Genomic DNA, 60,948 nt, shown 5'->3' with positions numbered 1-60,948 from the left:
AGGTGCCCCCCATGGGGAAGAACTGGGGCATATGAAACCTTTTCTTCCAACTCTTTTAGTTGTTTCTTAAGCTCTTCTAATTCATTAACCCCCATTCTATATGGACGTTTAGCTATTGGTGCAGTTCCAGGTAATAATTCAATAATGAATTCAATATCTCGGTCAGGTGGCATACCTAGCAAGTCATCGGGGAAGACATTCGGGAACTCCTCCACGACACAATCTTGTTCATTGGCATCACCATCCAGTTGGTTCACTATGGCTGTAGGCTGAGCTTGCACCACCACTTCCACACATATTCTATCTCCATTGAGTGATGTCACAATCACAGATTTCTCCTGACATTGAATCACTGCCCGGTGTTGTTTCATCCAATCCATTCCCAGAATAAGATCAATTCCCGCTATTCTCAACACAATTGGTTTCACTTTGAAGTCTACCCCCTTAAGGAAATGCTAGTTGAGGGACTCCAATATGAAGCGGGCATACTACCTCCTGGTGAATTTACTAGTATGGGGTTTTTCATGGCACGCAAAGGTATGCTATGTATTGTAACAAAAGCTTAGGAAATAAAAGAATGCGAAGCACCAGAATCAAAAAGTACTATAGCAGAGATAGAGTTGACACTGAACGTACCCAACATGACCTCGGGCGTCTCTCGAGCTGCATTAGATGACACATAATTCACCTTCGTAGTGTGAGGTGGTCGGGCGTTGAACTTCTGATTGCCAGTCTGGTTCTGAGGTGCTTGTTGGTTCTGCTTCTTAGGACACTGATGAGCATAGTGACCTACTTCTCCACAGTGGTAGCATGCATTAGGGTTATTGGGTGCACCACTCTTCATAGTAGCATTGTTGGATGGTCCCTGGCGTGTTGCCAGATTGCTAGTCTATTGCGGGGGACACTGATTACCATACTATTGCTGGTACTGAGGGCGTTGCTGGAACTGATTACGTTGAGGATACTGACCACGGTTTCCCTAGTTAAATGGTCCTTGATTCCTTTGTTGAAAACCCTGCTGGGGATATGCACGCAGGTGGGTGTTACTTCCAGAAGCTTGCCCTTGAAGCCTCCTCTTCTTAGCTTCCATCTCTTTGCGCTTATCGTCGATCACAATAGTGTGGTTCACTAATGACTGAAAGTTAGGGTAGGTGTTGGACATCAGTTGAAGCTGTAGTCCATCATAGAGTCCCTTAAGGAAACGGCGTTGCTTATCCTTGTCCTCTGCTACATCATTTGGAGCATAACGTGACAGTTGAGCAAACCTGTCATAATACTCCGCCACAGTCATGGATCCTTACTTGAGGGACCTAAATTCCTCCTGCTTCAATTCCACGAGTCCACCAGGGATATGATAAGATCAGAAATTGTTCTTGAATTCCTGCCAGGTGATAGCAGGAGCGTTGTTGGGACGTCCATACTAGAAAGAATCCCACCAATCCTGAGCTGCTCTCTGGAGTTGACTAGAAGCATACAACACCTTCTCAAGATCGTTGCATTGTGCTATGTTAAGTTGCTTCTCTACAGCATGCAACCAATCATCTACCTCCATAGGGTCTGAGGCATGAGTGAACACCAGTGGACGACCCTTCATAAACTCTCCACGCTTATCTCTGACTTGAACAGGTGGTGGTCCTCTTGCAGGTTCATTGTCCAAGCGCTGCATCATAGCTTGCATCAACTGCGCTTGCATTCCCAATATTTGTTCCATGGTCACAGGTGGCGGTGGTGGTGGATTTATGAGAGCATCATGCCCACGACCACGGCCTCTGCCCCTTCCTCCTCTTGCGGCCATCTGTTTTCCAACAAATGCGCAAAATTTAGAGATTTTCCAATTATAGAAAGCTTACAAAAGATAAGAAACAATGCTGAGAATTTTCTGGACAAGATTCCAGAAATAGCAGTTCAGTAAATCTATCATAACTTGAGTTTTAGAGATCCAACAGAGGTTTACCAAGAACAGTTGGAAAGCTTAGGAGATCAGCTACAACTTTTATTTAGATTACTTTTACAGATTCTAACATACACATGGTCAAAAATAGAGCTAAACCGAATCTGTCCTGGGTTCCAGACTGCGCAGGAACATCAACTTGTGACAGCTAGATCTCCCAAACCTGAATAGCTATTGACGTGATTCCAGAGACATTTGAAAGATACAGAAGTCTAGTTATCTCCACAAAAATTTCAGAATTTATGACAGCCCAGATTTTGAGATACAACATAAAGATCACAGGCTGCTCCAGAAAACAGCACAGCAGATATAAGATAAAGCAAACCATCTGCATTAAGATTTCATCTAAACTTAAGGTTCCAATCTAAGAAAGTTGTGGACATGTCCATAAACTTTCAACAAACAACCAAACTCCAAATCAACCAAGTTCACAAATTAAAACATCTACTCATCCAAGTTCACAAGACCAAACAAGACTAAATATGAAACACGAACTAACGACGTTGCAATCTTAAACAAGGCACCTAACACCTATGGGGCAGTGTCAATCATGCTGAACAACCGGCGCTTCTTCTTGTAGATCGGTGGCTGCCCAAGTTGAGCACGTAGTTCATCAACTTGCTTCTGGAGGCGTCTCTTGGCCCTCTGTGATGCACGTAGCTCTCCCTTGACTTCTTCATCCACCCCCTGCATGGCATGGACATGCTACACCGTTGCTTCTAGAGTTGGGTCACTCTCTGGTGGAGCCAGGACCTGCCAAACACCCTCATGATCATTGCGAGGAAGGAACCTAAAATGATCCTCCCTCATGGCCTCAAAGCGATGACCATGGTAGTAGATGTAGGCGTCCTGCGCTGCATCTTCCATGCCATCCAAGGCATGGGCCCTTCTAGCAGTGGCTCGGTGGACAGTCTCCACCTCATGTCCATTCTTGATGTCGTTCCAAGCAGTGACCACCAGCTCTACCTTCCAGAAGGTGGCCTCCAATGGATGCTGGTACTCTGCATAGTGATAGTTTATGGAGGCGTGCAGGTCAGGGTAGTAGTCGTCTAGCACGTGAGTGAGGAGGGTGTGGTAGTAGGCCATCTCCGGGGCTGGCTTGAAGTAGTACTTGCACTTCCAGCCTATCTCCTCATCCACCACAGGGACAGCTGGGGATGGCGTAGGTGTAGGTGAAGTAGCCGATGACTCCTCAGGTGTAGCTACAATAGGATAGACCGATGCGATAGCTGGAGTAGGAGCAGGTGCAGGTGTCGGGGTAGCCATCTCCTCATCGTCGAAGATGATCACAATCTCCTTCTCCGCCTGTGGAGCACGTGGGGTGAACAGAGCACGGTAGCCAGCAGTGCTAAGGCGGGCAGTCTTCGGGTTATGAGACATCTATAGATTTAAAGTGAGATAGAATTAGAATCAACAATTTTATATAATAGATTAAGGTATACAAAGCATAAATGTTTTAATAAAATAACAAGAATAAGACAGTAAGCAAGAAACCAGAGGAGCAAAGATGCTAAAACGATCGTTTCTAACTAGGCTTGCGTCCTATAGTCAACACGGCTTTGATACTAATTTGTCACACCTAATTTTAAGGATAAAATTGAATGCACTAACTCATATGTGCCCAGGGATCAATCACACACATAAGCTGACAAATTATAAGAGAGTATCATCACAGTGTATCTTACATCACGATAATAACAATACTTAGTCTTATACATCACAGCGGAAAATAAAAGATAACTCTCTCACGTGGAACACCATCATAGGGAAGGTCAACTGGTTGACCACAAGCCTAATAATCCTCAGAAAATTCCTCATACCCGTTGTCATTTGTTACCCATCCGGGATTTTTGTCCAAATAAAGAAATAAACAAGCGTAAGTACTTCCCGTACTTAACAAGATAACATGAGGTTATGTAGCTCAAAAAGGACGACACTGGCTTACTACAGTTAGCACTTTTAGTAAGTCAGAATTTTATTACCAATTATTATCAAGTTATGCTTAAGCTCCCATTTAAACCCACATAATCAGATATCAGAGTTATTTGCATCATATTATCATCGTAAACCATCATAAATAAACCATAATGAGTATCCAATTATTCTGTGAGTTTTCTGGACCGCTCGTGACCGTGAGCATGGCTGTTATAACAGTTTGTAACCCTCTGCAGAGGTGGTGCACATTCACCGCGAGTCATGATTCCCATATGCCCGGGTTAATTACCCCTATGTCACTACCAAGGTGAGCGAGGAGGGTACACTATGAAGCCATTTCATAGGTTTCTCTAACAAGTTAGGGCCGCTAGGTTTCCTCGGCAGGCAGATGTAGGAACCCCCCTTTCCTATGGCACATATCCATCGCGGCTATACACATAGGAATAGAGGCAACCCTATACCCAACGTGGCAAGCCCCTTTTGTGCCATAAAGGTAACCTCTAACAAGCTAGAAAAGGTCCTATTACTGAGCTAAAGTCAGAGCCATATGACTCTCACGGTTGCACTGTCAGTCCCAGCTTTTGCTGATAGATAAGTCCTTATAGAGGGCCAGGAGCAACATGATCAAAAGTCATTTGCACCTTTGTCCTATGGATCAGTTGTTATGATTCATGTTATACTTTTAGTTCCATAGAACCATTCACCATCATATAGATCATGTTCAGTTAGAGCACTAGCAATCTACCCATATGCAATTAACCCATAGGAGTCAAGGGAACAAGTCATCAAGTGACTAGAATGTCCTTAGGGTTATCAAAATTAGACACATGCATATGAGTAAATGATTAAAGTGAATAGGACATCAAGGTAGGCCCATGCTATACTTGCCTTGGTTCACAAACTCTTGCTGGTCCTGCTGATTGTCGAAGAACTCTTGATCTCCAACGTTCTCCTCACCGTCTAAACGCGACCAACACGGCAACATACAACATTCCAAAAGCATTCATACAAAGCAAACGATCCTATAGTTAGAATAGTACACCAATAGTATAGAAAACAAAATAGAATGTTTATGAAAAGAACCTACGTCTCACTACGATCATGTCAACGCGAAGTTCACGAAAATCGGAGCTAAAACGCGAAAGTTATGAATTAAACATGGTTTTCTATAGCACTTTATGTAATTAAAACTAATCATGAAATTTAAAAGTTGCAAACTTGATTAACAGTGGTACTAACACATAGATTATGAAATTATGAAGCTAACGCAATTTGAACGGATCAATTCGGAGCTAAAACGACGATTTTATAAGCAAAACAGTACAAATGGCATTTTTGTAAATACTGAAAACATACTTTGGACTAAAACAGTTTAGTTTACGTTTTCAAAAGAGGAAAGCGTACTTAGGAATTTGCGCTATGGACTACGGGTACAATTAAGCGAAAATAGGGGGCTCTTTAGCAAATCCACCCGCGAAGGTGTATCGGCCAACGGTGGCCGTTGGATCAAGATCGAGCGACTCGGAACAGATGGGAGGGAGAGAGAAAGGGGCGTCGGCGGCCGGCACAGTGACAGTCATGGCGGCGCAGCCATGGCCGGCGGCAAGGACTCGCCGAAGCACGTGGTTCAGGGGCTAGGGGCCACGGTTCATAGAACCGAGGGCACCGGGGAGTTGCGGAGGAGCAGGGGATCTCGGCTAGGCCTATATGGCGGCCGGAGAACACGGCCAGCGGGGTGGTCGCCATGGCCGGTAGCGTGGAGTTCTTCGGCACACACGAATAGGGCACAAACGACCATGAAAGAAGAAAGTAACGGCACTAGAGGAGAGAGGGGAGCACGGGGATTCTCGCCGTGGTGCAAAACGGGGACGGAGGCGGCTCGAGGATGACGGACGACGAGGATGGCGGATGACGGACCTCGGCGTCGCGGCGGTTGTGTCTTCCATGCACAACGAGCGTGAAGGAGGGAGCAGGGGCTGCAGGGGGGCGCGTGGGGGGGGTCTCGGCATCGTTTTAAAGAGGCTGGGGAGCGGGCGACACGCCCATGACGCTAGAGGAGCGGGCGCAGTTCGGCGGCGGTTTCTCTAGGTGCGTGCGGGCGGTTGCAGGACGCGCGGAAGGAGGTGGGGGGAGGAGCTGACAGGCGGGGCCGGGATGTCAGCCGCTGAAGAGGGAAGGAGGCACGGCGGCAGTTGCCTGGCCGAGATGGGCCGGCGCGGTGACAGTTGCTGGGCTCGGCGGGGCTGGGCTGGTGCGGAGGCAAGGAGGGCCAGCGGGAGGGAGAAAGGCCATGGGCCGAAATGAAAAAGAAGAGGGGAGAGAAATGTAGAAACCTTTTTCTTTTTATTTTTAGAGTTTTTCAAAAGTATTTTCAAATGGATTTGAATTCTTTTGAGTTTAAATAAAAAACCACTCAACATATTAAATACAATGCTTCAGCATGAGTGCATCAACATGTTACTAACCTTATAGTTGATTTTATTTTTACAAAAAATATTTCTTTCCTATATTTCAATGTTCACATAATAACATAATTAAATCAAGTTTTTCTTATTGCAAAAAGGCTGAAATTTTGGGTGTTACACCTCCAAATCATATTTATCCCTGACACGTGCTCCACCATCATTATTGGTATCATCTTCGTCGTTACCATCCCAACCACCAGCATCACCACCTTGTTCATTGCCAAACTTAAAATCCATTCGTGCATCAAGCTCTGCTGAATATTGGGACAGGGATTCTATGGTTTTGTCGTCGTATTCCTCCTCATCCTCGTCATTAACAATAATCGTTTTACCATGATGAATCCACACTGTGTAGTCCTCAACAAATCCTCGCATAATCAAATGTGATATGATGATAGTCACATCTGTCCATACCATACGGTTCTTATAATCTTTACAGGGGCAAATAATTGTATCATTATTCTCTTTCAATGTCGTTGATTGCTTCTTTGCGGCTTCAATAAATTTATCCACCTCTTCACGGAAACCTGCCTTGAACCTTAACGAACCATACATCAAAGAGTTCCTGTACTCCATCTTTTACAACAACAACAAAACAAATATTAAAGGACTACTTATTCAGATATATATAAAAATAAATCAAATTAGTAATTACTTGAGAATAATTGTATATACTTCAGATATATATGAATATAAATCTAATATTATTATATGAATCATACAAACACACCATGGCAGAGGAAAATTAATTAATGACCCATTTATCCATAAATAATTAAAATACATATTTATTGATTACAATAAACAATTTCAAAGACAACAATTAGTAACAATTATACTTTACCCAATATCTTTCATACAAACCATAGTACAATTTCATCAAACATAAATTACAAAAAGAAAATTAATAAAAAAAATCAAACCCTAGATCTAGATCCACATGCACACGAAACATCCATAAAACTAACTAATTGTTCACTAAAATCAAGAAATATGGATCAAATAAGGGTATGATCTTGTTCCCCTCCCTAATTTACCCTAGTATATTTAAAACTTGGGTCTAATTTGCTTCATAAGTAGCTCAAGCACCATAGAAGAGAGAGAAAAACAAAACTCTAACTACTCACTAACCAATCATTAAAACTTTAAAAAAGTGTGGAATAGCATTTTCTTACCTTCTACAACCTCTCCACCAAAGGATTTGAGATCAAAACCTTCCTCCATTAGTAGAACAATTTTTGGGAGGTGCCCAGAGCCTCCCCATCTTTTTTCACGGGTTGGAGTGAGTGACCCGAGGAAGAAGAAGGTGCTGCAGCTGTTTTATATGTGGGTCATTTGTAGGGGCGGCTGGTGATTGAGCCACCCCTACAAATCGGAGCTATATATACGGGGGCATTTATAGGGCGGCTCAATCACCAGCCGCCCCTACAAATAGCAACTCCAGGGGCGGCTGGTGATTAAGCCGCCCCAATAAATCAGATCCTATTTGTAGGGGCGGCTCGTATCACTAGCCGCCCCTGCTGTTCTATTTGTAGGAGTGGCTGATGTCTGGGCACCCGAGCACACCACTGTAGGAGCGGTTCCATCACCGGCACGCCCTTAAAAAAAATTCAAACCGTCCCTTAAAAATCGTTTTTTACGCAGATCGGCCAGAGCGTCGCAGGCCTTGCATGGGAGGGGATGCCCTTCGTCCCGACGAGGACACGGTAACGGAATGCGCCTGCAGAGCCCATGATTAGGCGGCTCCACCTTCGCCACCGAAGCGCGAAGGGAGCACCCGCCGGCGATGGGGTGCGCAGCACCAGCTCGAGGTCTTCATGTTTGGTGAACCGAACGATGAAATCATCAAATCCTGGCACCGTCGTTACTCGTTAGCATCAGGCCGGACTTCAAACGCTGCCACTAGTTGACCCGTTTAGTGCTCATCCCAATAGTGCGTCGCTTTTTTTCTTTTTTCTGATGAGATGGGTCGCATCCCCTTTTGAGTGCCGTGAGGCTTCAGCCGCGCGCGCCGTGCACGCGGGCGACATCGATGTGCCTTCTCCGCTTCCCGTGCTCGGAAAATCAACCAACCCCAGAGGAGGCCCAGAGAAAAAAAAAAACAAACAAACGGACAAACCCGCGCGCGAGATCCGATCCTTCCAGCTCGCGGTTTCACTCCGTTTCAGACAAGGAAAAGATCCCGGAAAAGACGACGGGAAAGGCCGGCCGTCACCGACAAAAGCGACCCAGCAGTTCGAGCCTCCCATCGATCTCCTTCTCCTGCGGCCACTCCACGGCTGGACTGGAGCTGGAGGACACCAGACGCCAGTCGATCCACTCCCACTCCCACTCCCTACCGCAGCGCCCTGCAGTATCTCGTGCTGGCACAGCACCGTCTTGGCCCCTCCTGCGCGCGCACGCCATGGTGTGGCCGCCGCCGCCGTCGACCGCGCACTTCTTCGTTCTCCTCCTCTCCCTCCTCGCCGCCGCCCCATGGCACCGTGCCGCCGCCCAGGCCGCTGGGTACCGCGTCGTATCGGTGGCCAGGGCCAGGGCGGGGGGGCAGCTGTCCGCGCGGCTGGAGCTCGCCGGCGCCGGCCGCAAGCCGGAGCTCGGGCCCGATGTCCAGAGGCTCAGCCTGACCGCGAGGCAAGTACGTTCTTCCTGGATTGATTACTACTAGTACTTGTGTGTTGCTTCCATGGCATGTGTTGTTTATCCTGTTATCCAATCTTCAGCTATACTTTGTGGTTGGGGGTAGCGACTAGCGAGTGCTGAACTGGAGATGCTTGTTGGTCAGTTCTTGGGTTGAACAGAGTCTCCAGCTTACGAGCTTAGTGCGTGATGCCGTGATCCCTTCAGAACTCCTGATTGGAAAAATGGCTTTTACTTGGCTTGGTCTGTCTTCTATTCGGATATATAGTTATTTTAACGATCCATTATTGGGGATTTTTTTAATTTACTTTAGCGATCCATTATTTGTGCTTAAAGCAACATGCATCTGTGGTCAGAAACAGGATAGGTCAATGGCTTCCTTTTTTTTTATTTATTTCTTCGGAGATAAGAGCTGATAGATGACTGGGTGATTACGACAACGTACCAAACAAGTCATTTCGTAGTTTATTTGCTCCACGAGCCACAGAATGCCATCACACGTACTTTCAGCTGGGTCTTTTCGGCTGGTATTCAGTCTGTTCGCTTGTTGGATTCAGTCAGCCCAAACTAACTAGTTAATAGTATTTTTTTCTCATAATAAACCAGCACCAGTCAGCTCAGAAACCAACCAGCGAATAGGCCAATTTAAAGCCGACCGAAAATATTTTGTTGTAAGAGAAAAATACTGATAAGTCGACTGGTAAGTTCAAGCGAATAGGCCTAACCTACAATCACAAGGTGAAACAAACAAGTCCCCACATCGGATTGCAACAAATTCACATTGCTATATATGTTCCCACCTTGTGAATTGTTGCATTCTGCAAGATGCTTTTGACAATCGTTTGGCCGAGCTCCCGCGGGCTCCGGCTCCTACACTGTAGCCAGGTGTCGGCCGCCCAGGAGCCTACAGGTGCCTATAGGAGCCGGAGTCGCGGAGTCAGAAAAACGAGCTTCTCCGGCTCTGGTGGTGTCAGTGAGAGAGGAAAGGAGGAGAGAGAAAAACAGCTCCGGTGAACAGTAGCCGGGTGTCGACCGCTCAGGAGCCGGAGGCGCCGGAGCCTGACCAAACGGGTAGTGTCACATTCCTTAAAATCACTCGATTCCTTACAATCAAGTGCTCACATCTCAGCCATCACTCGATATCTATAATCGCGGGATCCAGATCTAACGATACAAATAAAATATATCAAATAAATACAAAATTAAATAATAAAATAGCAAAAAAAACCAGATAATTACTATGAAGTGCTAATTGGAAGAAATTCAAAGAAAAAACAAATAAAACACACAAACAACAAATAAAAAATCAGAAAAATAACCAGATCATTTCTATAGAAGCCAAATTAGAAAATTTCAAAGGCGAACCAAATAAAACATACAGACGTTCAAAAAAAGCCAAAAAATCACTCGAGGAATCGAGTGACCGGAGTCCTAAAATCACTCGAGCTGTAGATTTACCGAAAAAGAAAGCACCTTGCTAATATGTGAACGGTAAAGAAAGGGCAAAAAAGAAATAAAAACAAACCCGCACAATGCACGATCACAGTGGGACTCGAATCCACAATCTCCCGCTCCGAAGGCGAGCGCCTTATCCATTAGGCCATGCGATCGGCGCATTTTGCTAGAAATTCCACAGGTTTATTAATGTTTTTTTTTTCTAACGTTTTACTACCCAACCACGCCGGCGGCAGCCTTGAGACGGACAGCCGGCTGCACGTCCGCATCACCGACGCCGACCACCAGCGATGGGAGGTTCCCCAGAGCGTCATCCCGCGGGAGGCGCCGCGGGACGTCACCCTGGAAGCCAGCACGGGCGCCTCGCCGCGCAGCCGCGTCCTCTCCGCGGCGACGTCCGACCTGACCTTCACCCTGCACGCCTCGCCGTTCCGCTTCACCGTGTCCCGCCGCTCCAGCGGCGACGCCCTCTTCGACACCTCCGCGGCACTGGTGTTCAAGAACAGGTACCTGGAGCTGACCACGGCGCTGCCGGCGGACCGGGCGTCGCTGTACGGGCTGGGCGAGCACACGAAGCGCACGTTCCGGCTGCAGCGCAACGACACCTTCACGCTCTGGAACGCCGACATCGCCGCCTCCAACGTGGACCTCAACCTCTACGGCTCCCACCCGTTCTACCTCGACGTGCGCCCCGCCGCCGGCGCCGCGCACGGCGTGCTCCTGCTCAACAGCAACGGCATGGACGTCGAGTACGGCGGCTCGTACCTCACCTACAAGGTCATCGGCGGCGTGCTCGACTTCTACTTCTTCGCCGGCCCCGCCCCGCTCGACGTCGTCGACCAGTACACCCAGCTCATCGGCCGCCCGGCTCCCATGCCGTATTGGTCATTTGGTACGGCCAGCTGCCAACCAGTTGTTGCTTTGCTTCCATGGATGGATTCACTCTGTTCTTGCAGCTGATCGAGCATTTGCAATGGCGATCCGTTCCGGTTCGTTGCAGGGTTCCACCAGTGCAGGTACGGGTACAAGAACCTGGCTGACCTGGAGGGCGTGGTGGCCGGGTACGCCAAGGCCAGGATCCCGCTGGAGGTGATGTGGACGGACATCGACTACATGGACGCGTTCAAGGACTTCACGCTGGATCCGGTGAACTTCCCGGCCGGCCCCATGCGGCAGTTCGTCGACCGCCTTCACCGGAACGGCCAGAAATACGTCGTCATCATAGACCCAGGTACCAGGAAATGGCGATCGATGTGCTGGCTGCCACAGTGCCACTGCCATTGCTTGACTTGGTGACGACTGACGCGCATATGCAGGGATCAACGTGAACGAGACGTACGGGACGTTCGTCCGAGGGATGCAGCAGGACGTGTTCCTGAAGCGGAACGGCACGAACTACCTCGGCAAGGTGTGGCCAGGGTACGTCTACTTCCCGGACTTCTTCAACCCACGCGCCGCCGAGTTCTGGGCGCGCGAGATCGCCCTATTCCGGCGGACGCTCCCCGTTGACGGCCTCTGGATCGACATGAACGAGATCTCCAACTTCGTCGACCCGGCGCCGCTCAACGCGCTGGACGACCCGCCGTACCGCATCAACAACTCCGGCGTGCGCCGCCCCATCAACAACAAGACCACGCCGGCATCCGCGGTGCACTACGGCGGCGTGCGCGAGTACGACGCGCACAACCTCTTCGGGTTCCTGGAGGCGCGCGCCACGCACGGCGCGCTGCTCGCCGACACCGGCCGCCGGCCCTTCGTGCTCAGCCGGTCCACGTTCGTGGGGTCCGGCCGGTACACCGCGCACTGGACCGGCGACAACGGCGCCACGTGGGACGACCTCCGCTACTCCATCAACACCATGCTCAGCTTCGGCCTCTTCGGCATCCCCATGGTTGGCGCCGACATCTGCGGCTTCGGCGGCAACACCACCGAGGAGCTCTGCAGTCGCTGGATCCAGGTACAAGCTTTTGTCCAAGGCAGCCTATCTACCAGCATGCCAAGTCCATTGACACGTATGAGCTGAGCTGAGCTTTCGTGTTTGCTCGTGGTGAAGCTTGGCGCGTTCTACCCGTTCGCAAGGGACCATTCGGCGATCGGCACGATCCGGCGCGAGCTATACCTGTGGGAGCTGGTGGCGCGGTCGGCGAGGAAGGCGCTCGGCCTGCGCTACCGGCTGCTGCCGTACATGTACACGCTGATGCACGAGGCGCACACCACGGGGGCGCCCATCGCGCGGCCGCTCTTCCTCTCCTACCCCAAGGACGTGGCCACGTACGGCGTGGACCGGCAGTTCCTGCTGGGTCGCGGCGTGCTCGTGTCGCCGGTGCTCGAGCCGGGGGCCACCACCGTCGACGCCTACTTCCCGGCAGGCCGGTGGTTCAGCCTCTTCGACTACACGCTCGCCGTCGCCTCGGCGACGGGCAAGCGCGTCACCCTCCCAGCGCCCGCGGACACGGTCAACGTGCACGTGGCCGGCGGCAACATCCTGCCGCTGCAGCTGCCGGCGCTGACGACGTCACGGGCGCGCCAGACCGTGTTCCACCTCCTGGTCGCGCTCGACGAGGACGGATCCGCGTCCGGGGAGCTGTTCCTGGACGACGGCGAGTCGCCGGAGATGGCCGGGCCGCGGGGCGAGTGGAGCCTGGTGCGGTTCAGCTGCGCGGCGGGGCGCGGCGGGGTCACCGTGAGGTCGCATGTGGTGCACAACGCGTACGGGCCGAGCCGGAAGCTTGTCATCGGCAAGGTGATGTTCCTGGGACTGCACTCGCCGGCGCCACCGAGGGAGTTCGCCGTTTACGTCAACGGCGTGAAGACGGCCAACTCGATGGGCGGCGCGCTAGGGTACCAGAGGAGCGGAGCACTCGGCGCCGCTCAAGTGGAGGGGTTGTCGCTGGCCGTTGGCAAGGAGTTCGAGCTCAAGGTCGTCATGTCGTCGTAACGTGGCACTCGAGCTTGTTCTGAATAAAAGCTGATCAAAAGTTCGAATTTAAATTGGAAATAAAGGAATAATGTAGCAACACTGTGCAATGGATGATAATTCGTGTCCTCCACCTGAGAGCCAGCACCTCTATAGATTGGGCCCAAATGCGCATAATGAACAACCGGCCCAAATATCGAGGCATAACGCCGGCCCTTCGTGCTGAGCCGGTTCACGTTCATGGGGTCAGGCCGGCCTGCACACCGCGCATAGGACCGGCGACAACGATGGCATCCGCCACTCCAATAACACCATGCTCAGCTGCGGCCTCCCGACATCCGCGACTTCGGCGGCAACACTACCGTGTGCCGGAGCCGCGCGGTCCGCTGGATCCAAGGCTGTGCACGGAGGTAGTAGTACCGTACCAGTACTTAATAACTAGCTAACGGTTGGTCCTCCGTTTCAAATTATAAGTCATTTCAAGAATCTCGGAGAGTTAAAGGATCTTAAGTTTGACCAAACTACTGTGTTCCAGAAGGATACTAGGGCCTTGTTTAGATACCCTCAAAATTCCAAGTTTTTTCATTCTCTCTCCATCACATCAATTTTTAGCCGTTTGCATGGAGTATTAAATATAGGTAAAAAAAATAACTAATTGTACAGTTTAGTTCGAAATTACGAGATGAATCTTTTGAGCTTAGTTGGTCCACGATTGAACAATATTTATCAAATAAGACGAAAGTACTACTATTTATCGGGTTGAAATTTTTTTCAATCTAAACAAGGCCTAGTAGGAGGTGCAATAATGCCCTATTAGGTCTCGGAAAGTGGTGCAAGATGTCCTGTCAAACCCCCAAAAATTTTATACTTAAATAGATATATTTCAGCCAAATAAATAAATAAATGTCATCATATTTCAATAAAGAAAAAAAAGATATAAGATGAGAAATATCAAACCCCCAAAATTTTATACTTAAAAATAGATAGATTTCAGCAAAAAAATGTCGTCATATTTCAATAAAGATATAAGATGAGAAAAATGTAGGTTTCATTTTTTTATATGAAAATTGTAGCTCTCAATAAGATCTACAGCTTTCTAGTTTTGAGGTTTTTTTATTTAAGGTCATTAAGATGGTCGAAGAAAATAATATAAAGTTTCAGCAACATATTAATCGCGTGCTAGGGCTTGTCGTCTTAACAAAACCATATCTTTCTTGTATGTCATCGGATAAAGATACTTTATATATGAAAATCGTAGCTATCGATGAGATCTACGAATTTCTAGATTTGAGTTTTGTCATTTATGATCGTTATTAAATGGTCAAAAAATAATATAAAATTTGAGCACCATATTAATCGTGTACTAGAGCTTGTCGCATTAGAAAAATCATATATTTCTTATATGGTGTCGGATAGAAATATTTTGTATATAAAAATTGAAGCTCTCGATGAGGTCTACAAAATCCCAATTTTAAGTTTTATCATTTAAAATCGTTAAGATTCTTAAAAATAATATAAAGTTTCAGCGACATATCAATAGCGGGCTACCGATGAATTTTTTGAAACTCTGCTGATAAATTTTACGTCTGGACTCTATACCACTACATGTTTCAGTGGCCCGACTACTCTACTGGGCTTTACATGGACCCAGGATGTGGCCCAAATAAAACAAATGAATAATTATCGTTTGTCAAAATCCAAGTTCACACGTTCACAAATCTGCGTTGCGAGGTGCATGGCTGCTGCTCGCCGCTGGTGCCTGGTGGCCTGGAAAAGGAGATTACTAGGAGAGATGGTGACTCATTAATCACGAACTGACCTGATGACTGGCCAACAGAACATTCCTGTTTCAGCGTCTTCGTTCCCCAGCAACCACCTGCATAATCTCTCAATTCATATTATGCGTAGCAGCAGCAGTAGAAAACAGTGATCGATCTCTGTAAACTATTTTGTTTGGAATGATTAGAAGGACAAGGACTGTTGAAGAAACTACACACGCAAGCCAGCCAATGCATGATCAGTCGAGTTGTTAGTACTGACCGGCCGGCAGTGCGTGCTTCTTGGCAGGCTAATCAGAAAGGGTAATTAACAATTTGGTCTGTCAGTTGGTAGCAGCCGTACGTATGAACAGAAACTGTCGCTGTAGTCGATCTCTGTGCAGCGCACAGCTTAACGGAAGGGCTAACTTGCTAGTTGGTGTGCGTAGGTAGCTAGGTAGATGCAGGTGGTTGGGGGAGAAGAATTGAGCATCGAGTCAGGGAAAGCCCTAGCGTAAGAAAGTAATCTTGGGTCTAGCAAAACCAAATTATTTTTTAAATTTAATTAAATTTATAGGCAATAATATCCAAACAAGTATAATGTGAAAACATATATCGTAACGAATCTAATAATACTTATTTAGCATGCTAATAAATATTAATACATTTTATATAAATTTGATCAAACTTCAGATCATTTGACATAACTTTTCTAGATTTTTTTGGGGGGGAGGGGGGGATGGCTAGCATCTCTGTCTGTCTCTCACTTCCAGAGCACTCTAAGACACTCACAGGTAGGACCCGCGCGCCATGCACTCCATCACCATGGCCGTTCTCTCTGGTACTGAGTTGTGGGTTCCATGCTTTGCTTGTCACTTTGTCAGTGGTGAGATCATATATACATACGTCCTGAATATAGGAGGAATAGCAAATTCGCAACAGCCAACCACAGACCACGCCATGCACGAACTGTTCCCATGTGTGCACCGTACTGATCGAAACTATATAAAGCTAGTACTCGTAGTTCATTCTTCAGATACAAGTACAGGCTCAATCACACATGATCGAATTCCTCCGTTTAGTTTGGAAAATCTAGCTCTGAACCATTAATACGCTGTTAGGAGATCACAAGTCTATCCCATCAAAGTCCACAGAAAGTACAAGCTTGGAATTTTCACACGCATCCATGAATGATTAGTCGTACTACTATGGCATGTTGGTTACCCATCCTAAAAGTTATATAGGAGCTAAAATCTGGATAGAATTTGCCTAAAAAATCAAACACCTCCTCCTAAAAGCTTTTAAAAACTTTAGGAGGGGCTAAAAACTTTAAGAGCTCCACCCACTTCTAAAAGCTTCTAAAATCCATCCTGGACCCCCACTACCCATCTTTTATTGTCCTGCCGCCTCTCTCTCTCTCTCTCTCCCACCCTCTCTCTCTGCCCCTACCCTCCACTGTCGTCCACCATGCGAGCGCCGCCGGCCTTCGCACGCACAACCACCGGCCACCACGCGAGCTCTGCCGTTCGTACGCGAGCTCCGCCGTCCGTGTAGCCCCGCGTGACTGAGCTCCGCGCCGTTCATCCGTCCGTGAGCGAGCCCGCTTGTCTGTCCGTGCGCGAGCTCCGCGCCGCCGTCCTCCGCACGCGCCACCACCAACTGCCACACGAGCGTCGCCGGCCCCCTCGCGAGCTCGGCCGTTCGTGCCGTCCCGCGCGATCGAGCTCCGCACCGTCTGTCAGTCCGTGAGCGAGCCAGCCCGTCCGTCCGCAGCTCCGCGTAGCCCCAGCCTCTGCACCACGTCCGGCGCCCTCACAACTCCACCACGTCCGGCGCGTCCACCTCGGGGCATAGCTCCAGCACCACGTTCGATGCGTCCGCCTCGGGGCGCAACATCCGGACATGAATCTAACAACTTGTGTGTCCGGCAACACCGCGTCCGCCTTGGGGCGCAGCACCACCGCCGGCCATGGACACCGTATAGATGACGCCCACCATGTGTTCTATAGATTGTGTGAGAGGGGTAAACTTACCTTCACAAAGATAAGGTGATCCTATGCGACCAAGACGAGGCGGCGGCGCGTGGTGGAGCTGCTCACGCTCCCGTCCGTCAAGATGGCCACCTCCGCGGAGACGGCGAGGAGGAGAGCGAGGGCCACGACGGGAGCAGAGAAGGAGCAGGGGTATGAAGGAGGGCTGCATGGTCTTTTTGCTAGTGTATTTATTGCTTTTAGTCAGTTTTAGGAGGTGGAACCAAACACTATTTTAGGAGATTTTTGCAACCTCCTAAAAGCTTCTAAAATTTTTAGCTCCTGAAAATTTTAGGAGGTTGGAACCAAACAGGGCCTATATACCCAGCTTGTATATCCATAGGGTCAAATGGAGGCATATCAACTTGCATTGGCATCAGGGAATGAAAAATATTGCTAGTTTATGGCAGATTAGCTGGCCAGCTAGCTTGTGTACTTGCAGATTTATCATGCATTATATTGAGTCACACATGTTGTTTATATATAGTATGTGTTTTCTTGACGGTTTCCTGCTCTGCCAGTAATCTCAGCCTGTTGAAGATTTAGTGGTAATTGATAAATATGTTAGTAAAAGTCACTATCTATCTAAGGTCAAGGGATCATATATATGTATATCAAGAGCAGATCACGTGTGAACTCAAATCCCTTTCGCAGCACATATTAAAAAGAACGAGAACAACCACCTATGACTTTGTTTGTCTTTCCTTTTGTCCACTTGGAGGAGAGGATTCTTCGTCTGCACAAGAAATCTTCAAATTATTAATCCATCCCAGTATATATGTACAGGTTTTGGCGATTTCGTGATCCACTTTGACTGAATATATAACTTCAACTTGTTCTTCTTAAGTTCTCTGCAACAGGTTATAAAGAGAACACCTCGAGTAATACGAGCTCGAGCTACTAGTTAAAAACTTTGTCTCAAGTGCGAATCATTCTATACTTCTGTAATAAATCCACAAAATGAACTTCAAATCCGTAACTGGAAATTAAAAAAACTGTCCAATTTTTTATATTCTACATCAGACACCATGAAAATATAAAACGGGTGCTAGCTATTGACAATACAGGATAAACCTCCCTCAGAAGGGACAGAACTTAATAGTAATAGACATATCGACCTGTCTAGAGCAAGCTGTATACGTGCATACACATAACGGAATAACAGACAAAGGACCATATGAATAAGATTCTATTCTTGTTTTGTCATCACGCGCTGTTTTTCTTCTTCTAATTTCTCCATAGTACACAAATAATGTATTTACATCTGTCGTCGTCATTGATGCATATACATATATATTTCTTCTCATTTCTCCTTCTTTTTGACGAAATGTGTACTGAGATGGTACTACTACTATATATGTGTATATATATACCTACTACAGCTACATGCAATACCACACAGAGGAGGCACACACACCCAAGCCCTCTTTAGCACTCATCTATCCCTCCTTTAGTTGTCGAGGAATTCCGATCCGTATCACCCTCCATGGCAATAATCATCTTCCTATAAAATCAATTAATTGAACGAATTCCACATCTGTGTGAAGCCACTCTCAGCTAAGTACTCAAACCCATCCTGAGAAAAATTGCTTTGAGGCGCCTCCCTCTTGACGCTGCCTTCGAACCTGCTGAACTGGCTCATGAGAACATCCTTGATTATTGACTTCCCCATGTGCTGCTCCGGATCAGCCATGGCGGCAGATGTCAGCGGAGCGTTCATCGATGGCGATGGCTGAGAGGGGTTACTGGAGAAGCAGGGCACTTGCTCATAACCCTCTAGGTTTTGCATTGATGAGCCAGGCTGGTCAAAGGAAATATTGTAGTTGTTGTCAATGAGGAGAGGCAATGAAGTTGTGGCTGCATCAATATTGAAGCTGCTGCTACTCTCTGTGGGTGGCTTTGCAACTGTCGCCCTACTCTTGTAGAAAACTCTACACAAGACCCAGTCCTCCTGTGCATTATTATATATAAAAGAAATCAGATGAGGATTAGACCAATGGATAATAATTAATATAAATGGGTACATGTATTCTATACGTTGTGAACAAATCATGAGAAGTATTATTTATTTATTTTTAAGGAAGAGTATGTGTGTACATGTGTGTGTGTATTGTTATAAAATGAGTGGAAATCTGATGGGAGATATGAATGCCTAGAGAAAACCTGCTGCGCATGACAGTGACAAGTCATTGAGTAGTAAAGAAAGTCTCAAGTACAAAAAAGTAAAGCTCTTAATTAGCATTAATTCAATACTATGACCATCAGTTCTTTTAACAATAAACAATGTAGCGATTGAAGTGTGATGTCTTAATCCAAAACCATGTACTCCGTACGCCTTTACTTTAATTTATTTATTCTCCAAATGACACAAACTCGTGGTAAAACTAAGAACTAAGTAATTTGTCAACTTGACTGTAAATTTGGCGCTTGTGCCTCTCTCTCTCTCTCTCTCTCTCTCTCTCTCTCTCTCATAGGCGAGAGGGCACGTGTGTAGAATGAGCTGGCAGTACATTGTCCAGTACATGTGATTATGCAAATACAAATATGAATGAAGAAAAAGAGACTGCATATATATAGTACTAGCTTCGTCCTAAAGTGTCATGAACAAATTATGTTTGTAGTTTAATTAGTTCACACAGATATATATATTGCATCTCAAAATCTTTGAAATATACTTCTCATAAGATCACCATTATTTGGAGAATGAAAACTGGGGATGCTAGCTCTTGATGATTTCACAACCATAATTTATCTTAAGTTATCCATAGGAAAACCGATGGGGCCAACTCCATTATTTCATTACCCCAAATAAATCTTTTTCCAACTTGTATGCGTTATCTATTGGTCATTGGCTTGATATATATGATGTAGTTTTATATATATCCATCAGATGGCCAAACTGAGAATAAAATTAAGCAATAAACTATCATGTTCAACTAATAAAAGAAAGACACATAATAATGAAATCAAGTCATTATATTACCTTGAAAGGTAATTTCATGGGATCACCTTGCCCTTCCATGCGAAATTCATGCATAACCCACTCGGTCTTCTTCCCCTTTGGGGCTCTACCTTGATAAAACACAAGGGTTTTGCGCATACCAACAAGTAACCCTTTCCGGCTTATTGGACGGTCTTTCCCAGTGGCCTTCCAATATCCCGAATCAGTTGCTCTGTTTGTGCGTTGGCCGGTAGCATACTTTCTATCCCTAAGGCTGTAGAAATACCACTCTTTTCCACCAATGCACGCGATATCTGAATTTGAGAACAAAAATCAGTTAGTTAATAAACTAACAAACGAGGTTAATGATAATTAATAACACTGTTGTTGTAAATCATTTTCACATTTGATTAGATGTAAACATGTACGTACTATCAATACACAATCGTTAATCCTATAGATTAAAAAACTGTGCTAAACCAGAGCCAACATGTATTTGTTATTCACCCTGTTCGCTTGTTTGTTTCAGCCAGGCTTATTCAACCAGCCAACGGTGTTTTCATCTCACAACAAATCAGCACCAGCCAGCCCAGAAATCAACCAACGAACACGCCGATTGTAATAAAGGAGAGAAGGGATAAAAGCAGAAATAGGAAGAAAAAAATAATATGTTCTTCACCAATTGATTATCTTAATCTATTTTGACAAGATTTTTTTGCCGCAGTATTCTACTAGTAGCAAAGTGAGAGGCCTTCTTTTGGTGTTTGTCCCCATCCATTTGGCTGTTAATTCCCTTTAAGGATGAGGCAAAGCGAGAGAATATTTGATAGCATGGCAGGAACAGGGACAGATGAGGATAGAAGGCCAAGATGGGGCCAAACAAACTCTTGGCAGTGAGAATATCCTTCTGTTATATGGGGAAAGGGAAGGCGACAAGGAGGCAGACACAAGACGTGTGAATTTAGCTCTCAGTAGATTTTGTGGATGCATATATAGGTTAAACAGCTAGCTAGAGTACCGATCCAGCTGAACTTTTCTTTTTTAAAACAAAATACATGCAAGGATTTGAGAGAGAGTTCTTGCAAACTGTCTCTCCTCAGCTATTGTTGCACATAAATATATGTATGGGGGGGATGGTCTGATGACCCTGATTTAGTTTACGCCTTAGATCATCAAAGACTCTTCAAAAGAAGGGAGCTATCCATAAATACAGCAGCTTAAATGCTCCAAAAAAAGAAAACCGATGGCATGGGCACACCCCCAAAAAGAGGGCGAAAAAGAAAGAGGGATAAGCGATGATTGAAGGAAAGAAAAGTAAGGGGTTCTTGAGGTATGGGATGAGTGCATAGTTGCATCTTGCAAGTTGATCGGTGAAAGTTGCAGCAGGAGGATGTCATGGTCGCTTCACTTATGGCTCGGAGTGGGACAGTTTCAACTAGCATGCAGTACACTTTGTGGTTATTCGTGCATCTTAGATTTTCGGTGGCGCGCAATTAATCGAATCGAAGTACTCCATTTGATGGAGAAACATGCAGAGGCGAAAGGAACAAAGAGAATTTTCTTGGAATAGATCGATGACTACTGGTAGCTATCTAATAATGGAGAGAAGGTATGGCAGCTGGTTTTATTTTAAGATCTCTTGTAGATCGATGAGCCAACAGGAGGACATGGGCATATGCATGATTGGCAACCTTATTACAAACAGATATCATCAGCAACCGTATCTTGGATGATATAAGCAAGGTGTATGTAGACTTGCTTGTATATTTGTCGGAACGGATCACAGATCGTACGACTACTATCTCCTTAAAAATTTTGATTAGCAGAAAAGGATTATTTGAGAGATGGATCAATCATTAGTCATCAGGAACACATAACATAATAACAAATCAGAATCCAAAAGGGAATACTGCTCTCAGAGAGGGGAAACACCTAAAAGGAGGAAGGGAGAAGAAGAATTTGCAGCGCAATTAAGAGAACTTGGCAAGGCAAAAACTGGATCGATCTTAGCCAGAAATTAAGGACAGGATGTACAAAATGATCAGGAACAACAAGGTAGTGCTAGGTCGTCTGATCACATACCAGGAAGGTCCCAGGGCTCGCACTTGTTGAGATCGACGTCGACCATGGTGGGCCAGCCGTAGATGCTCACCACCACCGGGCCGCCGGTGCCGGCGCCGCCGCCGAGCTTCTTGACGAGGTAGTCGAGCACGAGCTCGTCGTCCCGCGGGTGGAACCTGAACCCCGGAGGCAGCCTGGCCTCCACCATGCTCAGCGAGTTGATGGCCATCGTCGTCGCGCGCGTGCACAGCTCGATCGATCTCAAGAAGCAGTCCCTCCTCTAGCTTACTAGGTTCTAACCCTGCGGCCGGAGGGGCAGCGCTGCAGGCCTGGATAGATAGATGGAGCTGCTTCTGCAAGGTGGATCGATTCTACTCCTACCTTGTCAAGGCATCATACAAGAGAAATTAAGAAGAAGCTGGGGAGCGGCGAGAGGCGGGCGTTATATAACAGGAGGAGCCGCTGCTGGTCAACTTCTGTGGATGCCCTCCTGCTGCTAGAGCGAGAGGGAGAGAGATGGTAGGGGTAGAGAGAAAGAGAGAGACTTTTCTTGGGTAGTGTGCCGAAGCCAGGTGGCAGGCTTTGTTAGGCGGTGAGCTCAGACGGCGATGCTGTCATCATCATGCTCATTCCGCGCTCGCTGCTGATGCACGCACGCATACATACATGCAGCAGCTAGCAGAGCATCGTCATGCCTGCGTCCCAAATTAAACACCGACCTAATTAATCACCTAACCCCGGCTGATGATGGCCGACCGATGAATATCTCCGTCGATCTTTGCTTCCAAAGACGCGAGCTTATAGATTCATCTCCGCCACGGCACATGTCGTACAATTCAGCATGTGCTGTTGTGCACTCACAGAGTCCACACACACACACACACACACACACACACATATATATATATATATATATATATATATATATATATATATATATATATATATATATATATATATATATATATATACACACACACTACACTGTAACTGACTACAAAATAACTTATTTTGTAGCCACTTTAAGTTACGATAATTACTATATTAATTTACAAGATTATAGTAACTCCTTACTAAGTGGTTTACTATAACGTTATGGTCAATATCCTTATATGTTATAGGAACCCAACTATCTTAAATACGTATTGACATTATCGTAAATTAGTATATAAAATTATCGTAAATGAAAGTGGCTACAGAATAACTTATTTTGCAGTTGGCTACGGATATATATATATATAACACTACAGCCATGATTAAATAATCATGCCTATCTTTGATTTGATGTTTGCAACATCAATCATTCGGGCGTGGAAGACCATACCAAAGAATATCCAGAAGGATACTACCGTGCGCGATGGAGGACAGCGCAAAAGGAATATACAGTCACTCTACTGTAGCCAGGACAATTATTCTTGATCCAGCTGTCCAGCGCAAAAGGAATATACAGTCACTCTACTATAGCCAGGACAATTATTCTCCGTCCAGCTGTCCAGGCAACAGTAAGAAGGGATAATTGAAGACTTCACCTCGAAGGCTCCTTCAGACGATAAGGCTCGCTCCTTCAGACGATAAGCATGAAAGACACTCCCTTCGTGCTATAAAGCAGGACGCCGGGCGCATTCATTGATCATCGAAGAGACACGCGCTCTCATCCACCACCCACTCCACCAACTCTCCACTCACACATACACCATGAAGACATGATCTCAGAAGCACTCTGAGAATCATCCATCATTAGTAGTAATCATCCATCACCACTGTATCACTACACCCTTGTAAATTAGAGAATAAAAGAGGTCCCCGTGATCTTCCTGCGCTTGTAAAGTAATCCCTAAGGTTTGTGCTAAGTGCTTGGGGTTTCCCGAAAGGGAAAGCCGTATGTAAGCTTGCTCTGTGAAAATGAATTAAGCTTTCCTGTTTGAATCCCTGCCTTTTTTCAAGTTCGTTCATATGGGGCGATATCTCTATGCTAGGGACCCTAGAGGAGAATCCTCTGCGTGTGTTGTTCTCGTGTTAGCCCAGGTAGAGGCGTTTGTAGAGAACCCTATGCGCGCAGAGAAGTATTCCCTTCGGGTGGAACTGCCTAGGGAGACGATAGAGCCTAAGTCCTGTGTATACGTGGCTGGGGATAGCGAGGGAGTAGACCGGGTTAGCCTGGTTCTGAAGCGAGCTAGTGATGCATATGGTGAGTACCGAGTAGGACTGACACAAGCATAGTCGCACGACCGACTAAATTGTTGGTCTCGCCAGCCTGCAAAAGATCTTTAGAAATAATCATCCGCATACGCATATTCACTAAGCACTAGCTTAACTAATCGCGAAAGCGATATATCAATATTTATATTCGCTAATCACTAGCTCACTCATCCAGCATCCATAAAATAATCGCGCGTGAAAGCGACGCCACGCCATACTTACAGAGGCCTCGTGCCATGAACAATAAAGTGGTTGAGCCACCCTCGTGCACTATTCATATCCCAAATTTAAATAGTAGCCACAAATTTGAATAGTAAACTATGAATTTGAATAGTGCTATAAATAGTAACTTGAGATCTCAGAATTCGAATTTTGAATCCGTTCGAGTTCTCGTTAGAAGGTACCCCCGATCGCGTTGGTATCAGAGCCTGGTTATTAAACTTTGAATTTAAGGGATTTAATTATATTGCCAAGTTTAAACAAGTCGCCAATATAACGATTAGTCAAATACTTTACTAATAATGGAAGATTTAGATAGTCAGATTTAATATTATGAGAAAAAATTAAGTAAGATTCCTAAAGAATATAATACATCTATGCTATGTGAATGGTCTGCCATAAGAGAAAAAAAACTATACTTTAGACGAAAAATATGTAGATTTGATAATATCAAGAAAGATAGAGAACTAAAGAATAAATATTTTACAACACCTGTTGTAAAGAAACAGGAAGATGAGTTAAAAATTAAAGACAAAGAGACTCATAAAGTTAAAGAAGTTGTGAAGACAAATAATATTGAATACATTACAAGTGAAGAAGAGCAATGGGAGATTAATAGTAAGTTTTTATTAGAAAGTTATGAAAAAGAAGAAAATAATGCTCAGAGTTACCAAGATTATATATACTCTTTAGATGATGAAGAATTACTCAATCTTGATAATGCTATGGAAGGGTTAGATATAATATCTAAAGATATTAATAGTTCAAAATAAATAAAAATAGAATTAATGAATCAAGAAGACTGTGAACATGATTGGATAAAAGGTAGAGGTGATTATAATATAAAATGTGCTTTTTGTATATTCTACCCCAGTCAAGAAAATAGACTTACATGTATTAAATGTTTAAAGCAAGCATTTGCTTCATGTCTAAGAATTACTAACAAAAAATGAAGACAAGAAGTAGAACTAGAATCAGATAATAAATTATTAGCAAGTAGAATAAGAAATTTAGATAATAGAATAAATAGCTTAGAAGCAGAATTAGAAGAGCTAAAGAGTAAAATAGAACTCAATGAAGCTAATAAGATAGAAGATAATCATAGAGGCCTTACCGAGTTAAAGGATCAAGCAATGTTAAATAGAAAAAATGATAAAGCGATACAATTAAAAGAGGCCATAATAAACTTTGGTAGCAAATATATAGTAAGATTATCATTTAAAGAAATTATAGGAATAAGAATACCTGTAAAAGTAAAATTAACGCCTAATATCTCTTATAAAATATTAGCGTTAGTAGATACTAGATGTACAAAAAATATTATACATGATAAATATTTTGTAAAGTATCTAGAAATAGTTCATACAATAGATCAAGATAAAGCAGAAATATCTACTGATATGTCAAGGATAAAAAAGGTTCATAATCAACTAGCTTATGATGTTGAAGTATAAATAAATAACACAAAATATATAATGGATGAAATTACAATAAGAGATCTATCTATGATACATGATGATATGATATTAGGATTAAGATTTCTACAGTTCTCTTTATAAACAACTATCATACATGAGCAAGGTATAACATTTATTCCTTATCAAGACAACATTCCTTATATAACAGAAGTACGAAAGACTATAAATTCTAATCTAGGAAAGACCAACCTAGAACTCCAAGGATATGATGAAAAGGTCCTTGAAAATCATATAGATGAAGAGCTAGATGAAAATATAGAAGAGTTTCATATAGCAAATTCATGCATAGAATGTATCAGTTTGCAACCATTAGCACCAAATTAGTATAGAGATATAAAATCTAAAAAGAATATAGATAAAATTGTAACAAGATTGGAAGATATTCAGATAATCGGAGAAATACCAATGAAGCATTGTGACAAGAATGGTATATTATGTAAATTAACATAATAAATCCTGACCATATAATTAAGACAAGTCCTATAGAAACAACACCTAAAGATATAGAAGAATTTAAGATGCATATTGAAGAATTACTAAAATTAGGAGCTATAAGAGAAAGCCGAAGTCCTCATAGATCAACTTCATTTATAGTTAGAAATCATGCTGAAATAGCTAGAGGAAAGTCAAGAATGGTTATTAATTATAAAAGACTAAATGATAATACTATAAATGGTGCTTATAATATCCCAAATAAGCAAGAATAGATAAATAGAATACAAGGTAGTAAATATTTCTTAAAATTTAATTTAAAAGCTGGGTTTTGACAAGTAAAAATAATAGAAGAATCAATAGAATGGACTGCTTTCACATGTCCTCAAGGTCATTTTGAATGGCTAGTAATGCCCTTAGGATTAAAAAATGCCCCTGCTTTATTTCAAAGAAAAATACAAAATATTTTTAATGAAAATCAAGAATTTATATTAGTTTATATTGATGACTTATTAGTTTTCTCAAAATCCTATAAAGAGCATATAGCTCATCTGGAAACCTTCTTTAGAAAGGTAGAACAACATGGGTTAATATTATCTAAAAAGAAAAATAGAGATATGTAAGGAAAAGATAAATTTTTTAGGTCATGAAATAGGAGAGGGAAAAATCTATTTACAAGATCATATTGCAAAGAAAATCTTAGAATTTCCGGATGTCATGAATGATAAGAAACCCCTACAGCAATTCTTAGGAATAGTCAATTATGCTAGAAATTATATTGAAAATTTAGCTAAGCTAGCTGGTCCATTGTATACAAAATTAAGAAAAAATAGGCAAAAATATTTTAATTCTGAAGATATAAAGTTAGTAAGAACTATTAAAGAAAAGGTCAAAGATTTAAAACCCCTAGAGTTACCTTTAGATGATAACTATTTTATTATAGAGACAGATGCATCTAAGTTAGGATGTGGTGCAATATTAAAGCAAAAACCACACAAGTACTCTCAAAAATTAGAACAAAAAATATGTAGGTATGCTTCAGAAAAATATAAGCTAAAAGCAATAAACAATACGGATAGGAAAATTTTAGCTGTTATAAATACAATAAATGCTTTTAGATTATATCTAGGATTTAAAGAGTTCACAGTTAGGACAGACTGTGAAGCTATATGCCGATACTATAATAAAGTCAATAGTAAGAAAAATTCAACTAGGCGATGGGTTTTATTTGAATATATTATTACTGGAAATGGTTATAAAGTAATATTTGAGCATATAAAAGGCAAAGATAATATATTGCCTGATATATTTTTACGATCTTCTATTTTACAGGAATGAAGAGAGGAACAAGCCCTATTGGGGGTAAATGTTTCAGCTTTGGAATTGATAATAAGCTAAGAATTTTCCCACCAAATACTTATAAATTCAAGCCTCGAGACCATATTGTTCTAGATGATATACAAGAATGCATTCTAGATAATTTCTGGTTTCAATATAACAATAAAAGAAAAGATAAAGGTTATATGCTAGCAATATTAAATAGTCTGGCTGAATATTTTCATATAATTACTGGGAAAATACAACCAAAAGATCCATCCAGCAATATAGAGAAAAAACACATATATGTTATATATAGGGGAAAACACCAGGAATTTATATATCATTTGAAGAAGTTATAGCTCAGCAGATAGAAAAAGAAAAAGATGGAGGAGTGTCTTGGAAAAAATATTTAGACATTGATCAAGCTCTTTCATATGCAAGAACTATTCTGGATGTAAACTATTTCTTAGAACTAGCAGCCAAAGATTATATCCAGAAATATAGAAAGGCCAATGAAATAAAACCAATATTGAGAGGCCCAAATATAAGAGAAGAAGGACCATCTAGACCGCATATATATAAAGAGGCGGTAAAAAAATATAGATCCATTGAATGAAGAATATGTTAATACTAAGATGAAAGAAAAATTAGAGTCAATGACTCTTCAATAGAAGAAAGATATAAAAGAAGAAATCCTACAAGAGATAAAAGGTGAAATAGATGAAAAATTTGAAAATCTAATGAAAGACTATGAAGAAAATATTAAGAAAGATTATGAGTCAAAAATGAATATACATATATCAGACTATGAGAAAAATGATGATGAGATGTTGAATATCCGTGGTCATGGACAAAGGCCAGAATATTAGATTTCAATATGATGAAAATTAAAACACAGATGTTCCATACAAGAAATACATAACCTATGTTGATAAGGTGTTATCAACAATTTGGTCGGAGGAAGAGATAACACTACAGCCATGATTGAATAATCATGCCTATCTTTGATTTGATGTTTGCAACATCAATCATTCGGGCGTGGAAGACCATACCAAAGAATATCCAAAAGAATACTACCGTGTGCGATGGAGGACAACACAAAAGGAATATACAGTCACTCTACTATAGCTAGGACAATTATTCTCTGTCCAGCCGTCCAGGCAAGAGTAAGAAAGGATAATTGAAGACTTCGCCTCAAAGGCTCCTTTAGACGATAAGCATGAAGGACACTCCCTTCGTGCTATAAAGCAGGACGCCGGGCGCATTCATTGAGGATCGAAGAAAGCTCAATCGAAGAACCAAGCATCACACCAAAGCCTCAGCCACACGCTCTCATCCACCACCCACTCGACCAACTCTCCACTTACACATACACCATGAAGACATGATCTCAGAAGCACTCTGAGAATCATCCACCATTAGTAGTAATCATCCATCACCACTGTATCACTCCACCTTTGTAAATTAGAGAATAAAGGAGGTCCCCGTGATCTTCCTACGCTTGTAAGGTAATCCCTAAGGTTTGTACTAAGTGCTTGGGGTTTCCCAAAAGGCAAAGCCGTATGTAAGCTTGCTCTGTGGAAATGAATTAAGCTTTCCTGTTTGAATCCCTGCCTTCCTTCAAGTTCGTTCATATGGGGCGATTCTCTATGCTAGGGACCCTAGAGGAGAATCATCTGCATGTGTTGTTCTCGTGTTAGCCCAGGTAGCAGCGTTTGTAGAGAACCATGTGTACGTAGAGAAGTGTTCTCTTTGGGTGGAACTGCTTGGGGAGATGATAGAGCCTGAGTCCTATATGTACGTGGCTAGGGATAGCGAGGGAGTAAACCGGGTTAGCCTGGTTTTGAAGCGAGCTAGTGATGCATACGGTGAATACCGAGTAGGACTGACACAAGCATAGTCGCACGACCGGCTGAACTGTTGGTCTCGCCAGCCTGCAAAAGATCCTTAGAAATAATCATCCGCATACGCATATTCACTAAGCACTAGCTTAACTAATCGCAAAAACGACATATCAATATTTATATTTGCTAATCACTGGCTCACTCATCCAGCATCCATAAAATAATCGCGCGTGAAAGCGACGCCACACCATACTTGCAGAAGAGGCCTCGTGCCTTGAACAGTAAAGTGGTTGAGCCACCCTTGCGCACTGTTCATATCCCAAATTTGAATAGTAGCCATGAATTTGAATAGTAGATGTTGAATTTGAATAGTGCAGTACACTTGTAGTTGCAGAGCCATTTGTAAAATGCCTGAAAAATGTGCACAAGATGCATGGGTATGGGTTGCGACGACCTTGCTCCACTACTAGATTCAGGCGCTTTACTGAGTGCCTACAGCACTCGGCAAAACCCTAAATACACTTGGCAAAGGCTTTGTCGAGTGCCGTACTCGGCAATGGCCACTTGGGAAAAAATGGCCGGCAAAGTAGCCTTTGCCGTGAGCCATTTGTCGGGCACTCGGCAAAGCTTTTGCCGAGTGCCGAGCCAGCCCTCGGCAAAGAAAACGAGCGGTCACGGCCCAGGAAATGGTGACGGCGGCTTTGTCGAGTGCCAACCCAGACGACACTCGGCAAAGTTTTTTGTTTTTAATTTTTTTTAATTTTTTTTCTTTGCCGAGCGCTGCCCGGGATGGCACTCGGCAGAGTTTTTTATTTTTTTTGTTTAAAAATTTCTTTGCCGAGCGCCGGACGGGTGGCACTTGGCAAAGTTTATAATTTTTTTTTAAAAAAAAAACTTTGTCAAGTGATATGGTCATGGCACTCGGCAAAGCTGGGAAACGGGTTGCTACATTTTCCAGCTTTGCTGTGTGCAGTGACTATTGCACTCAGCAAACTGACCAAAAACAGTGTTTTTTCATTTTTTACATTCCATCACAACAAACACAAATTATCACATATATCTCACATCCATCCAAACATGCATCACATATTTATCACATCCATCGCATATATCACATTCATCACATATACCACATACATCAATCCAAACATCTATCGCATATATCACAGTTATCCAAATATACCACTAGTGCATGACAAGTATATCAGAAATCCATCACGAAGTGAACAACAAATGCAAATACAACTAATGCTACTCATCAGAAAGGTGGAAACTAAGTGCCTGGTGAAGGAAAAGCTGGATCAGTCAAAGGCGCATGAGCTGGATTATTTGAACCCTTCGACTGAGGCTGCACAAAGGAGAAGACATTGCATGTATTAGACAAGATTACTTGGATAGATAATCTAGGTCATACAAGCAAAGCACAAGCGAAAACTCATAGGAGTAGCTACAATTGCAGGAGTCGGAGGTGGAGCGAACAGCCCAGGTGGCATAGCTAGACCCGTATATTGCCCAAGAGTCTGCATGAACTGCATCATTTCCGCCATCCTCTATGCCTGGGCCTCTCGCGCGGCCCGTTCAGACTGCAGCTGGGCCGCCAGGTCCTAACATTGCCTTGCTTCTTCTTCCAGCTGGGCCTGCAATATTTCACTCCAATGTTTTAGTAATGCAAAGCTAATTAAGGTGTGTAAAGATCAATCTACGATGAGTAAAATAGGAATAACCTCGAGTGTGTCGACCCGTTGCTGTGAAGCGCTTAGCCATGGCCGTATGGCTAGGCCTTCACTCATGCTCCGTGCTTGGATCTAGAAGAGAAAGGGAGTAGAGGTCGAGTCGATGACGCCGTCACCAAGCCAGTACCGCCCATGCTTCTTGCCTCCATCCACCCTCATGACGATCTCTACATCAAAGTCCTGGGTGCTCGGGTCGTACTATGGCCCATGGACCGACCTTGCCAGCGACGTGTACTCACTGATGCGGGTGTGGACGCTCAGGTAGGTGTACGCCTCGGGTGGGTCCTCTGGGTTGTAGGAGACGGCGGATGTCATCTTGCCCTTGTGGGACATACACCATGCCTGGAAGTCGGAGCATTGCAAACCACCATGTGCCTCCGACTACAAGAAAGACAACAAGATGATTAGAAATCAGGCATAATTGAGCATCAGAATAGATAAATGAATTCACGTACCCAAAATTATTTGTATTCGGCGAGGTTGCGGTTGCCTTGATGGTGTACTGGACCTTGCATCTGCAAACGCCGCTCCCGGGCAGCTTCGTGCGTCTCGGCCCACGCGGGCGTGAACCACTTGTCCATGATCATCGCCCAGCACTCGGGATATGAGGAGCACCACTAGGGACATATCTACACATCATCAAGTATTTGACATATAAAAAGATCAAATTAAACCAACTTAATCTCAAAATGAATCAATATCAATGTTCTTTATCTACCTCAAGGTACTGGTCCTGGGTCAGTGTCATCTTTCTTGCTTCTTCTTTGCTGACCTTCTCTCCAAGTTTTGACCCATAGTAGGTTATGATGCTCTAGATGCGCATCTCGTGATGCATGTCGGTGATGAGTTTTTTACAGGCTTTGGTAGCCACTAAATCTACCCTGGCCTCAGATCCCTCCTCGCATCTGAAATAAGTCTGCATATAGACGCGATGTATCCATTCATTATTTTAAGAAAAGTCCAATGAATGCGATGTATTGAGCAGTGTAGTGCGAGGGAGACTTACCCAAAACTCCGCCTTCACCCGCTCCACCTTGTTGGGGTAACCCACATCGGGGCGGCGGCGTAGTGGTCAAATGTCTAGGCTAGCTCCTTCCTGCTGGCGTAGTCAACCAGGCCAGGATAGTATTTCCTGCATAGAAGACCCAGGACGCCATTGACCAGGCATCTGTGACCACCACCCGACACAATCGTCCAGTTCCTGCACAAGTAATTAAGAAAAATTATTAGTTTCTCTATCGATTTTGAACATATCATATGAAGTGGTGGTGATTAAATCTAAAGTTACTTACTTTTGCCCTTCAGGCGAATCATTGGGCGTTGGTGAGGAAGCGGAACCGGAGGGAGGCTCGCCGGACCTCGCAAGTAGACGTTGGACAAACCAGAGGAAGCAGAACCCGTACCATCCTCCTTGTGCATCCCCTCCCCCTCGTGCACCCCCTCCTCCTCATCCGTCTACCGAACCAGCTCGTCGTCGTCCCCAGGCCTCGCCTCCTCCTCATCCTCCTCATGCTGTGTGGTAGGAGGCAGCGGCGGCTGCCTCCTGCGGCCGTTGCTCGTCCTCCTCCTCCTGTCCGATGGCCCCTCACCTGGAGCGGCATCTACAGTGCGTCTTGTTTGGTAAAGCGAGGACACGTCCCTATGACGGTCGCTTCGGCCCGCCATCTTTGTTCAATCACCTGCAATTAAAAAAATAAACAAGACGTAATTAGAAATAGAAATAGATGCAAAATAAACAAAACATAATTACAAAAACATAGTATTACATGTATTAGAAATAATCTTCATGATTGGGATTAGCTAGATCATAGGTCTCGTCATCACTGTCAACATTGTCATTGCCCAAATAATCAACACTATCCGAAGGAGGAATGTTGTCTTCATTGTCATTGCCTAAACGTAATTGCTCAAGCATTTCGAAATCCTTCACATTTTGCACCTCATCTCTAGCGTCCTCGTCATCAACCCTTTCATTGTCTAGCTCCATTCCGATGGCTTCAGTTAAGTCTATCTCAAACCTCCCTTCTAGCCCCTCTTCTTGAAAGAACTCTCCATTATATGTGTGTGGGTTGAAGTTGTAATCTTCATCGTTTGGGACAGGTAGTTTACCGTGTGGCAAGACCTTGTGCACGATATCCCAACCCTTAAGATGCCCTTTGGTTTGGCTCACGTATGACATATAATAAACCTATGTGGCATGTTGAGCCACAATATAGACATCGTCTCCTAGATAGACGAAATCCTGTCGAATTTCGACTAGCCCAAGATTAGGGGTCCGTCTCGTTACTCGAGTATCAATCCAATGGCATTTGAATATGACAGGATAAAAAGGTTTGGCACCATAAAATGAAAGTTCGTATATTTCTTCAATTCTTCCATAATAGTCGAGGCCATCAATGCCGGGCGTAAAAACTCCACTATTTGTGGTTTTTTATTAGGCCGACTCTGCTCGTAGCTTGCTGTGTGAAAGCGATATCCATTCACGTCATAACTGGTAAATGACCTAACCCTTAAGGCACATCCATTTGCAACCTGTCTCAACTCATCACTTATAGACGCATTGGTTTGGGCCTGCAAGCTCAAGCAGGATAGATCGTTATATTATTCGAACATACGAGTTACTTGGAATGTCGAACTAAGTACGAGCTAAATTGGACGGTACCATATTTTTGAACCAAGAAATGAAATTGGGCCTCCCTGGTCCTGCACCCTGTGAAAGAAGGGTATCATTTTCTTGTGGGGTAGGATCCCTTGATTGATGCCAGGATTCACGAAGAAATTCCCTATACCAACGAGAAACAAGGGAGTTGGATGCAGAATAGTGACGGCATACTGAAACAAGTTCGTTGAGAACTTACCTCACATACGGCTGCACCTCGACAAGGTTGGTCAACACATATAGCATGATACTGCGCCACTCTTCAATACTCAAGTGCTTAGTGGTCGATGCACTTGCGCTTCTGAGTTGCCCTTGGAAAAGGCTGAGGTTCGATTCATTTTCGCCAGCATTATAATAAGGGGGTAGATTCTGCATGCTAGGAAGGTTCTTAGTGTAGTATTTTTCTATGAAGTTTGACACCTCCTCCAGAATGTATGCCTCTGCAATAGAGGCCTCAATTTTGGCTTTATTTCTACATTTTTTACGAAGAGTCTTTAGACATCTCTCGATTGGATAGCACCAACGGGCCTGCACGGGCCCCCCATTCATGCCTCATACGGGAGGTGCACAATCAAATGTTGCATCGACAAGAAGAAGCCGAGTGGAAAGATCTTCTCCAACTTACAGAGCAACACATGTGCCCCTTTTTCCAAGTCATCAATGATGGTCCGAGATAGCTCCTTGACATAAAGCTAGCGCAAGAAATAGCTCAACTCTGCCAGCACTAGCTAGACATACTCAGGGACATAGCCTCGAACCATCGCCGGAAGAAGCCGCTCAATCCATATGTGGTAGTCATGACTCTTCATCCCGTTGACTCGCAGAGTAGATAAGTTCACTCCTCTCTTTAGATTCGCTGCATACCCATCAAGGAACATTAGTGTCTGGATCCATTCAAGTATTTTCCTCCTTTATTTGCTGGTCAAGACAAAATCGGCCTGAGGCCTTCTCCAATTCTTGCCGCCTCTAGGAGGCTGCATCTCTTGATTTGGTCTATCGCATAACGTTGCCAGGTCCACTCTAGCCTTAGGGTTGTCCTTAGACTTTTCAGTGTCCATGAGTGTTGCCCAAAGTGCCTCGGCCACATTCTTTTTAGTGTGCATTATATCAATATTATGTGGCAGAAGAAGGTCATCAAAATAGGGGAGCCTCATCAAGCCCAACTTATGAGTACACATATGTTGCTCACCATATCCCACAAAACCACCTTCTTGATTGGCCACGAGAGCATCTATCTGAGCATGAACCTCGACACCAGTCATCATCCGCGGTGCAGGGTCTGACACTACGACACCTTTCAAAAAGTTCTTGATGTCTTGTCTGAATGGATGGTCAAGAGGTAGGAATTGACGATGTCTGTCGAATGATGAATACTTGCCACCCTTCTGCAACCAAATGAACCTAACACCTTCCTTGCATATTGGGCATGGGAACTTTCCGTGAACACACTAGGCGCAGAATATCCCATACGCCAGGAAGTCATGTAGGGAGTAGTGGTACCAAACGTGTATTTTGAAGGTTGTCTTTGTAGCTCGGTCATATGTCCATACCCCTTCGTCCCAAGCACGGACCAATTCATCAAACACAGGCTCCACGAACACACCCATATTACTCCCTAGGTGTCCAAGAATTATCAACGATAAGAATACGTTATGTCATTGAAAGGAGACACCGGGGGGAGATTAAGGGGGATAACGAAGATGGGCCAACATGTGTATGGGGCAGCCATCATTCCATAAGGATTGAACCCATCTGTTGCTAGCACGACACGTACATTACGAGCCTCATCTGCTTTGTCACGATGTTTGTCATTAAAGCGGATCCAAGCTTCACCATCGGATGGATGTACCATCTTGTCAGGATTGTACCATTTGCCATTTTTGTGCCATGTCATCTGTTGCACGGATTCCTCGGCCATGTATAGCCGTTGGATTCTCGATAGGAACGGAAGGTACCGTAGGATTTTCATAGGGATCGTAAGTTGCCTCTTCTGGCCATCATCAGAGTCTACCTCCAGGTACCTGGAGGATTTACACTTTGGACAGAACTTTGTATGCTCGTGTTCTTTCCTAAATAGGACGCACCTCTTGGGATAAGCATGTATCTGCTCATACGGCATCTTAAGTGCATGAAGGAGTTTCTATGACTCGTACATGCTCTTTGACAGAATGTGGCCCTCCGAGAAGCAGGGTGCCAATCACGGCCAATATCTTATCGAAGCCTTCTTGACTCAAGTTTAACTCGAACTTCAACCCCATTAAGCGTCCAATGGCATCTAGTTGAGACACCGTTGACCGATCGTGAATGGGTTTCTGTGCTGAGTCCATCATGTCGAAGAACGCTTGTGTGGCTGCCTCCATCTCCTCCTTCTCACGTCCATCATCAAACTGGCCATGGTGAAAGTCATCTAACATGTCTGCTACCCCCGCATCAGCATCAAAAACCTCCACCTGTGGTCTCATCACCTCCTCTCTCATACGATGGGCTTCACCATAGTGGATCCACCGGGTGTAGTCCAGCGTAAATCCATTCTTCACAAGATGTTTACCCATTTCCACCTTGTTTACCCTTCTCCTCTTTCCACATTTGCTGCAGGAACACAAAAATTTGAGAAGATTTGGTGCAAGTTATCACGTAGATGTCCTGATTTGTAAGCATCGTACGTGATAACTTGCACCAAACCTTCTCAAATTTTTATCACATCCTCTACATACGATATCATGACATCTCGATAAGTTTCATGATTTCCGGACTTCGTTTGCATTTTATAGAATTTAAAAACAATTCGTCCGCAAGTTTGTGGTCATGTTTCGTGAACAAGATGTTTGAAATTTCGGGTCCGTTCCTAGATACGGCCTCACACTACACTCAATACCATGAATATTATTTTTTGAATCATTAAATTCCATTATTCGATGCACGTGCAGTTCAAATTTGCATTTTCCGAAAAAATTCAAGTAAATGAAATAAATTAAATAAATATAGTAAACAGTTCGAAAAATATACCAAATTTCAACATGGAGTACTAAGTACTGTAAGAGGACTACAGAAAAGGTTTGGAGGTCAAAATACAAAAAAAAATAGTTTGTCGAGTGTCATCTTTTGACACTCGGCAAATATGCTCTTTGCCGAGTGCCAGATGGTAGGCACTCGGCAAAGTGTTCCCTTTGCCGAGTGTTCGTGGGGACACTCGGCAAAGAGCGTGCCAATTTTTTTTAAAATGTTTGCCGAGTGCCTCTCCACCTGGCACTTGGCAAAGTGGTAATTTTGTTTTTTTTAATACGATGGAGTGCGGTTTAGGGTTTAGATTTAAAAAAAATCTTTGCCGAGGCACTTTGCAAACCGGCAGCCCTAGTCCTTTGCCAAGTGTCAGGGTCTGGCACTCGGCAAAGAAGTGGTTTGCCGAGTGCCTACCCGTTGGCACTCGGCAAACCTGGACGGCAGGCAGCGGCCATTACCTGACGCCGTTTTTTGCCGATCGCCAAAGTTTACCGAGTGCCTGACACTCGGCAAAAAGGGCCTTTGCCGAGTGTCTGTCTTTGCCGAGTGCTTGACACTCGGCAAAGCCTTCTTTACCGAGTGTATATCTTTACCGAATGCCTGATGTTTAGCCCTCGGTAAAAAAAGTTACACTCGGCAAAGACCCTGTTTCCCGTAGTGCTCAGCTCTTGCCTCCCTAGCTCGGAGTTCATGGGCCTACGTGTCAGTGACTGTGCGTTCCGCCGTGCACACACCAGATTAAGGGGGTGTTTGGTTACTACAGGAAAATTTTAGTCCCTGTCTCATCGAATGTTTGGACACATGCATGAAGTATTAAATATAGATGAAAAAAATAACTAATTACACAGATTGTGGCTAATTTGCGAGACGAATTTTTTAAGCCTAATTAGTCCATGATTTGACAATGTGGTGCTACAGTAAATATGTGCTAATGACGGATTAATTAGGCTTAATAAATTCGTCTCGTAAATTAGTCTCCATCTATGTAATTAGTTTTATAATTAACTCATATTTAGTTCTCCTAAATAGGATCCGAACGTCCGATGTAACATGGACTAAAATTTAGTCCATGAAACCAAACACCCTCTAAAACACGCGAATTGAAGTTGAGTTCCTCCTCGCATTAAAAGGCCTTGATATACATGCCTGGCAGTTGCCAAGAGCACACTGCTCTCTATATCGCTTTTGTGCAGGGAAAAAGGCGGCTGGGATATGATGGGGCGACGACGGATGATGGAGAGAGATATCCATCCATGCATGCGTCTGTAAAGGTGTGCTGCATTTGCATTTGCGCTGCATACCGGAAAAGAAAAGCTGTACTAGCAACAACGAGATAGATATTTCCGCCGGAACGGACCCTCCATGCCGTTACGCTCGGCTCACACACCTTTTTTTCCTTCCATTCCGCTACGTTCCAGCTAGCTAGCCCAAAAGTCCGCCTTACTTTAGAATTTATATAGGGGAAAAAACGCACACACACTTTGTTACTTCCTCCGTTCCAATTTGTAGATCGTTTTGCTATTTATAAATACACAACTTTTATTAAGTATCTAGACATAATATGTATCTAAGCGCATAGTAAAAGCTACGTAACTGGGAAAAACCAAAACGACCTATAATTTCACTACTGCAGAATAAACAATCACTACCGGCCCTATCACTGTCGGAATTTTAAAACCGACACTAATAGATGCATCACTGTCGGTTCATAAGGAAAAAGCCTATCACTGCCGGATACTCTAACAAACCAACAACGATAGATATTATAACTGCAGGTTGGTAATCAAAGCCGGCAGTGATGTATATCTATGCCGGTTGCATTTACCAAACCGCTAGTGATCTATAGGCCCTGGAACTAAAATTTTTATTCATCCCAATTTACTCAAGGCTCACGTCTGTGACCTTTCTTTCCCTCTCTGTCCGCTCTCTCTCCTGGAGCAGAAACACATCCCAACTCCCCACTCCCCAGACCTCCTCCTCCCAAATCTCCTCCCCAAATCCACCCTGGCACGCTCCACGGCTCCACACCGACGTGGGCACGAGGCTGCCGCAGGCGCCGGCGAGCAGTCAGGACCCCGGCGTGGAGCAAGCGCGGATCCACCCCGGCGGGAGCGCAGGCGAGCGGCACGAGCGCAGATCCACCCTGGCGGCTTCTTCTTGTTCCTAGCTCGGGCGAGCGACTCGGCGCGGATGCACCCCGACGGCTTCTTCTTCCTCCTGACCTCTCTCCTCCCCTCCGGCCTCCGTGTATGTTGTATGAATCAATTTGTGGAATCCCAATTTGTGATGTACAAATCAATTTGTGTATGAGTTGATGTGATGTGTTGAATCCCTCGTCTTTCTGTGATGTATGAATTGTTTCTTGGATGAACTGTGGTGGTAGCGTGGTTTCTTGTATGAATCCCTCTTAGTTTGTGATGTATGAATTGTTTCTTGTATGATTTGTGGACGAGCATGCTCCAACGAGCATGCTTGCTGTTGCTGGATTCCTTTTTTATGTTTTTTAAGGCCTATTAGCGCCAGGTGAAGTACCGACAGTAGTAGTAAAGAGGCATCACTTTCGATATGTCATTGTCGGTTCAAAATCCAGCAGTGAAGGAGGGTTTTGAACCAACAGTGATATGAAGAACTGAGGTAGTGTTTGAGACAGAGTGTGGTTATAACTAGTACTCAGATCAATTGATCCATCAGAGATAGATCCTGCTTACAAATGGATGTGGAAGAGTCACTGTCTACCAAAACACAAAGTTTTTTTTCTAGCTTTTGATCAAAGACAGCATAAGTACTAGAAATCTCTTATAAGAAGAAAAAACATGGATCTAGACTCCTATAACTATGCGTTTTATTTGTAACTTGCTGATGGAAAAAACCTCACAACATCTCTTTCTGGACTGTCCAGGATTAGCAGGTAGAGCGGTGTTGATTAGCAATTCTCCTCTACCGATGGTACTCAAGAGGCCGGCATCATTTGTAGAGTTAACCGCCAGTATGAGCGTGAGGCTACTAATTAACACGTGCCTGATTTTTTCTGTGATCTGATACTGATTATGATTACAAAAAGCAGGGTGGCCACTAATTAAGGCGAACGAATATTTTTTTTTCGTACGTACGCGGATCGGAGGTGGACGTCAACGTCGGCCGGATACGTATTCTTTCCACGTGCGGTGTACGTTGCGGGTGAAATACGTATGTGTTACTGTCGAACTTAGAACAAGGACCGGTCGGGTTACCCAGAGCACGTACCACCCACCACGTGTATGTATACGTATGCAGTACTTCCCACAGAACCAGAACCTGGAACGCTTCGAAATGCATGCATGGTGGCGGAATTCAAGTTCGATCGTAAAAGACCGGGAAAATATCTGTATTGCTGACGAATTGCGTTTTTACACGTAGTATACTTTTACTGATGGGTCAGGTCTTGGCTGTAGATGACGACCCCTGCACTACAACAGTCTATGGTGCGTGATGTGCCGGGACCGGCCGTCGCCGTCGCCGCCGCCGTCGCGACCCTGGGGACCCGCCGGGGCGTGATGTGCCGGGACTGCTGGCCGGCCGACTGGGAGGAGGCGGCCAGGCCAACTAGTCGCCACTTGTCGCTTGTGCATATGCTGCTCCAGGGGGTCCAGACAAAATTATCTGCATGCTAAGGTTTTGGTTCTGATGGCTCACCCAGGAGGTGATGGCTAGCTAGCTGTCTATAATACAATATTTGAACTATTTCCTTTAAAATTCCAATGTTCAACAAAGTCATTATACCAACTTCATTTTCCAATACGGTGGCTTATGGTTCTCGTCAAAGGTCGATGACTGTAGCTGAAGCTGAGAGCCGCAGAGACGATTCGGCAGTTGCGCTAGATTGGCCGGACGCAGAGAGGACGGTGAGTTCGGCTGGTGATGACACAAGGCTCCCTTGTCGGTTTGGACGGCAGGGCACGAGGCCATGGCAGTATGGCACGGGCTGGTGGACACACTTGGGCAGAGGCAGACACACCTCGTTCCCGCGGGCCCACTGCACAGTGTCAGCAATCCGCCGCATCGGTCGAAATGCATGGAGCGTGCGTGCATCTAGCCATCTAGAAGTATTCCCGTGGAGTGAGGGAGGAATAAAGGGCGAGCTGTGAAAAAGGAGGGAGAGCCGTCAGTGCAATTTGTCACTCGCTCGAGAGGAGGACAGAAGACAGACAGATGCACTGAAAAGCGGCAGCAGTCTTTGGTGCTGCACGAGCACGACTACTACCACCTTTTTTTGCCACGTACCTGATCTTTCAAGCGTCTTTCTGCCACACGGTACGGCCGCCAGTTGCGTACTTTGACCAAAATACAGATACGTCTATCTTGACAGAGGTTTGCACTGCAAAAAGGTCAGTAGTATGTCGCCACTAGTCATTACTGAATTATTACTACCCGCTCTGACGGCTGCTAGATATTTTTTTGCCGTCTTGGAAGGGAAAGGAAGGAAGGCTGTCAGATGCTAGATTCTGAACCAGATGTTCGTCAGATTAAACAATCTGAAGTACATAACCTCTTGCATGTAGCCACCGATGATTTTCCAAATTCCATCAGGTTAGTAAACAGGTCCAGTCAGTAGGTAGTCTTTGAGAAGCAGGACAAGACAAGACAGTTCGCCACTTGGTAGTATCAACATATGAGGGTCTTTGTGCCTTTGTCACTGGTAGCTCGCTCCATCAGCATTCAGCAGGTATATTCATTCCCAGCAGAGGAAGAAGAACTCACCTAAAACTGTTCCTCTTCCTCCAATGGAGGTACGGTACTGTAGGTCAGACAGAGATGATGATCGAGGGCGAATCGTTTCGTTTCGAGAATATGCAAACTAAATTCTTCTAGGCGGACAAATGGAGCCTTGGGAATGAGAGTCAATGCGGTTAGGTGGGCGCGCACGCACGCGTATGGGCATACGTGTGTGCATACGATACGAGTGATGCAACGATAGTCGACACAAGTGTAACTCTGAAGCTTCATCCATCCACAGTTTCGTTACCAGTTGTGGATTTGTTCACGCCCCGACTTGGTTCGCACGAATCATCCTTTTCTGCGCCAGTTTCTATTTGAAGAAGGCGTAGGTTAGGCCCGGTCAGACGATGCCCTGCATGGATCATCATCACAGCTACAATCTGGAATATGGTGCTGGTACTTCTCGATGCCATCTTTGTTTTTGATTTCACCAGAAGAATACAATACACAGCCTGCATACACATCTCTGTCACACCACCGCCTATAGACATTACAATATACTAACCAAGACGAAAAATTCAGGCATATCAACAGCAGGTTGGTTCTGTCATTCTGTGAGGAAAGAAAATCCAGACATGAGCAAGAGCACACGACCGAAACACCTCGCGGTTTTGGACTCTCATCATCCCTGGTCGTAGAAACACAACGATACCCAAAATCCCTGCTGCCTGTTCATCAGCAGTGGCCAGGATCGACGCTGCCAAGAGACAGGCCTGAAGATCTCTGCGACCAACCATGATTGACGGTTATCGCGATTGCAGGAACAGTAAACCGGCCCTTTGCCTAATGAGTGAGCGTACTATGTGTCTATGCATGACGCGACACATGAAATCCTCTGCATCCGAGTCAGTCATCAGTCATCGCCCCACCCGCGAGCTGCTGAATCCGGCCGGCCGGCCGTCGTTATTACGATTGCTGCTATCTCCTCCTCGAGCAGCAGCAGCACATACAGACACGTCGCTCTCGGGCAGCAGTTTTCTCCAACAGTAGCTTTGGCGAGCTCTGATCCTGCTGCAATGGAATAGAAACCGATCATTTGAATGATCGTGGTGGTGATGGTGGAGCCTACAACGACTGTTACCTACGCGGGAGACCGGCGCCATCATGCGTTGCTCCATGACCGGGACTCTGAAACTCTCCCGTGAAAACTTCAGACGGTCTGAAACTCTGACCGGAATAAATCGCCGAGATTGGGTCTCTCCGGCGAAACTGTAAAAACGTGGGCAGGGCTACGTGTGTCATGTGTGGACTGGACACTGCTCGCGAAGTATTCGGCGGTCCGGCTCTGTATACGCTGATACGCAGTAGTAGAAGAATTCAGCGAAAGAACAACACATGCATGGTTCCAAGCCGGCTGCTGGAGCAGAGAAACCTGAACCTGAAACTGAACCTGAATGGCGGCAGTTCTGATTTCTGAACTCCGAAGCCTGCCTGCCTGCCTACCTCTCTCGCGCGCACGCTTGGGTTGGGTCTTCTCCGTCACGGCACGGTTTCGCGCGTGTGGGTGGGCAGCATTAGCAATAATGAATGCGCCATTCGTGCGCCGGGTGGGAAAGCAACACATTCATTGGCGGAAAGCCGGCTGCAGGTTACCTAATCCGGTGACGCGATGCGACGAGCGACGAGGCGGATCGCCGTCTCCTCTCGGCTCTCGCTCGCTGCTCTGAAACCCAAGAGGAAGTTCGGCGCGCGCTGAGCTCAGATCATCTGAAAAGAAAAAGATTAAAATGCTGAGCGATCATCGATCGGTTGGTCTGTGCTGTGACTGATGCGGTCGAATCGACTGGCTAGGGCTTAGCTGGAACGGCGCTCGTCATGATTGAGCGACTTTTCAATCTACGCGATCCTGCAACGGCATAAAATAATGCACTGATGTGAATGACTGAAGTCTGATGAGGAACTGAATCAGAAGTTCAGAAGTCTTCACCCTTTGCCGCCGCACTAGCTAGCGAGGAAATTCTTGGCGTTAGGTGCGTAGCTACTCTCCTCCTGCCTAGCTAGCTAGGAGCTACTCCACTGACCGTGTGCTTGCATGGATTCAGAGAGGCAGCCGGGGCAGACTCTGGCCGAGAGCATGCGTGCACCTATCAGACATTCAGACTGCGTCACCGTGGCGTAATGCTTGATCCGATCGCTACCTATTGCTTGACCCCTGGAGATGGCGGTCGCTCTTGCTTATCCCAGTAAGCAAAAGAATTGCACTTGCAGACAGCGTATAATCCGAAGACATGAGTATGCGGATATACGTATGTGTTTGTAGTACGTGTAGTGAAGTCACCCCACTCTTGTGACATGTATGTACACGTCTGTTTCTGCACGTACGCCAATAATTGGCGCCCGCACAAGTGCGCATGCACGCTCATACTCCGGCAGCAGCTAGCAGAACAGAAGCAAATAAGCTCTGACCGATTGGTCGTAGTTGGTTCAGGTTCGCCGTGCCCGTGCGTGCGTGCACCCCCAGCTCATTGACCGCAGCAGCTGCGGGCATCAGATATTCTCAGATGACGATGGATCCGGCCAGACGTAGCTAGGCAAGGGGTGGCGCTGAGGAGTCGTACGTCGATGGTAATCTTGCAGAGGCCTGTTAAGGCACATGCCGCTAAAAGCCCAGCACCACTTTGCGGCCTTCATGCATGTCCGCTCCCTCGAGCCTTTTTGCGAGGCCCAAAGCGAGGAGTAATCACACCTCAGCAGTCAGGAGCCCAACACGCTTGACCCGCATGTCACGTGCCGGCATTACTTGTGTAGTTTTCTCCGTCTACAGTTTTGCATAGGGCGAGCAGGTGCACTTAAGCCTGGGCGTTCGGGTTACCCGATTTTTTCGGGTCGGGTAATTCGGGTAATTTAAAATTCGGGTAATAAAAATTGCTACCCGATATTACCCCCGAAAAACACTACCCGCAAATTCGGGTACCCGATAATTCGGGTTCGGGTTCGGGTATTACCCGATATACCCAAATTTACAGAAAACAACCAACTACACTAAATTTCAGTAGCGATCTATACATAATTTTAGCAGCAATTTGTATAGAATTTCAATAGCAATTTGTAGAGAATAATATATTACAATCACTCATTCAAATAGAGAGAATTATATTCTAATAAAGTGATAAGTTAAATGGTTCAGCTAGCAACACATGATAAATACAAAGACAAAAACAAATCTTTGGGTAGTTCGGGTAGTTTGGGTACCGGGGGATATTACCCGAATTACCCAAACTAATTTCGGGTAATCAAAATCGCTATCCGAATTTGGGATCGGGTACCTCGGGTTCGGGTAATTCGGGTCCGGGTTCGGGTAATTCGGGTACGGATAATGGGTATCGGGTATTTTGCCCAAGCTTAGGTGCACTCCTCGGGCGTACGATTACGTGGCATGCAGAAAGTGGCATCACGCATGCAGCTGATGCCACTTGGATCCATCGTATCACATCCACATGCGACTGACAGCCAAGGAACACATGCAGGGAGAGAGAAGCCGGGCCGGGGACCACGAAAGCCATTTTGTCATGTTACTGTTGACTAATTTATTATAAGAAAAAAATATTGTTTGTTGATGGAAAAAATACGATTTATAAGCCAAGCGAACAGGACGATTGCTTCCCCCTTTTATATGACACTAGCCACTGCTGCCCGCGCTTCGCTGCGGGTGATGTGCTTCGTATAGGTAGCTCATATGTCTAATATGTTTTCTCATCGTGTTGATACGAAAGGTTGATCTATTTAGTACATTAAACGGGTAAATATGGGAAGGGAAGGTAACATGGCTTTTTTCATTATAATGTTGTAAACGAACATAGATGTTGGTTGTCATTACATGGTGCTTATTGTAGGCTAACAAATCAATGACATGTTAATGAAAAGAATTATTTGATGGAGTTGGGCTCAAGCAACTAATACACTTAGATTCGAAGCACAACATTAGCTAGGATTACATTATAGGTGGAAATAGCAAAAACTACAACACAAGTATGTCTCCTAACGTGAGGGTTTACAAAAGAGTGAATTAGGATCCACTCCCCTTAGGCGAAACTACAACATATTTCATAAATCTGGAATCACACGAAAGATTACACGGCATCGAACACTAAATTACACCGGGATTTAAAGTTATATGGTTAAGAGCAACCTAGTACAACCAAGGCTTACTCCAGAAGTCGGGATAGACGAGGGCAATAGAGAAACAACAAGATAATGATTATCCAAAACATGACGTATGACCAACAGATCCAGAAACAGAAGACTAAGAAGTCAAACATCGTGAACCCTAAGACCAAACTAACCAACGGTAGACTTAAACTTCTTCGAAAACCAGATCCCTTCTTCTCAGATTACACCATCACCTCTGTCAGACGAACCTAGTTTCACAATGATGACTGGATCTCGTAGCTCTACTTCAAATTCGAGAGGGACGAGGATGAAGAAGAAGAGCAAGGACCAAGGGCATCTTATAGTGGCGAACGGAGATAGGGCACAGCGCACCGAAAGTAGAGACGTCATGGATGGGATACACTACTGGTTCACGCTGTGGGGATATAGCCGGCCATGGCGTGCTTCCTGCGCAAGCGAGCGGAGAAGGGGAATAAAGGAGAGGAGAGAGGGTTTGCTCGACGAGGAAGGCGTGCAGGCGGCCTTGTCCCCAAAGGAAGAAAGAAGAGAGGAGGGTCCGGTACAGGGATGAGGGCGAGTATCAAGAGCGGACCGGAGGCCGAGAAAAGTAGAAACGCATAGTGCGCGAGGACGGCAAGTGCGGCATGATGTCGCGGCCATGCGAGGACATGGTGCTAATGGGCCCGACACCGACGACGTCCGCGGGGCACGCGGTGACAGCGACCCGACATGCGTAGTGTGGTTGACTGGGCACAGTGTTTGGGACTTGACATCCACTCAGGCTTTTCTAAGCACTCTCTACTACCCAAGGCTAACTTTTCCCTTAGACCTCGTTAGACTTACTTAGGGTTCTCGGGGCAAAAATTAAGCGGGTTACAAGAAAAGCAACCATTTAGATGCAAGCAGACCAGCTATGATTGGATGACAGAGAACACTGTATCAACTAATTATGGGTGTTCCAGCAGAACACTTGGATTTCCTTAAAAATTAAATCCATTGTGGGATTTGATTTCTTGGCCCCTTACCGTGAAAGGAACCCTTGTTGTCTGAATCTTCCCTTGGTTCCGTGGTTAGTGACTCCACTGCTTTCATTGCGTGTAAGTTGATAAAGTTGCCTGGTTAAATGCTTATGGTACCACGATGAAATCGAGGCCCCTTGTGGAACAGCTACCACATGGTGAGGCTGCATGCGCTGGTATAAAGGTGGTTAACCAGGCACCTTTGCCAAGTTACATCACCGTATCGCTCTCGCAACAAAATATTCTCTTTTGAAAAATATCCTTGTGTTCTAACGGAAAATCCACAACGGGTTGATGAAGTAGTGCTTTTTCTAAGGAACTGAGTTAATACGGTTTTTGAAGAGAGAGAAGAGCAACAAGAAAAAGTTAGTATTCGAGTAGTCTGGAGTGATTGAAATGCTTAAATTGATGCCATGTCCCAATCCCAATGTCTGGTTTGACCGCGCTACGCACGCATCGACACCTACGGACGCTGTCGATACCGAGACCCACTTGCGTTCAGCTCTCGTTTGGCTATGCCACACTCGCCTTGTTCACTCGCACAGTTCATTTTCTCTCCTTTTCCCGCACCTTGTCGGCTCTCGACTCTCACCCTTGCCCTCGTACAGGACCCCTCCCTTTTCTTTTTTTTTGGGCACGGCCGCTCGCACACCTCCTCGTCGAGCGAACCCCTCTCCCCTCCTTTTTCCTCCCTCCACTCAAGCTCGCGTAGGGAGCGCACCATGGCCGACGCTCTCCCCACCTCGTGACCCGCCAGTGTTTCCCTTCCACGCTACCTGCACTTCCCGGTTGCTTGGGTGCGCTCGAGTTAGCTACATTTACTCCACACCTATGCAACTAGCAAAGTGCACAGCAGACCACGTGGAAATTAAAGCCGCACGCACCGTCATTGGCCACTCACCCACGCTCCTTTTCCCGCACACTGGTCCCGTCCTCTCAGCATCACGCCGTTGTCTCTTCTGCATCGCCACCCATCGCACATCGCACCACCGCCCCACGACACCGCTCGTGATGTCACCTCCATTGGCCCAATGCTGGCGCTGCTGTCCCCTAGAAACCTGATTCCCTCAGGCCCCGATGTTGCTCAGTGCCGACGATAATGGCGCGCACCCACCCTCTAAACCTGCCGTCAATCGCCTATGAAAAGCCCTCCTGGCTCCCCCTCCACAGCAATACACTCCACACTCAACACTAATCACCCGCATAAGCCCCTATTCAAATGCCAACCTATTTCAACATTTTTAGAAAAAGCTTGAGATAAGTGCTGCAAGCTGGAGACTATCGAAGAAAACATCAAGCAGTAGCCGGAGTACATTGTCAGAAGCAAGAAGCTGACAGTCTCAAGATGTGCTTAGATGAAGATGAGCTCACCATGACCATCTTTGGTATCCTGATTCCTACTATGGTGGCATCAATCATATTGTTGTGTGAGTACAAATGCCGATGCATGTTCCTCGAAGAGGGAGCTGTTCTTCACGCACTGATAGCAAGGAGGCCAATCACTAGATGGACCCACCTACTCTCACCTATGCTGTGCGTGTGAATTTTTTTCAACCGAAGGCACATGAAGCTTAGCATGCATGGTGTAAAAGAAGTACTATTTTACCTCCAACAAAATATTTAAGAGGCACTATTAGGTAGCTACGGTGCACATGTTCATGGTAAATCTGAATGGCAAGAACACATACAATTTTTAAATAGTCTAGGGAACACTCGTGCATGCAGGAAAGTTTACCACATTGTCTTGAGCCACCCGTAAATTTTTAACCACATGTGATGTAAATCCCTGCTAATCGGTAAATTTTCTGCAGGCAAAGAGGCCCTTGCAATGGTCTCACCTGGGGTTGCTGCTATGGTGCACATATTCATGGTAAATCTATAGGCAGTTAAAGAGGTCCTTGCTATGGTCTCAGCTGGGGTTGATTCCTTTCATATAAAAATTTAGTGGCAGTAAGTTCCTCTACGTAAAAGGAGAAGGCATTACATGTCCTGTAAATTCTTACCGTCCATAGCAAACTTTCTGTATGTAAAGGGAAGCCTATATTTATAGCTTAGGGAGGGACCCGTGTATGTATGAATATTTAAATGTAAAAGGATAAGGCACAATGATATAAATACCCGTGGTAACTTTCTGCATGCAGATGATAGCTCATGCATCACAAACCAACATAAATGTCAGCAGTGTCACCGGTGCACCCGCATACACAAACAGATAGCTCATACATGCATGCAAAGCAAGCAAGGCCCTAGCAGCATGCACGCACGTGTACTCGCATGCGTGCCAACCACCATGCTAATTAGGCACCGGCCATGCATGCCGAGAATCCACTGTCCCCTGCTACGCGCCGTCGTCCATTTGTGTGCCGCGTACAATCACCAGGGAAGCCATACTTCATTGAATGCGTCCACCTGCTTCATCTATCCACTGCCGAATACATAGAGGAAGATCGGTTGTGACGCGCTTCATCTGAGTCATAGAATTTCTATCTAACGCACCAACTAAATAGAACGTACGTTGACACCCTAGGAGGCCACCTATTCGGCATGCCTTCATATCTCTGGGAGGCCACCTATTCGGCGTGCCTTCATATCTCTAATTGAACTCAGAACTGTGAAATACAGTCAAATCAGCAAGGAGACACAGTTAATATCAATAATCATGTTACACAGACCAACTGCTTCTCCTTAACCGACTACAGTCTACTGAGTGTCCACGATGATCTCCCACAACGCGCGTCTTGACGCTTCCACGTCGCACCGCGCAACGAGCGGATGTGAGAGTAGCTGTGCCATCGTGGCGCGCCGCGTCGGCTCCTTATGCACCAACTAAATGGAACATATGTGGACACCCTGGGAGGCCGCCTAGACGGCATGCCTTCGTATCTCTAACTATATATATGTGTGGGGAAGATGTAGAAGCTGCATGCATCAAGTCCACCACCAAAACCTAAACAATGCCGCTCTAGCAGCCTGCAACTTCTTGGATTTACATCAAGCACAACATCTTTGAGTTCCAGGCATGAGTCGTATAAAGCTCACAGACTCACAGCGAACAAGAATGAGATACTATAGTATCTGACCCAAAAAATAGTAATAATTTGAGCAGAATTATCTGAACCATGAGGATGCCAGTGACCTCTATTCAGACATGGCTCCCTTTGCTTTGTTCTGTTGTCTATCTATACCACACCCTGATACACACATCTTTTTTACCTTTTTCAGTAAAACTATACCGTACTCGAGTGTTTCTCGAGCAGTGAACACTCAATTTTTTACGGGTACGATCCAAAACCGATCCAGCACAGACAGCCGCCCGTGCCTGTGCACGACACGTGCTTCGGAGTCTCACGCGCGTCGCCCCGAGGTGCATGGTCTGGTCCGCCTCTGCACCGACCAATTGCAGGTGCATGCATGGTGTGCTGTGGTGTGGTAGACCAGACTAGGGTCACCCGTTGCCATCAATCACCTCGCCCGCTCCATGAACCTATGCATGCATAACTATTTGTAGCGGATTACATCTATTTAGATCATACTTTACTATTTCTGTTTGGGGTGTAAATTTTGTATTCAATTGGTTTAAATTAATTATTCATAAATGAGAATGGTAAGAATTACTTGAACAGTTATCTAATTATTTTTTGGCCTTCTTTTATTTTTTTGTATGTTTCAATTGGTTTCCCTTTAAAATTTTCCAATTTGTCTTCCATACAAATAATCTAGCTATTTTCTTTTTTTGTTTAATATTTTTATATTATTTGGATAATTATTTTGATCCGTTTAATCTGGATGCAATGATGATGAGAATCGAGTGTTGGATGGATTAAAAACACTTGATTTTTTTGTTCCCCTGTCAATCGGTGTTTTATGTGCCACTAGCACTCGGGTGTCACGCACCTAGATCACCCGAGTGGTGGGTAGACATTCCCTTTTTTCCTTAAGCAGTTAAGCTTAGTTTATCTATGGATCCTTTTCCATGGCACTAAGCACTACTATGGTAGCATCATGAAGAAGCAAAAGCAGCAATGCTTAAACAATAAGCACCTTGCAAAGTTATAGGACACTGCTAGCTAGCTAGCCTCCAAGGACAATCGAATGCACACTTGGTGGTGGATGCTCGGGCTGGGCAACACGTCACGGCAACGGCGCGCCTCCTCACGATGCTGCGGACATGGGCATGGATTTCCTCTTGCGGTCTTGCCGGCGAGGACATTGCCGCCGCCCCTGACGTCGACCTTGTAGTACTGCACAAACCAGTCGACGAAATGGCGGAGGCCAACCTCGAGCGAGGTGGCGGGGCGGTAGCCGAAGTCGCGCGTGGCGTGGCTGACATTGGCGTGCGTGAACAGCATGTCGCCGTTGGTCAGCATCGTGACGACGCGCTTGTGCGCCTTCTTGCCGAAGAGCTTCTCGAGGATGGCGACCATGCGGGTGACGGCCACCGGCGAGGTGTTCCCAAGGTTGTACACGCGGAGCGACACGGGCCCACGCTTCTTGCCGGACTTGGAGCCCGTGCTCTTGTCGGCCTTGTCGAGTGCGCTGAGGCAGCCCCTAACGAAAGTCATCAATGTAGGTGAAGTCATGGCGCGCGTCGGCGCCGTCGGCGGTGAGGAACAGCGTGATAGGCTCATCGGCGATGATGCTACGAGCGAATGAAAAGTAGGCCATGTCGGGGTGTCCCCACGGCCCATAGACCATGAAGAATCGTAGGGCAGTGATGGAGAGCCCGTAGATGTGGTTGTACGCATGCGCGATGGCCTCACCGGCCTTCTTGGTGGCCGCGTATAGCGACGTAGGGCGGCCCGTGCGGTGGTCCTTGGAGAAAGGCGCCGCGGTGTTGAGCCCGTACACCGACGACGACGACGCCCACACGACCGTCGGCTACGGGTCGGCATGCCTTGCCGCGGCCTCGAAGAGCGCGACGGACCTGGATATATAGGATATCATATGATTATATATGAGCGACAATGATTTTGATCTCTGCATGAACAATGTATCTGCATCAATTGTGAAGTGATTTTAAATGGTACATTAAAGAGGCCTAATGTGTTGATCCTTTTTAGGGCATTTTCCCTGTGCTTGAGCCGTACAATGTATGAAATCTGCAGGTTAGCAAGGCACCTGAGCACCAGCCACCTGAGCACCTGCAAGTCAATTGAAAAGGAGTACTCAGTTGTGCGGACAACACTGAAGAAAGGAACAAAGCAACAGAGTAGTAGTTAATGTTTGGTACAGGAATACTATGAGGAACATTCAGGATGCTCCCTGAGCACCCTGTACTATGGCCATATGCATTTTTGAAGACGCTAGATACATATAGGGTATGAAGTGAAGGGTTGAGGCTAACACAGTAGAACAAAGATCACGTATATACCGAACATCTTAATCGATTCATGCATATACATTCTAAAAAAATAGGAGCGAATGGTAGAAAATAGGAAACGAAATTAGCAAATGTGGTTCATTGTTTAATATCAGACATCCAAACCTGTGTTGTGGTATCTGGGATCGTAATGCTGTGCCTCATCCTTTGGTATGACAATTCATCGGTTAAAAATAACACTAAAAATTCAGGACCCAAATACAACAGCAGGCAAGCAGATAAGACGAAATCCACAAATTCCCTCAAACAACAAAATCCACAGAAGTTCATTAAGTGCACAGAAACACACTTTGACCTGAACATTTTGCAGGCATTCATCCTGAAATGTATGTTTACATGGTTTTGCGATGCTGTCAACTTGAATAAGGCAGACAGAAACATTGAATCGAACAAAAATATAATGAACTAACAAAGGAATATCAGTCGAATCCCAAACAAATAAACACAGATGCTGAACATAACAAAGGAGTTGGAGAAAACATCACAAAGTAGAACCCAAGAAGGAAGCTCTCAAAATTCATCTTAATTTGGCATAGAGCACACCAGCAACAGTGTACGTGAGGTTTCAGCGTATGGTAAGACATACCAGCTACAAAGCGCGTGGGGTAGGGCGACGCGCTGGATCTTGGGTTCACTGAGATAGGTGAGATCATATGTTGTTTAGTCTCATTTAAACATACAGTAGTTTTCAGAGATCGTAAAATGTTTGGTGTCATTTAAACATATTAATTTTGTTTTCCGGATAATGCGAAATGAGACAGTTTTGTACACAACATTTATAGTATATGTTGGAATCGAAATTCTGGAGTCATGCGAAATGAGACTAAACATCAGATATAAACTTAGGGAGGATGACGGTCAGACAAGTGCAATGAATTGCAAAGAAATTACGAAGGAGTGTAAAACATAATTTGGGGAGCAACATGTAGAGATTCCCAATATGTGATCTTACAAAGAATAACAACGTTGGGTACTAAAAATCACAAATTTTTCTATCAGACAGAGAAATATTGTCGCCTAAATGTAACCACAGATAGTAACAAACTATAGGCGAACGTTTTCGTTACGCCAAACAAACCTGAGAGCTAATTAGCAGAGATTTGGCAAACAAATTGCACACCTTTCATTAAGGAGGAAACGAATACTTACCTGGTGCAATTGATGCTGAACTAACACCATGTAGGTTCAAATGGAAGGCTGTACATCAACCTACATACCGGCAAGTTCCCTGGAATAGGAAGAAATTGACCACAAAATTCAGTGGCCTACTCTTGATGCACGTGTAACAGCTGCTAAGTTAATCAACAGCAAAAATATTGTAGAGAGAGAGAGAGAAACTGTATTGCCCAGTGTTGGATACTATCCATTCCCTGTAACAAGTTATGTAAACTCGGTAAGCCAACTCGTCCAGTGGATATGATAATCACTGCATATAGACTAACATGAAGGGCTTACTGTCCCATATAATGAGTTTGATCCAGGTAGGCATTTGTAGCTGGAAAAACTATTGCTTGGAAAATTGAATTAACTTTTGAGCAAGGGTACCTTCAGTGCTTCTTGTTTGCTTCTTTTAATATATAGGACGCCTTGTCAGATGTAGATATGTGCCTCTGCATCTCTGTTCATGCAGAAAGCTGGGCATGGTTATTTGGTTAGCAACAAACATTGTTGTATAGGCAAATCATTGAGCACGCGGTGTAAAGCATCCATGAGTGAGGCATTCGTTAGTAGAAGATGGGATCAAAGAGAGATAAGCACCATGGTGTCCACTGTTGGTGGACCACGTCGCGGCGGAGGCGCTATGCCGCGCTGCGCGGTCCGACGGGGGCCGCGGGAGGACTGAGGATAGCTAGGTCGGTGCTCCGGTGCGACCGTCGGAGGGCACAGGCGGGTCCGCATTCTGGCGGGGTCGCGGGCCAGCGGCGGTGCTTCTGCGCCGGGGCGCTTCGGCGGGTCACACGGGAACCGGCGGATTTTCCTGCGACTGGGGCGGGGCTGGAGCGGTGCGCAGCCAGGTGAGAGTGGTGAAGCGGTGCCACACCGCACGACCGTCGGAGGGCGCAGGCGGAGTCGCGGTCCGGTGGTGGTGCCGCGTTGAGCGGACGGCGGAGGTCGCAAGGGAGGCGACAACCGCCTGTGCGCGTCCATGCGGCCGCGCCGCAAAGCTGGGGCGGCGCCAGTCCTGCCGCCTGCTGTGGTCCCCTGCCGCGGGGCTGCACTAGGGCGAGGTGCCGGGGAGGGGGAGACCGACACAGGGGAGGTCGAAGAGGCCGTGGTAGGAGGCGACGGTGAGGAGGGCGGCTGCGGCGGTGACAGGGTCGTGGAGCTCGTCGGGGCTAGGGTTGCAGGGGGAAGGAGGGAGGAGCAGAGGAGGGGGAGGCCGGCGGGGGAGGGACCGGTGCCAGCAGCGAGGTGGAGCTCGTCTGGCTAGGGTTGGAGGCGACGGGTTCGGGTGCCTGTGCGACTGAGAAAAGGAGATGGGGATGGAATGAGAACTGGAGATGGGGACGAGATGGGAGCCGTGCCGAGCGTACAAATGTTCCTGGCCCCAACAGCATCGCATGCGAGCCGACCACCATGGTAATTAGGCACCGGCCATGTATGCCGACAATCCATCGTCCCCTGCTACGCGCCACCGTCTATTTGCGTATCACGTACAATCACCAGAGACACTTGCTTCATCTATCCACTGCCGAATGCATTGAGGAAGGCTGACTGTGACGCGCTTGATCTGAGCCGTGAAATTTCTATCTAACGCACCAACTAAATAGAACGTACGTGGACACTTGGGAGGCTGCCGATTCGGCGCGTCATATATCTTTAATGGGATGACAGGCTTTGCGAATGCAGTGTTGTGTTGTGGGTGAAATGTAAAAGCACACCCACTGTTACCTCTTTTGTTATATCCTCTCGTTCGCCAGTCACCAAAGATCACATGCGAGTGAGACATGCAGTGCGGCGGGGGGATTCCGTCCCGGGCCGTTTGTGCGTCGCTGGCTAAAGCTCATGCATGTTGCACAAGGTCCTAAAAGGGGTGCGCAGACACCTCGATTTGCTCATCTGCATTCTGCAGGCCGCCCCCACTGCCTGTCCGTGTCCGTGCGGTTTGAGGTCCGGAATCGGACAACAACACGACAGGGGAACTGGTAGGACGGAACGGAAAGCATAGATCATCCCATGCCATTGTGGGTGGATCATGGCTGCCTCGTCGCCGTCATCCTCCCGCGCCAGGCACGGGCAGCTCGTCGTCCCGGCCCGCTCCTGTAGTCCCTGTGGCGAGAGCATGGGGCGCCTGCGCGCGCACATTGCCGCTGCTCATCTGCAGGCCGCCCCCACTGTCTCCTGGTCCCGCCCGACCCCCCCTTGGCCCTAGCCGGCTGGCCATCTGCTCCGCTGTCCGCTCCATCCTTCCTTGGCGCGCGGCCGGCCTCGTTTTCGTCAAGGAGGCAATGGTGGTCTTTCACGCGTCTCGTTCTCTGCCCTGAGGCAGGGAAGCGGGACGACCTGCCCGGGGTTGGTGTCTGATGACAACTTTTTAGCCAGGAGGACCAAGGATTAGGATTCTGTGCCGGCTCGGACTCGGCGCTCGCGCGCGCTGTGGCACTGGCACGGGGAGCACGCTGTGCCGGGCGTGCGGGGTGGTCAACAGAGCGCGCGCCTCGTTCTTGGTCCGCGCGGGCCGTTTCGTTACTTAACAGTCCCGTTCCGTGTGCCGCCGCCGTCGTCGTCGTCGTGGGAACCCGCACGCACGAGCTGCCGTGAAAAGGGGCTCCTGCTGCTGCGGCGGCTGCTAGAAAAACGCCGTGCACTGTGCGCTCGACGCTAGCAGCGAGGAGAAGCGGCCAGCAGCAAGATGTTATTGGGTGCCGGTCCGGTCCCCACTTGCACGGCGAACCAGGGGAGGGCCGCCGCTGCTAGGCTTCTCCTCAATCTCGATCGAATCGCCGGTAGCAAAGCCGCGCTGCTGGTCTTGTTTACCCGTGAAGCTGATCGTCTGTAATGTACAACAATCAGCCTGTTCGGGTTATTTACTATTGGCTGGTTTGGTGTGAGAGAAAAATACTGTTCCCGACTAAAAATTTACAATCGTTTACGAGCAAGCGAACAGGCTGATTATCTGACGGGCAATTAACGAAGACAGCACTCGCTGCTTTCAACCTCAGAATCATTCGCAACACATTTAGGGTCAGTTAGCACTCATGGGTCATCATGCGTGCTATGAAATTTTTAAAAAGGTTTAACTTCGAATCTCAAATGGCATTCTTTTGAGGCGGATTCTTTTGGATCCGTTCGGCTCGCTAAAATTAGCTGAAAAATATTGTTCTGACTGAATTGTTGTGAAAGAAAAATATTGTTCTAATTAAAAAAAATAAACTAAATAGTACGGATTATAAGGTAAGCCCGAATCCCTCACTCCCTCCAGCAGCATGCAGGATACCGACGGCTGCAGACAGAAATGTGCAGTGCCGAGTCCGGAAAGGTTGCGAAATTTGCTGCTCCTGTGATCCTGTCTGCCGCTGGCGCGATCCCCTACGAAATCCGTGGTTTGCACTGAAACCTCCGTTATATTCCTTGGGGGCGGGCCAATCATACAGCAGTGACGACTGACGACCGTCGACTCAGTAACAAGGTATAAACAAGTAGTACAAGCAAGGTGTGTACTCCTGCACCTGGAGCTACGTACGTACTAACATTACAAATACCTGGCCTTTTTGTTGTTTACCTCTCGCGCATACTGCCACCTCCGTATGCAGTTCTACCACCGTAGTGCGATAAAAACTAATACATGTTCTTTGTCCCTGCACGAATTATAAATCGCAACACAACACTCCATGCTGCAGCATTATTATTCAGATGTCTGTGTGTGTTTTTGGCCTTAATTTTATTAGCTGCCTGCTGGCTAGTCCCAGGCAGGTTAAAGCTGCATGTGATTATACCAGGCTACCGGCCAAAGTTGGACGATGATATGGTTTGTTCCGGGGAATTGAAGAAGTGCACCGCCCACTTGATATTGTACTGCACTGTGCATTTTACGGCACAGGGCGAGCGTTCCATAGAACGAAGATTCCTAGGCCCCGTTTAGTTCGCCCGATCCGGCGACGCCTGAAACACTGTAGCTACACTGTAGCTACAGTGTCGTTTTGTTTTTATTTGGTAATAATTGTCCAATCGTTGACTAATTAGGCTCAAAACGTTCGTCTCGTAAAGTACAACCAAATTGTGCAATTAGTTTTTGATTTCGTCAATATTTAGTACTCCATGCATGTACCGTAAATTTGATGTGATGGGAAATCTTCTTTTTGCATAGTGTTAAAATTTGGAATTGAGGGCAACTAAACAAGGGCCTAGTAACTTCACCACCCAAAACAGCCCACATGTACGTCAGGAGTAAGATAACCTTTGCTTGTCTGCGTGTAGGAACAAAAATGCTAGCTTGTCTCAGTTCGCTCGTTCCCCGCTCTCGTGGCTCGTGAGCTGGCTGAGACTACTCGCCCAAATGGATCATGCGTATGCATGGACGACAAACTAGCTAGGAATGAATTTCTTTCGGACCTGGGCAAACACGTAGACAAGCATGTGACTGTGACAATCTTTTATACTTGAATAAAAAGTTTAGGCTTTCACTGCTACAGATCCATGGATCAGTTGGGTCGATCTATATACCCGACATCACCGTCGGAACTAAATTCAGGGTAGAGAATAATCGGTAGTAATGGAGCTCGCCATTCGCTACCGGTTCTTGGTCCCGTCAATGATCAGAACATCCTATTGTCGGGTTCAAAACTAGACCGAGCAGTAGCGATAGCAATAAGATCACTAACGGGTCCAACTTTAACATGATAGTGATAACATTGGGGTCGCTGTCGTGTCAATGGAAGCATCATAAATATACATTCGGAGAACCACTTTGGTTGTACCATACCATTGCCATTGTGTTGAGCAACCTTTTTACTTACAGCTACCACATCTGGATTGCCCTCATATAAGCTTATAATCGAACGGACAGGAAGTCAGGAATACAATATCCAATGTTCGCAAGCGCCATCATACATGTTTTCACAACATTTTTCTCTATGGTTCTTTGATAGGGTGCGTTGCTCCCTAGAGAAATTTGTAAAACGTATCTAGGGATACCCCACTAGCAGCGATGGTGAAATTGATACGACTCTCCATCATGAAATTTGGTTGTCATATTATTAATCTGATGGGCTCCAAGGAACACTAGTGGATCTTGGAGCCATCTGATCGGCTTAATTTTTTATGATAATTTCAAAAGGATGTTACGAAGGATATATTATGTAACAAAGTTTAAAAAACATAAATTGACTAATTGAGTGGAAGATAAGATTTCTTATTACTATGGTCAAATACGGGGATTGTGTCCGCTCCATAGTTGGCTTAACTACATAAATCTAGGGGAAAATCCTAGTGCCTAAGAGGGAGGTGGAGGTCCCTACATACCTGATGTAAGCCCAAGTTGAAGCACATATAAGGAAATACAAAGGCACATAATTTACAAATTATTACCTTCCCATATAAAGAAAATGGAGAACACATCATATGATTCACAAACAAATGTCCTGAACAAACCTTTGAAAAAAACATATCATATCCTCATGTCTCCGTTGAACAGATTATGCATGTGGGCTGTTACATATAAAGTTTGTAATCGAACATATGAGAGGTCATGAATATATTATGCATTATTCGCAAGTGCCTTCGTACATGCTTTTGCAGCATTTCCCTCAGTAATTCTTTGCTAGGGTGCACTCCTTCATAAGCACAAACTCTCACTTGACATAACCAAGCCTATTAAGAAGACTGGATGCACATTGGCTACTCTCTAAGCACTAATGGAGTCCATAATATTCAATCAAGACTTTATAATCACTCTAATAAGCCAAATTACTCCCCTTAATCCAAATGTATGTAGCTAACTATCCCTATCTTCTAAGAGTCACCAAATGCACAAGATGATGGCCATATATAGGCCAAACGCCCAAAACTAGTTCTTAACTCAGCCAAAAATATTACATCAAATTTCTTCAATGTTTTTTTCCTGCAGCAACGGAGAGTTCCAATGCCTTTCAACACTCATGGTTTTAAATTTTAAACTAGACGTTACTGTACAGGGATAACTCAGGTGGGTAGTCGGGTGGAGCACCATAGAATTCCAGTGAGTCTGTTTCTTAGAAAATATCCACTCTGTAACCAATCTTTGATACATCACTTGTCGGGGACCTAATACCGGGGTACCCAAGGAGGTGGAACTAATAACCATCGAACGTTAAAAACTTCTGGACGGACAAGGGCGCCGCTACGTTTCTTGCCCGAATGACGGGAGTTTGGTTCCGCCTCGCCCGACGCCTTTGGGCCAGCTCCGCCTCGCCCGAGGGCTTAGGGATAGACTCCGCCTCGCCCGACCCCCGAGGGCCAGGCTCGGTCTCGCCCAAGGGATAAGGGCTAGCTCCGCCTCACCCAAGAGCTTAGGGATTGACTCCGCCTCGCCCGACCCCCGAGGGACGGGCTCGGTCTCGCCCGAGGGACGCCCACAGCACTGCTTCCTGCTCCGACCCCGCGACTGGGGCTCGCGGGAAGCCTGCTCACCGCTCTTCTCCGACCGGCGCACTGAGGGCCGACTGGAGCCATCCGACCGGGGGCTCCCCGTTCGGAGGGAACCAGAAGACGTGCGGAGAAAGGCAAGGCATGGCTCATAAGTCAAAACCACTATACCAGAGTCCATACCCTGCGCCCCGACAGGAAAAGTACTGCCAGGGAACGACGGGATGGATGCTTTAGAGCCTTCCAGGCGTAGCAGAGCCTAAATAGTGTTATGGGCGCGTGCTCTTCGCCCTGCAGAGTTGTGGGCACCGCCATCAGCCCTCGGGCACGGAACCCGACGTAGACATACGACAACCACTACGGTCCAGAAAAAGACTCGCGTCCTCCACAAATGACGGATATGCTATCACCACGATATGATCCAAGGGAGCGGCACCCGCTTCATGGCCCCTCGGGTCCACCAGATCGGAGTATTAGCTTCAGCCTTCGGACGCCCCCTCCGATCAAAAGGCTTTGCCCACAGCACTGCTTCCTGCTCCGACCCCGCGAGTCCGACCCCGCGACCAGGGCTCGTGGGAAGCCTGCTCACCGCTCTTCTCCGACCGGCGCACTGAGGGCCGACTGGAGCCATCCGACCGGGGGCTCCCCATTCGGAGGGAACCAGAAGACGTGCGGAGAAAGGCAAGACATGGCTCGTAAGTCAAAGCCATTGTACTAGAGTCCATACCCTGCGCGGGGCAGTACTCTGTAGCCATCCTGACATTCTACAGTGGCATCGATAGTATTGTAGGTGCTTATCATCCTTTCGCACCCACCGAAATGGACAACAAGGCTTGGTAGACGTGAACAACAAGGCTAGGTAGCATACACATTCGAGCCCTCTCACTTGTAAAGCCGTCCCCTTCATCTATAAAAGGGGATGTGCTTCCTTCAACGAAGGGACCGACTCTTGATGAACAACACACATCACATACAGTCAAGCTGCTATCAGGGTCTTGACATCCTTTCGACCCTTCCATCAGAGACTTGGGACCAGTCCCTCTCTTGACCGTTTGTACCCCCTACTACGAACTATTTTTGGTGCTAAT

The 60,948-nt window shown here is 46.0% G+C and overlaps 2 protein-coding genes and 1 non-coding gene across 3 annotated transcripts; 1 reads left to right on the top strand and 2 right to left on the bottom strand.

Annotated features, from left to right (window-relative positions):
• Positions 1–8,445: 8,445 nt before the first annotated feature.
• Positions 8,446–13,493, top strand: LOC136527072 (probable alpha-glucosidase Os06g0675700). Its single transcript, XM_066519693.1, has 5 exons — positions 8,446–8,982; positions 10,680–11,335; positions 11,444–11,674; positions 11,760–12,400; positions 12,497–13,493. Exons 1-5 carry the CDS (start codon positions 8,756–8,758, stop codon positions 13,379–13,381), a joined length of 2,640 nt encoding a protein of 879 aa, XP_066375790.1. The 5' UTR covers positions 8,446–8,755; the 3' UTR covers positions 13,382–13,493.
• Positions 10,526–10,598, bottom strand: TRNAR-UCG (transfer RNA arginine (anticodon UCG)). Its single transcript has one exon. It is a non-coding gene; the product is annotated as a tRNA-Arg (tRNA).
• Positions 13,494–18,360: 4,867 nt separating the features above from the next.
• Positions 18,361–22,622, bottom strand: LOC136528475 (NAC domain-containing protein 21/22-like). The gene is made up of 3 exons (XM_066521441.1): positions 22,171–22,622; positions 20,131–20,402; positions 18,361–19,098 (listed from the first exon to the last, which is right to left on the bottom strand). The coding sequence occupies exons 1-3, from the start codon at positions 22,376–22,378 to the stop codon at positions 18,664–18,666; spliced, it is 915 nt and encodes a 304-aa protein (XP_066377538.1). The 5' UTR covers positions 22,379–22,622; the 3' UTR covers positions 18,361–18,663.
• Between the last annotated feature and the right edge of the window lie 38,326 nt (positions 22,623–60,948).

This window comes from Miscanthus floridulus, chromosome 19 (genome assembly GCF_019320115.1).
Source record: "Miscanthus floridulus cultivar M001 chromosome 19, ASM1932011v1, whole genome shotgun sequence".
In the NCBI taxonomy this organism is placed as follows: Eukaryota; Viridiplantae; Streptophyta; class Magnoliopsida; order Poales; family Poaceae; genus Miscanthus; species Miscanthus floridulus.
Note: the sequence above shows the minus strand (reverse complement) of the source record. Positions and strands in the feature narration are given on the sequence as shown.

Excerpts from the sequence above, each read along its gene's own strand:
- LOC136528475 (XM_066521441.1), bottom strand. The coding sequence starts at position 22,378 with ATGGCCATCAACTCGCTGAGCATGGTGGAGGCCAGGCTGCCTCCGGGG. Across the intron at positions 20,403-22,170 it reads CGAGCCCTGGGACCTTCCTG|ATATCGCGTGCATTGGTGGA; the intron begins GTATGTGATCAG and ends TCTCAAATTCAG. Across the intron at positions 19,099-20,130 it reads CCATGAAATTACCTTTCAAG|GAGGACTGGGTCTTGTGTAG; the intron begins GTAATATAATGA and ends AATAATGCACAG.
- LOC136527072 (XM_066519693.1), top strand. The coding sequence starts at position 8,756 with ATGGTGTGGCCGCCGCCGCCGTCGACCGCGCACTTCTTCGTTCTCCTC. Across the intron at positions 11,336-11,443 it reads CATGCCGTATTGGTCATTTG|GGTTCCACCAGTGCAGGTAC; the intron begins GTACGGCCAGCT and ends GGTTCGTTGCAG. Across the intron at positions 11,675-11,759 it reads CGTCGTCATCATAGACCCAG|GGATCAACGTGAACGAGACG; the intron begins GTACCAGGAAAT and ends GCGCATATGCAG.